General features: G+C 44.8%; 1 long non-coding RNA gene and 8 other non-coding genes across 9 annotated transcripts; 4 read left to right on the forward strand and 5 right to left on the reverse strand.

Moving 5' to 3' along the window:
• The first annotated feature begins 6,826 nt into the window (after positions 1 to 6,826).
• Positions 6,827 to 6,908, forward strand: trnas-uga (transfer RNA serine (anticodon UGA)). The gene has a single exon. It is a non-coding gene; the product is annotated as a tRNA-Ser (tRNA).
• Positions 6,909 to 10,273: 3,365 nt separating this feature from the next.
• On the reverse strand, positions 10,274 to 19,333 carry LOC144485075 (uncharacterized). The gene is made up of 2 exons (XR_013496144.1): positions 18,464 to 19,333; positions 10,274 to 11,979 (listed from the first exon to the last, which is right to left on the reverse strand). It is a non-coding gene; the product is annotated as an uncharacterized LOC144485075 (long non-coding RNA).
• Positions 19,334 to 27,369: 8,036 nt separating this feature from the next.
• On the reverse strand, positions 27,370 to 27,441 carry trnam-cau (transfer RNA methionine (anticodon CAU)). The gene has a single exon. It is a non-coding gene; the product is annotated as a tRNA-Met (tRNA).
• Positions 27,442 to 34,859: 7,418 nt separating this feature from the next.
• trnal-cag (transfer RNA leucine (anticodon CAG)) lies at positions 34,860 to 34,942 on the reverse strand. The gene has a single exon. It is a non-coding gene; the product is annotated as a tRNA-Leu (tRNA).
• A 5,228-nt stretch (positions 34,943 to 40,170) lies between these two features.
• trnas-gcu (transfer RNA serine (anticodon GCU)) lies at positions 40,171 to 40,252 on the forward strand. The gene has a single exon. It is a non-coding gene; the product is annotated as a tRNA-Ser (tRNA).
• Positions 40,253 to 42,083: 1,831 nt separating this feature from the next.
• Positions 42,084 to 42,155, forward strand: trnag-ucc (transfer RNA glycine (anticodon UCC)). The gene has a single exon. It is a non-coding gene; the product is annotated as a tRNA-Gly (tRNA).
• Positions 42,156 to 45,335: 3,180 nt separating this feature from the next.
• On the forward strand, positions 45,336 to 45,427 carry trnar-ucg (transfer RNA arginine (anticodon UCG)). The gene is given in 2 exon segments: positions 45,336 to 45,372; positions 45,392 to 45,427. It is a non-coding gene; the product is annotated as a tRNA-Arg (tRNA).
• A 3,820-nt stretch (positions 45,428 to 49,247) lies between these two features.
• trnap-ugg (transfer RNA proline (anticodon UGG)) lies at positions 49,248 to 49,332 on the reverse strand. Its single transcript is given in 2 exon segments — positions 49,248 to 49,283; positions 49,297 to 49,332. It is a non-coding gene; the product is annotated as a tRNA-Pro (tRNA).
• Positions 49,333 to 55,936: 6,604 nt separating this feature from the next.
• trnas-cga (transfer RNA serine (anticodon CGA)) lies at positions 55,937 to 56,018 on the reverse strand. The gene has a single exon. It is a non-coding gene; the product is annotated as a tRNA-Ser (tRNA).
• Between the last annotated feature and the right edge of the window lie 16,071 nt (positions 56,019 to 72,089).

Raw genomic sequence — 72,089 nt, forward strand, 5'->3', positions numbered from 1 at the left:
AGAACAATACAGCACAGGAACAGGCCCTTCGGCCCTCCAAGCCCGCGCCGCTCCCCGGTCCAGGATTGAATCCTGAATCCAGGATCCCCGCCCAATTTTCCAGCCTATCTACATACCAATATCCTATCCACCGAACTGTCCCTCACAGCTGCGATGCTTTGTTCATCACAACCTATTAACTCACCCCCACCCCCCCATTCCAGACCATGTGATCTCCAGGGAGAGGCGAAAACCCAGAGTGAAAACCCCAGGGCCAATATGGGGAAACAAAATCTGGGAAATTCCTCTCCGACCCCCTGAGGCGATCGAAACGAGTCCAGGAGATCACACTGGCCCTGATCGGAAAATGCTTCCCAACCCTATTCATTTCCACTTCCACGAACACCTTATGAATTCCCTGCCCCCGAGACAGGTTCCCAACTATCCGCAGTCTCGCTCTGTACTGGCACCAGCAAGATGATCATAGAATGAAGCCTTGAAACGAGAAACAAAGAACAATTAGCCCGCGCCGCTCCCTGGTCCAAACTAGACCACTCTTTTGTATCCCTCCATTCCCACTCCGTTCATATAGCTGTCTAGATAAGTCTTAAACGTTCCCAGTGTGTCCGCCTCCACCACCTTGCCCGGCAACACATTCCAGGCCCCCACGACCCTCTGTGTAAAATATGTCCTTCTGATATCTGTGTTAAACCTCCCCCCCTTCACCTTGAACCTATGACCCCTCGTGAACGTCACCACCGACCCGGGGAAAAGCTTCCCACCGTTCACCCTATCTATGCCTTTCATAATTTTATACACCTCTATTAAGTCTCCCCTCATCCTCCGTCTTTCCAAGGAGAACAACCCCAGTTTCCTCAATCTCTCCTCATAACCAAGCCCCTCCAAACCAGGCAACATCCTGGTAAACCTCATCTGTACTCTCTCCAAAGCCTCCACGTCCTTCTGGTAGTGTGGCGACCAGAATTGGACGCAGTATTCCAAATGCGGCCGAACCAACGTTCTATACATCTGCAACATCAGACCCCAACTCTTATACTCTATGCCCCGTCCTATAAAGGCAAGCATGCCATATGCCCTCTTCACCACCTTCTCCATCTGTGACGTCACCTTCAAAGATCTGTGGACTTGCACACCCAGGTCCCTCTGCGTCTCTACACCCTTTATGGTTCTTCCATTTATCGTGTAGCTCCACCCTACATTATTCCCACCAAAATGCATCACTTCGCATTCATCAGGATTGAACTCCATCTGCCATTTCCTTGCCCAAATTTCCAGCCTATCTATATCCTTCTGTAGCCTCTGACAATGTTCCTCACTATCTGCAAGTCCTGCCAGTTTTGTGTCGTCCGCAAACTTACTGATCACCCCAGTTACTCCCTCTTCCAGATCATTTATATAAATCACAAACAGCAGAGGTCCCAATACAGAGCCCTGCGGTACACCACTAGTCACAGGCCTCCAGCCGGAAAAAGACCCTTCCACTACCACCCTCTGTCTTCTATGACCAAGCCAGTTCTCCACCCATCTAGCCACCTCCCCCTTTATCCCATGGGATCCAACCTTTTTCACTAGCCTACCATGAGGGACTTTGTCAAACGCTTTACTAAAGTCCATATAGACAACATCCACGGCCCTTCCTTCGTCAACCATTTTGGTCACTTCTTCAAAAAACACCACCAGGTTAGTGAGGCATGACCTCCCTCTCACAAAACCATGCTGACTATCGTTAATGAGTTTATTCCTTTCTAAATGCGCATACATCCTATCTCTAAGAATCTTCTCCAACAACTTCCCCACCACGGACGTCAAGCTCACCGGCCTATAATTACCCGGGTTATCCTTCCTACCCTTCTTAAATAACGGGACCACATTGGCTATCCTCCAATCCTCTAGGACCTCACCTGTGTCGAGTGACGACACAAAGATTTGCGTCAGAGGCCCAACGATTTCACCTCTCATCTCCCTGAGCAGCCTCGGATAGATTCCATCAGGCCCTGGGGATTTGTCAGTCTTTATATTCTCTAACAAACCTAACACTTCCTCCTTTGTAATGGAGATTTTCTCCAACGGTTCAACACTCCCCTCAGAGACACTCCCATTCAACAGATCCCTCTCCTTTGTGAATACCGACGCAAAGTATTCATTTAGGATCTCCCCTACTTCTTTGGGCTCCAAGCATAAGTCCCCACTTTTGTCCCTGAGAGGTCCGATTTTTTCCCTAACAACCCTTTTGTTTCTAACGTATGAATAAAATGCCTTGGGATTCTCCTTAATCCTGTCTGCCAAGAACATTTCGTGACCCCTTTTTGCTCTTCTAATTCCCCGTTTGAGTACTTTCCGATTTTCATTGTACTCCTCCAGAGCTCCCTCCGTTTTTAGCTGCTTGGACCTAACATACGCCTCTCTTTTCTTTTTGACCAGTCCCTCAATTTCCCTGGTTATCCACGGTTCTCTAATCCTACCCTTCCTATCCTTCTTTTTTACAGGCACATGCTTGTCCTGTAGCCCTAACAAACGACACAAAGATTTGCGTCAGAGGCCAGATGCCAGTTGGACACATCTGGTATCTGATGAAATCAGCAACTCAGGAAGTTCAGTAATTATAACGAATGAAAATAACGGTTGTTTAAGCAGAGTGAGCGATGGTGGTATAGGGGTGAGCATAACTGCCTTCCAAGCAGATGACCCAGGTTTGATTCCTGGCTAATGCATTGGTCATTTATTTTGAACCTTATCCACGGCCTCTTGTGTTTTAAACTGAGTGGACAAAAACAGGGCGAACGAAACATTTGACAGCAATGAAATAAAATGCAGATACCTTTTTCATTTTTTGTTCGGACATAATTCTTTTTTAATGAAAAATATTGGAAGAGAAAATCAAGTCTCTGACCGAATAAATGAATTTTCAGCCAGACACAAAGACTCAAAGTAAAAGTAGAGGAACAAATTTCAGCTCCCACACTGTGTGTTGCGCAATCCTGGTGCCTGATGAAGTTAATATGAACTTTACTGAGGTGGTTACATTATTCTGACAAATAAGATCTGCCAAAAGATAAAATACTGGAAAATCTCAGCAGGTCTGACAGCATCTGTAAGGAGAGAAAAGAGCTGACGTTTCGAGTCCAGATGACTCTTTGTCAAAGCTTTGACAGCGGATCGTCTGGACTCGAAACGTCAGCTCTTTTCTCTCCTTACAGATGCTGCCAAACTTGCTGAGATTTTCCAGCATTTTCTCTTTTGGTTTCAGATTCCAGCATCCGCAGTGATTTGCTTTCATTTGTTAAATAAGCAGCTGCTGTGGCCGCGAGGTTAAGGCGTTGGATTTGAAACCCGATGGGGTTTCTCCGTGCAGATTCGAGCCCCGCTGCCAGTGAGTGTGATTGGAAATGTATGCTTTAGACAGCCACAGAGTTGCAAATCCTATTTTTTTGGAAAGAATTATTTGGATCTCCAGCATGCTTTCAGCTACATAACAAGAAGGTGAGCTTGGAAAGGACACCTGAGTGTCCTCAGTCTGGCAAGGACAAGATAGGCCGAATGGATTCCTTCTATGCTGTTACATTTCTCTGGTTCTTTCTAAGGTGACATGAGGAAAATCAAAGCATGAGCAGAATGACAAAGGCATCAACAGGGGCACAAGGACAAAACAAGGTCTCACGTCAGAGGAAGATTTTTATTAATGACAAACAGAACATAAGAAATACATTTATTTAATTGAGCTGGATCCTGGAAAATGAAACAAACTTCGAACCAATCAGTGCCTATCTGAGAACTGGCAAGGAATATGGCTGACATTGATACGATTCAGAGTGAATTTGTTTATAGAATAATAGAATCATGCAGTACAGAAGAGGCTCTTCGGCCCATCGAGTCTGCTCTGACATCGAAGAAGCATCTGATCTCCAATCAAATCGCATCCACCACCACTTGACCCATAGGCCTGAATGTTATGATATGCCAATTGCTGACCACATACTTTGAAAGGATGTGAGGCAATTTGCCTCCATCACCTTCCAAGGCAGCGCATTCCCGACCGTCACTACTCTTGGGTAAAAATGTTGTTCCGCACATCCACCCTAAACATCCTGCCCCTCACATTGAACCTATGTCCTCTTTTTACTGACCCTTCAACCAAGGGGAACAGCTGCTTCCTATCCACTCCGTCGATGCCCTCATAATTTTGTACACCTCGATCAGGTCCCCCCTCAGTATTCTCTGCTCTCAAGAAAACAATCCAAGCCTCCCCAATCTCCCTTCAGAACTTACATGTTCCATCCCAGACAGCATCATGGTGAATTTCCTCTGCACCCCCTCCAGTGCAATCACATCCTTCCTATCTTGTGGCGACCAAAACAGCACACAGTACTCTAGCTGTGGCCTCACCAAAGTTCTATGCAACTCCAACATGACATTTTATTGCAGTCGATGCCCCGATTGTTAAAGACAAGTGCCCCATATGTTTTTTTTTCACCATCCTACTAACATACCCTTCTACCTTCAGAGATTATGGACAAACACGCCAATGTCCCTATATTCCACAGAACTTCCAAGTGCCATGCTCTTCATTGAATACTTCCTTGCCAAATTATTCCTTCCAAAGTGTGTTACCTCACATCTTTCGGGGTTAAATTCCATCTGCCACTTATCCGCCCGTTTGACTATCCTGTCTATATCTTCTTGCAGACTAAGAAACTCAGCCTCCCTTTCACCACCCAGCCAATCTTTATGCCATCTGCAAAGTCACTCATCCTACCCCGTCATTTATATTAATGATTTGGATGAGAATTTAGGAGGCATGGTTAGTACGTTGGCAAATTACACCAAGATTGGTGGCAGAGTGGACAATGAAGAAAGTTACCTCGGATTGCAGTGGGATCTTGATCAATTGAGTCAATGGGCCAATGAATGGCAGATGGAATTTGATTTAGATAAATGTAAGGTGATGTATTTTGGTGGATTAAACCACAACAAGACCTATTCAGTTCATGGTAAGACGTTGGGGTGAGTTAAAAAACAAAGAGATCTCGGGGTGCAGGTTCATAGCTCCTTGAAAGTGGAGTCACATGTGGACAGGGTGGTGAAGAAGGCATTCGACATGCTTGGTTTCAGTGGTCAGAACATTGAACATGGGAGTTGGGACATCTTGTTGAAATTGTACAAGACATTCGTAAGGCCACGTTTGGAATACTGTGTACAGTTCTGGTCACCCTATTATGGGAAGGAAGGATATTAAACTAGAAAGAGTGCAGAAAAGATTTATTAGGATGCTACCAGGATTTGATGGTTTGAGTTATAAGGAGGGGTTGGATAGACTGGAACTTTTTTTTCCCCTGGAGCACAGGAGACCTAGAGGTGATATAAAGAGGCCTATATCATAATGAGGAAATAGATAAGGTAGATAGCCAACAGCTTTTCCCCACAATAAGGGAGTCTAAAACTAGAGAACATAGGTTTACGATGAGAGGGGAGGGATACAAAAGGGTCCAGAAGGGCAATTTATTTCACACAGAGAGTGGTGTGTGGAACGAGTTGCCAGAGGTAGTAGAGGCGGGTACAATTTTGTCTTTTAAAAAGAATTTAGACAATTACATGGGTGAGCTGGGTATAGAGGGATATGGACCAAACACGGGCAATAGGGACGAACTTAATGGCAAAAATTGGGCGGCATGGACATGTTGTGCCGAAGGGCCTTTTTCCATGCTGTGAACCTCCATGACTCGATTTATTGACACACACAGCAAATCCAAATTATTTTTCCCTGCTGCCATCTCCTGGCTGAACGCAAGTTGTGCAACAAGGTCACGGTTCAATCAAACCTTCATAGATTGGAGTGAAATAACATCAACATGGTTCTGACCGATTAACATGATTGCAAAACATGATATTAATCAAATTCCATGTCCCAAGGACCTGCTTTCTGATTGGGCGACCCTGCTCACCCCGATCTATCGGAAAGTGTAAAACTCCCAGAACGGGAATGTCGGTTATATAATTCTCTAAACTGTGATTTCTCTGCCACTTGATTGCTTGTGTATTCGTTCTATAAATACAGAGGGGGTGACAGAGCCAGGTGGTGTTGTGGTGACTGTGCGAGCATTTGACCAAGGGTCAGTTCCTGACCCAGAGTTTTGACTTATTTAATTGGCTATCTCTGGTCAGAACAGAAGGGGGACACTCCTAAAAAAAATCACCAAATATTCTCATCATCCATGTGTTTCTAACATAAAATCCAGCTTCAATTTCCGTTCAGTGGTAACTTTGTTCAAATGAACTGCAAATCTAATCAGAGTTATCAGTCAGAAACAACAGCAAAAAGGTGGCTCAAACTGTCCAGAGAAACGAGACAAGCGAAGTTCAGGTTAAAAAAATGGGCCAAGGACACACCTGGTGTCTGCGGAAATCAGCAACTCAGGTAGTTTTGTAATTATAACTAATGAAAATAACAACTGCTTCCGCAGAGTGAGCGATGGTGGGAGAGTGGTGAGCATAGCTGCCTTGACCCGGGTTCGATTCCCGGCCATCGCATTGGTAATGTGTATTGGACATTATCGGCGCCCTCTTGTGGTTTACACGCAACATTTGACTGAAATGAAGTGGACTTTATTTTTCGGATGCAGAATTCGGGTTCAATTTGGTTTTAATGAAAGGTTATTGAAAAAGAATAACAAGTCTGAACTAGTGAATGAGTTCTGGATCAGAGACAAAGATACAAATTGAAAGGAGACGAACAAATTTCAACTCACACGCTGTGCTCTGCATCATTCCGGTGCCTGATAAAGGTCTGTGAATGTTGCTAAGGCGGTTACATCACAACAGCAAACAAGCAGCTGCGATGGCCGAGTGGTTAAGGCGTTGGACTTGAAATCCAATGGGGTTTCCCCGCGCAGGTTCGAACCCTGCTCGCAGCGGGTGCGATTTGAAATATTAACTCTCCTGCTTCAGAGCAGTCACTGGCTCAAAGAAGGTTCGCAAAGTTTTGGCATTTAGTCTTTGGATCTCCATCGTGCATTCAGCTGCATGGCTCCGGGCTGGGTGCAGGAAGATGGGCTTGGAAAGGACACCTGGGTGCCCTTATTATTTTGTAAATTGAATTTGTGTCTTTATATGCCCTGTTGTGAATAGAACTCCCACTCACCTGATGAAGGAGCAGCAAGCTTTGTTACCAAATAAACCTGTTGGACTTTCACCTGGTGTTGTGAGATTTCTTGCTGTGTCCTTGGACTGGCATGGCAGGATAGGTTCAATGGCTTCCTTCTGTGCTGTTATTTTTCTATAATTCTTCCTGTGGTTGGATGAGAAAATTCATAACATGAACATTTTCTTTTAAAAGCAGCATCAAGGCACAAAGGCAAAATACGGTCTCATGTCAGAGGAAGATTCTTATGCAATGGCATAAGAATGCACACAGAGCATAAAAATACATTTCATCAGAATACATTGAATGAATATTTCAAAATGCTGCTTCGGTGATATCACATCATGTTCATTCAAACACATTGCAACAAGCTGGTCATTACTGGGCGTTCTGTATTCCTCGTTATAACAGTTTGGGAATGGAAGGAGCAGGTTCACATCTGCACATTGACAGGATCAAACTGTCTCAGATTGACAGCTCCCAGGACGGGCTTTCCTCTCCTCTCGCTCTGTGCTGTGGATTCTCAGGGATTAGTTGGAGTTTCCCAGCTCAGTAACTGTAAAAGCCTCTGAGGCCGGCAATGCTCACAGTGTCTGCTCCCCAGATTCAGGGGGCTGCAGCCAATCAGAGCTGTGCCTGATTTAACCCAGAACTGGTTGAAATGATGATGTTGTTCACAAGCTGAATTCTATTTGATCAGATGAAGATACAGATTGTGTGCACTCAGTCACTAAGCAACAATATCTCGCCTTCATATAGAGTGGATGAGAGTGGGTGGAGGGAGAGACAGAGACAGAGTGAGTTAGGGAGGTGAGACACAGACGGCCAGACAATGTCTCAGTGACAGAAATCCTTGTAAATTCCAGATTTAGCCAGAAAGATTCTCTTGGAGAAACAGAAGCTGCAGTATCAGTTCTCACTGATACTGTGGAAGAGACACATTATTAATCCCACACTCAGGAACGGTGCTGCCTTTTGACAGAAGAGATGGGGAGAGGCAAAATAAACTGAATGGTCCAGTTCTAAACAGTGTGCAGGCTCAGAGGGAGTAGGTTCAGGAAGATATTTGAAAGTGAGACAGTTTAGGACAGTCGCTTGCAAAGTGGATGGGATCCTTGGCTTCACAAATGGAAGCACTGAGTATCCATTGGATCCCGCATAATCCACAATGTAAAAGGAGGCCATTTGCCCATTGCATCTGCACTGACTCTCTGGAAGAACATCTTTCGCCCATGGCTAACCCTCTTACTCTACACATCTTGGGTCACTAAGGGGCAATATATCATGTCTAATCCATTTATTCTGCACATCTTTAGTCTATGGGAGGAAACTGGAGCACCTGGGGAAACCCATGCAGATACAGGGAGAATGTGCAAACTCCACACAGACAGTCAGCCATGGAGGAATTGAGCATGGGTCTCTGGCGCTGTGAAGAAGCAGCGCTAACCAGTGCCACTCTGCTGGTGTAACTTTAACAATCCAATTCCTTTCTGAATGCCTCGCTTGAAGCTGCATCACCACATTGTCAGACAATGCATCCCAGAGCTGAACTACTCACTGCGGGAAAGTGTTTTCTCATGATGCTTCAATCACTAATGAAGGGTCAGTAAATTGGTCCACGGGGGTGAAAGGGCTTCATATGATGTGACCCTTCGTAAACTGGGTCTGTATTCTCTGTGATTCACAAGCATGAGAGGCAAAACATTAAAACATACAAGATTCTGAAGGGGTTTGATTTTGTGGACATTGGGAGATTGCGGAAGCTGGCTCAGTGTAAGGATCAGATCATTTCGGACTGACATGAGAATAAATTTCTGCACTCATTGGGTTGTGATCCTTTGACATGCTCCATTGTTGAATACACTAGTGGTGGCACAGTGGTTAGCATTGCTGCCTCAAAGCACCAGGGAACTGGGTTCAATTCCACCTTGGGTGATTGCCTGTATGATGTTTGCACATCCTCCCCATGTTTGCGATTCATCCCATTCTCCAAAGTTTAGATGGATTGACCATGCTAAACTGCCTGTTAGTGTCCCAAATATATTGGTTAGGGGGATTAGCAGAATATGTTGGGTTACCGGGATAGGTTCTGGGTGGGATGCTCTGTCAGAGAGTCAGTGCAGATTCAATGGATCAAATGGCCTCCATCTGCACTGCAGGTTATGACAGTCGATGACAATTAAGGCTGAGATAGACAAATTTTGGTTTCTCAGGGAATCAAGGGAGTGAGGAGTAAAGTGGAGTTCAATCCCAAGATCTGAAACTCCATAAGCAGCTGGTATGCCCACACCTGGAGTCTGCATCCACAGTTTGAAACCCACACTTTCAAAAAGATATACAGCTGATAGAAAGAGTGCAAAGCTGTGTAACCAGGAAAATGGAAGGCATGAGGGGAATACTTAGTGAGGCATTAAGAATTATTGGATTGCAACCTTTCAAGAGGTGGATTTATGGTTTAGTTCAAATTTATAAATTGATACATGACCTTATTACCCAAGCTTGAAAAGTTCTTTATTCGGAGTTACCATATTTTTGGTGATCGTCAGTATCAACTACAGAAATTTGATTCACATCTTAATAGTCACAGTTTGTTTTCTCCCCAATAGAACTGCTGATATTTCAAATGATTTTGTTAGGAATGCTGAAAATGTAGTGACTTTTTAGAAAACTTGTCAGAAATATAGTGTGATTTCTATCTATGTATTGTCTGATGATGTTGCTGTTCTTGTTTTAATACTGTGCCTATGTGCTTTGCACTGTATGGCAATAAAGACACATAAACCATAATTGTTTTGAATGGTTTAACATTATTGATGAGCCACATAGTAAATGTCTGCCCTTATTTCCTGTGTTCTTGTGACTGGACAAGACACAAGCATGGATACTGAGGGAAAAAAAAGGGTGGAAATTGCAGAGGCAATTGTTAAAAGTTTTCTATCCGAGCTAGTTATATGAATGGTGCCAGAGGACTGGAGAATTGCAAATGATAAATACACTTCTTCAGAAAAGGCTGTGAGGATAAGCCAACTAAAGTCCAATCAGTTTAACCTCAGCAACGTGAAATATTCTTCAAACACTGGAGATTAAATTAACACTCACTTGTGCTGATGTACACAAAGGAAAACACATACATAATGATTAAAGGGGAATCATATTTTACTTGCTTAAGATTTTATTGAGGGTAACAGAAAAGGTTGATGAGGGGAATGTGGTTAATGTGAACATGGACTGGCAAAAAGCATTTTATAAATAAAGGGGCACACAGCAAACTTGTGGTAACATTTGGAGCTGATAGAATAAAAGGGACAGCAGCAACATGGATAGGAATCTGACAGAGTGACAGGAAACACAGCAGTGGGAAATGTTTTTATTTGGAATGGAGGTCGGTTAAAGTGGGATTCCAGGAGGGTTGGTGTTAGGAATCCTGCTCTTCCTGATACATATTAGAGACATCGGCAATGCTGCACTGAGCACACATTCAAAATTGTGGTAATTACACAATACGTGACAGCATTGTGAACTGTGAGGGGGTAGTGTTGAAGCTCAAAGTTACTTCGACAGCTTGTGGATTAGTGAGACAAGACCAATTTAAAGCAGAGAAGTGTGAAATGATTTATTTCAGTGGGAAGTAAAGGGAGAGACAATATGAAAAAACTGATACAATTGTAAAGGCATGCAGGAACAAGGGACTTGTGATTAAATATGACACTAATAATTGCTGTTTGGGTGACAGGTTGAGATTGTGAGCTTTATACATAGGGGCACAGTTTACAAGACCAAGCAAGTTATGGGAAAGCTGTATAAAACCCTGGTTTGGCCTCAGTTGGAGTATTGCATTATCTGCAGGACAGCACTGTTTAGAAAAGAGGGGAAGGCATAAAAGAGGTTGCAATAAATCTCTGGGCGAGGGTCCAGGGATGAAGAAGTTCAGTTGCATCGGGAGATTGGAGAATTTGGGTCTTTGGTGAAGAGAAGGTTGAGAGGAGATTTGATAGAGGTGTTCAGAATTGTGGAGGGAAGTGGAAGGAGCTGACAGGGAGAAGCTGTCATGTCCCAATCTTCCTCTGTCAGGAAGTGTTCCCCAAACTGAATGAACAGGGCACTGTTCCTGGTTACACTTCTCCGGCAATGCTAAATATTCCGAGTATTTGTTTTAATGTGTAATATTTAAGATAATTATACAAACACAACAAATTGTTTAGAGTAAAGAAGAGACATTAAAAGTGAAAATTCATGTTGACATCTCTCTGCTGGGCTTTGAGTCTTTCCAGTATGGGCCACTGATCTGATTAATCCAATGATGCTTTTCCCAGTCGCCTGCGTAACATGGCTTGAATCCTGGACTTTCAGTTTTTGAACTGCACAACAGAGCATTTAAGAAAGTATTAGGGCTGAATGGCCTCATCTGTGCTCCAGTCCTCCTTCCGTCTGGTGAGCTGATCTGACACCCACCCCAGAGTGGAGTTGCTGCACAGATTGCCTTAAAAATGGTCTCTCAGCTGAGGGAATAACTGTGAATCTCATCACCACTTCCATCCTGACTAATTTCCTCCACTTCAAACCGTCCATCAATGCCAGAAGGAGTCAGAACTGGAGTAGGAGTCTCCACCAATGATTCAGTCCCATCTTTGACCACTCGAGCATCCTGCCTTGCCTCACATCTTCTCTGTTCTCCAGCAGCGATGATGTTCCAGTGTCTTGGCTACTCTGAGTGGCCTGTTCGAGGATCGCCTTGCTCCAAAGCAGCTGCCTTTTGATGTTTGTCAGCAAGTTGTTGAAACTTGGCTCCTCTTCACCTCCAACTTCAGACCAATCGGGGACTTCCACCTTCCAAGCTTCTGGGGCTGGTTGAGCAGAAACAACAATAATTGAGGATTTTGCAGTGTTGCCACATTCGAGCAGATTTCCACCTGGGGCATTTCATTAAACACCGGCTTTTTCACTTCATTAACAACTGTAGCAATGGCAATGCAATGTATTGGCCCATTTATCCTCACATAGGATTTCGCACATCATGTTGAAGTTGCACAAGACATTGGGAAGGCCACACTAGGAATACCGTATGCAGTTCTGGTCACCCTATTATAGAAAGACCATTATTAAATTTGAAAGAGTGCAGAAATGATTTACTAGGATGCTACCGGGACTTGATTGTTTGAGTTATAAGGAGAGGCTGAATAGACTGGGACTTTTTCCCTGGAGTGTAGGAGGCGTGGGGTGATGTTATAGAGGTCTATATAAATAATGAGGGCCATAGATCAGCAAGATAGTCAATATCTTTTCCCAAAGATAGGAGAGTCTAAAAGTGGAGAGCATAGGTTTAAAGTGAGAGGGTAGAAACACAGAGGGTGGAGTCTGGAACGAGCTGTCAGAGATAGCAGCAGAGGTGGTTACAATTTTGCCTGGGCGGCATTGATGAGTTGGGCTGAACGGCCTGTTTCCAGCTGTAAATCTCTGTGCCAGTATGACTATGACTCCAGCCCTATCCGGAAACGATGCAGGTTGTCACTATCATTGCTGTAAGTGGAGGTGGACAATGCTCATTCACAACATCTGTATTCCGTATGAACAGCTGGCAGGTAGAACACCAAATCAATGGTAAATATTCTGTCAACATCCAGTGAAACTGGGGAACTATGTTAACGGGTCGGTATATTGACAACACAGGACTCTGTGACAATAGCTTCATCCCCAACAGGGTGATGTCACCACATCCACAATTTCCCCAGTTTGGAGATTCCAGTCAGGAAGCAAGGAGCAAAGTGTAAGACACCAGTGAAAAGACAAGAGATCTTCATTTCTATCAAACAAATCATAATGTCAGGAGTTCCCAAAGGACAGCCAATGAATGACTTCTTTAAGAGGTCATAGTCATAGAATTTTACAGCACAGATAGAGACCATTCAGCCCCTCGTGTATGGACTGGCCATCAGCATCTATCTATTCTAATCCCATTTTTCAGCGCGTATTCAAACATGTACGACCTGATGAGGGAACCAAACGTAACATTTCCACATTTGCTGACAACACAAAACTGGCGGAATTGTGAGTTGAAGGAGAATGCATGGAGGCTTCAAGGTGATTTGGACAACTTGAGTGAGTGACCAAACACATGGCAGATGCAGTACAACGCGGCTAAACGTGAAGTTCTACATTTTGGTGTGAAAAACAGAAAGGACAGGATGAGAGGAGATCTGATTAAAACATAAAATTCTAACAGGGCTGGACAGATTAGCTGCAGGAAGGATGTTTTCCTTGGTTGGGGAATGTAGAACAAGAGGACACAGTCTTAGGATACGGGGTTCACCATTTAGGAAGAAGAGGAGGAGAGATTTCTTCACCCATAGGGTGGTGAACCTGTGGAATTCTCTACCTCAGAAGCTGTGGAGACCAAGTCACTGCATATATTCAAGAAGGAGAGAGAGGTTTTTTTTAGATTTTACTGGCATCAAGGGGTATTGGGAAAAATGAGAACATGGAATTGAGATAGAGGATCAGCCATGATCACATTGAATGTTGGAATAGACTCGAAGGGCTGAATGGCCGACTCCTCTTTCCAGTTTCTATGTTTTCAAGTTCTGATGAAAGGTCACAGACCTGAAACACTAACTCTGTTTCTCTCTCTAAACAGATGCTGCACAATTTGCTGAGCTTGCTTTTCTGCTTTCATTTCAGATTTCCAGCTTCCGAACAGAACCCAGCCAGAGTCAGCACCTTCAGTAGAGAGGGAGAGAGGGACCAGTGAGTGGAGAGCTGAACCCAGCCAGAGTCAGCACCTTCAGGAGAGAGAGAGAGGAACCAGTGAGTGTAGAACTGAACCCAGCCAGAGTCAGCACCTTCAATAGAGAGAGAGAAACCAGTGAGTTAGAACTGAACGCAGCCAGAGTCAGCACCTTCAGTAGAGAGGGAGAGAGGAACCAGTGAGTTAGAACGGAACCCAGCTAGAGTCAGCACCTTCAATAGAGAGAGAGAAACCAGTGAGTTAGAACTGAACGCAGCCAGAGTCAGCACCTTCAATAGAGAGAGAGAAGCCAGTGAGTGTGGAACTGAACCCTGCCAGAATCAGCACCTTCAGTAGAGAGAGAGAGATAGAGAGTGGAACCAGTGAGTGTAGAACTGAACCCAGCCAGAGTCAGCACCTTCAACAGAGAGAGAGAAACCAGTGAGTTAGAACTGAACGCAGCCAGAGTCAGCACCTTCAATAGAGAGAGAGAAACCAGTGAGTGTAGAACTGAACCCAGCCAGAGTCAGCACCTTCAAGAGAGAGAGAGAGAGAGAAACCAGTGAGTGCAGAACTGAACACAGCCAGAGTCAGCACCTTCAGTAGAGAGAGAGGAACCAGTGAGTGGAGAACTGAATCCAGCCAGAGTTAGCACCTTCAAGAGAGAGAGAGGAACCAGTGAGTGTGGAACTGAATCCAGCCAGAGTTAGCACCTTCAGTGGAGAGAGAGAAACCAGTGAGTGTAGAACTGAAGCCAGCCAGAGTCAGCACCTTCAGGAGAGAGAGAGAGAGAGAGAGAGAAACCAGTGAGTGCAGAACTGAACGCAGCCAGAGTCAGCATCTTCAGGAGAGAGGGAGGAACCAGTGAGTGTAGAACTGAACCCAGCCAGAGTCAGCACCTTCAGAGGATAGAGAGGTAACTAATCTAAACCCTGTATTCAAGAACAGATGATGTGGAGATGCCGGTGTTGGACTGGGGTAAACACAGTAACAGCTTTAACAACACCAGGTTAAAGTCCAACAGGTTTATTTGGTAGCAAATGCCATTAGCTTTCAGAGCGCTGCTCCTTCGTCAGATGGAGTGGAAATCTGCTCTCAAACAGGGCACAGTTTGCCCTGTTTGAGAGCAGATTTCCACTCCATCTGACGAAGGAGCAGCGCTCCGAAAGCAAATGGTATTTGCTACCAAATAAACCTGTTGGACTTCAAGAACAGAGGCAGAAAAGAAAGAGGGAACCAATGAACAGTGAGCTGAACGCCGGTCAGCGGGCAGTTGCTGGAGTCCATCATCAAGCATTTGGAAAGCAGGGTTATAATCAGCATGGATTTAAGGGAGGGAAATCACGCTTGACAATACTACTGGAATTCTTTGAGGATGTAACTAGGAGAGTTGACCAGGAAGAACCTGTGGATGCGGTTTATTTAGACTTTCAGAAGGCTTTGGACAAGGTCTCACATGGCTTTTTAAGTTTTAAAGGTTAATTTGTTTTTTAGTGTCAGAAGCAGGTTTACATTAACACTGCAATGAAGTTATTGTGAAAATCCCCCACTCGCCAGACTCTGCAACCTGTTCAGGGAGAATTTAGCATGACCAATATACCTAACTAGCACATCTTTCAGATTGTGGGAGGAAACTGGAGCACCCAGAGGAAACCCACATAGATGCAGATGTACATAGATGTACGTGCAGACTTCACAGTGACAGTGACCCAAGCCAGGAGTCGAAGCCGCGTCCCTGGCGCTGTGAGACAGCAGTGCTCACCACTGTGCCACCTCTCTACGATATAAAATTAAAGTACATGGGATTGCAGGTAGTGCCTTGTGATGTATAGAAAGCTGGTGAACAGACAGGAAGCAAAGAGATGGCATAAATGGGTATTTTTCCAATTGGAAGGCAGTGATTAGTGGGGTACTGCAGGGATCTGCGCGAGGGCCCCAACTGTTCATATTATATATTAATGATTTGGACACGGGAGCTAAATGTATTATCTCCAAATATGTAGATGATACAATTGTGTGGGAGGGTGAGCTTTGAGGGGCATGCAGAGATCCTCCAGCGTGATTGTGTGGGCATCTACATGGCAGATGTAGTATTATGTGGATATTATGGCAGATGATGAAATTTGAATTCACTATGAATCTGCAATCAAAAATCTAATTGTCGCTTGTCATTGAACCCTATCTGGTTTACTAATGTCCTCTAAGCAAGGAATTCTGCTGGGCCAGAGTGTGTTTGAATTGTCACGTCTAAAGGTAACAAAAGCATGGATGAGGGTTTCAGGGACGGGTGAGTTGAGGTATTACAAACACTGTGTGATGTTCCACAGCTGGAAATAGGTGATCTTGGTGAAGGAACAGACATGTGGTTGGAATCTTATTTCCGAGTCTGATGAGGTGCCAAGATTATGAGGGTTTGTTTCAAACTCGGACATTGACAGTGGGAGATGGACTCAGTGACTGAGAACAGAATTTGTAGTGGAAACATTGGTCTTCCAAATATTTAATTGGGGGAATTCTCTGCTTAGCCAGTACTCGAGGTCGGAGAAGGAGTGTAATAACTTAATAACAGGGGATTGGTTGTGAGAGGTGATGGTGAGGTAGAGCTGGGTGTTATCAGCAGACATGTGAAAACTAACACTGTGCTTTCAGATAATATCACTGAGGGGTAAGGTGTAGATGAAAAATAGGAAGGAGCAAAGGATATATCCTTGGGTGATTTCGGTGGTAACAGAACAGAATGGGAAGAGAAACCATTGCAGGTGATACTCTGCATATGACCAGAAAGATAAGAATGGAACCGGCCGAGTGCAGTCTTACCCAGCTGAACAATCCCTCCTCATCTCCTCATCCTTCTCAACCTACCCACACCTTTGACATGGTTGACTGCCCCATTATGCTCCAATACCTTCCCACTGTCAGGTCAGTGTGCACAGCAGGTGAAGATAGAACATAGAACATAGAACATTACAGCGCAGAACAGGCCCTTCGGCCCACGATGTTGCACCGACCAGTTAAAAAAAAAAACTGTGACCCTCCAACCTAAACCAATTTCTTTTCGTCCATGAACCTATCTACGGATCTCTTAAACGCCCCCAAACTAGGCGCATTTACTACTGATGCTGGCAGGGCATTCCAATCCCTCACCACCCTCTGGGTAAAGAACCTACCCCTGACATCGGTTCTATAACTACCCCCCCTCAATTTAAAGCCATGCCCCCTCGTGCTGGATTTCTCCATCAGAGGAAAAAGGCTATCACTATCCACCCTATCTAAACCTCTAATCATCTTATATGTTTCAATAAGATCCCCTCTTAGCCGCCGCCTTTCCAGCGAAAACAATCCCAAATCCCTCAGCCTCTCCTCATAGGATCTCCCCTCCATACCAGGCAACATCCTGGTAAACCTCCTCTGCACCCTCTCCAAAGCCTCCACATCCTTCCTGTAATGTGGGGACCAGAACTGCACACAGTACTCCAAGTGCGGCCGCACCAGAGTTGTGTACAGTTGCAACATAACGCTACGACTCCTAAATTCAATCCCCCTACCAATAAACGCCAAGACACCATATGCCTTCTTAACAACCTTATCTACTTGATTCCCAACTTTCAGGGATCTATGCACACATACACCTAGATCCCTCTGCTCCTCCACACTATTCAAAGTCCTCCCGTTAGCCCTATACTCAACACATCTGTTATTCCTACCAAAGTGAATTACCTCACACTTCTCCGCATTAAACTCCATCCGCCACCTCTCGGCCCAACTTTGCAACCTGTCTAAGTCTTCCTGCAAACTACGACACCCTTCCTCACTGTCTACCACACCACCGACTTTGGTGTCATCAGCAAATTTGCTAATCCACCCAACTATACCCTCATCCAGATCATTAATAAATATTACAAACAGCAGTGGCCCCAAAACAGATCCCTGAGGTACACCACTTGTAACCGCACTCCATGATGAATATTTACTATCAACCACCACCCTCTGTTTCCTATCCGCTAGCCAATTCCTGATCCAATTTCCTAGATCACCCCCAATCCCATACATCTGCATTTTCTGCAGAAGCCTACCATGGTGAACCTTATCAAACGCCTTACTAAAATCCATATATACCACGTCCACTGCCTTGCCCCCATCCACCTCCTTGGTCACTTTCTCAAAAAACTCAATAAGGTTAGTAAGGCACGACCTACCTGCCACAAAACCATGCTGACTATCACCTATCAATTCATTACTCTCCAAATAACTATAAATCCTATCCCTTATAATTTTTTCCAACATCTTGCCGACAACAGAAGTGAGACTCACCGGTCTATAATTCCCGGGGAAGTCTCTGTTCCCCTTCTTAAACAATGGGACAACATTCGCTAACCTCCAATCTTCTGGTACTATACCAGAGGCCAACGACGACCTGAAGATCAGAGCCAGAGGCTCTGCAATCACTTCTCTTGCCTCCCAGAGAATCCTTGGATAAATCCCATCCGGACCAGGGGATTTATCTATTTTCAGACCCTCCAGAATATCCTGCACATCCTCCTTATCAACTGTAATACTGTCTATTCTACTCCCTTGCAACCCAGTGTCCTCCTCAGATGTTAATGTACCTGACATCCTGGGAAAACTAATGATGGATGAAGGGCTGGGCCTCAGTAAACGAGTGGAGAGAAAGCTGGAGTTCTCAATCATCTTCATCTCGAGCGGCAGCTCCTCCCTCTCAATATGTGTGGTGAGATCAGACCATTCTGCTCAGTCAGGAACACCCAGACTGACTGTAAGAGAGAGAGAGGCTGTAATTAGAACCAAACAATAAGGGAGATTCACTCAGAGTAACCAAGCCCCATCCCAAAACAGAGCACAGGAAGATCCCAGTATCTAACCGTGGCCTCTGCAAAGTGAGCTGCTCTAACCTGCTGTGACACTGAGCCCAACACACAAAGCACGGGAAGATCCCAATTTCTGTGCTGATTGGTCTGACTCCAGGGAGTTTGCAGTGCCGCTATTGCCCTCTTTTTAGGGCAGTGCCGCTATTGCTGAGACGGGGGAACTGCAGCGTGACATGTTTACACAGGAAGCTGCCATTGGAAACACTAAGCTGCGGATTTATAGAATCCGACAGTGCAGGAGGAGGCCATTCTGCCCATCGAGTCTGCACCAACTACAATCCCACCCAGGTTCTACCCCCAGCACTGACCCGAGCTGGTCCCCATGAAACGAAGGAGCAGTTTAGCATGGCCAATCCACCTAACCCGCACATCTCTGGACTGTGGGAGGAAACCGGAGCACCCGGAGGAAACCCACGCTCCCCACGCTGTGAGGCAGGAGTGCTAACCACTGTGCCACCCCATTTACAGCCGGGCAGGATGAGATTCCCGCTACCAAAACCCTTCACCCATCCGGTGCCCCGCTGTGGATGGATCCGGGCCCGGGGACTGAAGCCACTGGCGGGACATTTGCTGCCGCTCCGCGCGGTGTCTGATGGGCCTGCGACCGACAGCTGGGAAAACCAATCGGAAATTGACGCATCGCGATTATCCAATGGCCGCTCTGCGCCCACTGAGTGACAGCTGCGTTATCCAATCAATGGGTTCCATAGTCAGAAGTTCGAGACCATTGAAAATGATGCTCCCAATTGTAACCAATCGCAGACCGCGTTGCTAACAACAACAGCCCCACAATGTGATTGACATCTTGTCTAGCCAATCGTAACGCAGTATCCAATCGGACTGTGCCGCTCGTGCGCGACTGCCGGTCCGATGGTCGTGGGTTATCGTTGATATTTGCAAACTCGTGAGCGTCACTCCCAGCCCAGCGTCATTGCGTCATTCAATTCGATCCGGAGCTGAAACCAATGAGAAATCAAAGAGCTGGAGGCGGAAAGAATCCTTAAAGTGGAACCGAAAACACAATTATAGTTGTACAATTATAATTCGTTGATGGCAGTTAAAGCGGCAAAAGGATTGCGGAAAGTCAGAGGATGCAAAAGCTGAAACCCGCGGGAAAGGAAGGAGGAAAGAAATGAAGGGAACAGGCGACAGAAATGAACGAGAGGAAAGCAAGCTGGAAGCCAGGGGCTTTTAGAGAGGGTATTCCAGAGCTGAAACCCAGAGAGCTGAAAGTACGAATATCACTGGTGGAGTGAACCAAGTAAGAAGTCTAACAACACCAGGTTAAAGTCCAACAGTTTTATTTGGTCGCAAAAGCCACTAGCTTTCAGAGCGCTGTTCCCTCATCAGGTAAGTCAGGTAACGTGATGAAGGAGCAGCGCTCCGAAAGCTCGTGGCTTTTGCGACCAAATAAACATGTTGGACTTTAACCTGATGTTGTGAGACTTCTTACCATGAGGGCAGAATCAGTGGAGCTCAGATATCTCAGAGGATTGTTACGCTGGAGTTGATGAAAGGGAGGAAGAGCTGAGGATATGGAGGGTTTTGGAAACACGGATAAGAATATTAAAATTGAGACATTGCTTAACCACGAGTCAGTGTTTGTCACTGAGCACAGGGTTGATGCATTAACGGTATCTGGAGTAAATTCTGATTTAATGATGAGAAATCAATTAGCAGCTTTCTGGACACAGCAGCACAATAAATCGGATCAGAAGTGGACCACTTGGCCCCTCAAGCCTGCTGCTCCATTCAATAGGATCATGTTTTAGATTCCAAACCACAGAATCTTTACAATGCCATAACAGCCCATTTGGTCCATCAAGTCTACACTGCCTTATTGAAATTGCACGCTACCTAATCCCACTCTCCCGCCTCACAGCCCCAGAGACCCGGGTTTGCTCCTGGCCTTTGCTGACTGTGCAAATTTTGCACATTCTCCCCCGTGGGTTTCCTGTGGGTGCTCTGGTTGACTCCCACGATTCAAAGATGTGCAGCTTAGGTGGATTGGCCATGTTAAATGTTCCTTTAGTTTCCAAAGATGTATACATTAGGAACTGAATCTGTGCAATTTTGACACTTATTTTGAAATTTTCCCCCTGGTTCTTGATGAACGCTTGACTGGAACATAAAAAATTCTCATTGAATCCCTACATTGCAAAAGGTGGCCATTCAGCCCATTGATTCTGCACTGATTCTCTGATCTATCCACGCAACCTCACATATTTATCCTGTTAATCCTCCTAATCTAAACATACTGGGAGACATAAGGGTAAATTTAGCATGGTAAATCCACTTACCCTATCAATGGAGCGTGGGGGGAAACCAGAGCACACAGAGGAAAGCTACGTGGACATAGAGAAAATGTGAAAAATACGTACAGTCACCCAGGGCCTGAATTGAGTCCAGGTCCCTGTCATTCTGCAGCAGCAGTGCGAAAGCCACCCTTATTTCTCTTCCAGAAGACCATAAGACATAGGAGCAGAATTAGGCCACTCAGCCCATCGAATCTGCTCCGCCATTTTTCTCATTCCCATTCTCATGTCTTTTCCCCATAACCCCTGATCCCCTTATTACTCAAGAATCTATCTATCTCTTTCTTAGATACACTCAACAACCTGACCTCCACAGCCTTTTGCAGCAAAGATTTCCATAGATTCGCCACTCTCTGGCTGAAGAAATTCCTCCTCATCTCTGTTTTAAAGGAACGTTCCTTTCGTCTGAGGTTGTGCTCTGGTTGTAGTTTTTCCTACAAGTGGAAACATCCTCTCTGTGTCCACTCTCTCCAGGCCCCCCAGTATCCTTTAAGTTTCAATAAGATCCCCCCTCATCCTTGTAAACTCCAACCAATACAGACCCAGAGTCCTCAACCGTTCTTCATACAACAAGCTCTTCGTTCCATGGATCATTCTTGTGAACCTCCTCTGGACCTTTTCCAAGGCCAGCACATCCTTCCTTAGATACGGTGCCCAAACTGCTCACAATACTCCACACGGTGTCTGACCAGAGCCTTTGCCAGCCTCAGAAGTACATCCGTGCTCTTGTATTCCACCCCTCTCGACATTGCATTTCCCTTCCTAACTGCCGACTGAACCTGCACGTTTACCTTAAGAGAATCCTGAACAAGGACTCCCAAGTCCCTTTGTGCTTCTGAGTTCCTAAGCATTTCACAATTTAAAAAGTAATCTGTGCCTCCATTCCTCCTTCCAAAGTGCGTAACCTCACACTTTCCCACATTGTTTTCCTTCTGCCATTTCTCTGCCCACTCTCCCAGCCTTTCCAAATCCTTCTGCAGCACACCTGCTTCCTCAATGTTACGTTTCCCTCTACAGGTCCTCACAGACTTCTTTCCGTGAGGAAAAATACCCAACTTCTCAATCGATCTTCATTGCTACAAATCTTTGTCAACAGAATCATTCATGTGAAAATCCTTTGCACTCCCTCCAAACTTCTTCAAGTGTGGTGCCCAGCACTGGACTCAGTGCTCCAGGTGAGGCCTATCTCGTGTGTTTAAAATCTCAACATGATCTTCTTATTCATGTATTCAATCTTCCAATAAAACATAGGGTGTCATTTGCTTTATTACCTGCTCTCTCAACATGCCCAACCACCGTTAATGACTTTTCTACTGAGAAACCGAGATCCCTTTTTTCCTGCATTTCCTTAAGTGTTTCTCCATTTATTTCTCCACACTCTCAAAATGAATCAACTCACACTTCTGTGCATTGAACATTATCTAGTTAGGTGATTGACTCGCCCAGGTGCCCGACTGTGGCAAATTGGGGAATTTCACAATAACTTCATTGCAGTGTTAATGTGAGCCTTACATGTGACTAATAAACTTTACTTTAACTTTACTTTTCTTTACTTTTACTTCATCTGCCACTCGTCTGCCCAGAGGACAGCAATGGAATCATTCACTCAGCATCTACACATTGTTCTGAGTTCGAGGGTCTCTCAGAATAATTCACTCGGCCTCTCAACATGGAGCAACCACCTCATTCCGAAGGGTAATCTTGTGAACCTTCTCTGTACCGCCTCTAATGCAAGCTTATCTTTTCTCAAATGTGGATACCACAGCTGCACACAGCATTGCAGATGTGGTCTCCATAAATTCCTGTACAATTGTAGCAAGACACTTTTCTTCATCTCCTCCAATTCACGTGCAATGAAACCAAACATGCCAGTTGCCTTTGTAATTGCTTGAATGAATAATCCAGATTGTGCTCCGAATTCTCGAGAACATTTTAAATCCGTCACATTTCAAACTCTCCTCAACTCTGAAGAAGAGTCACGGACACCGAAAGCATTAACTCTGTTTCTCCCCCGATAGATGCTGCGAGACCTGCATGAGGTTTCTTGCATTTTCTGTTTTTATGTCAAATTCCGTCACTGTGCCATCCTCATCTCCTTTCAGACACATATTTGTAATTTTTTAACTCTCCAGTGACTTAGGCCACCAACTGTCTTGTCATTTAATCAGTGCTGCACTTCTACTTGTTTAGAAACGACAAGAGAACAGTTCACACTCGATTCAGTGATGAATGATGAATGAGAAATTATGTGAGGAGTTGTGACAGAAAATGAACATCTCCGCCTTCTCCCTGTAACGCGGCAGATAACAATCTAATTCCTTTGGAACGTTTCAATTGAATCTGTATCCACCGCACTTTCCAGCAGTGTATTCCAAACTTTAAACACTCACTGTGTGAAAAATGTTTTCCTCGTCTTCCTATTCCTTCCTTTGCTCATGATGTTCAATCTGTTCTCTCTCATTCTTCATCATTCCACAAGTGGGAACAGTTTGTCCCTATCCATTCTGTCCAGACTTCTCATGACATTTAATACCTGTAAGTGGAACCCCTGATGGAGTGGTAAGATATTTAAACCAGTCGACATTAAGGCATGGATACCAGTCGCAGCATTCAGTTAAATGACTTTTAAATACGTTTATGAGCTAACACGAAGTAATGTGAGATGCAGTAATTTCATTCAAATGAGTAATTATGATTGTAAAATACATATGCGGATATTTTGAATGGATTATTATTGACTTTAAGGAAGTTACCAATTGGCAGTAAACCAATCCAGATAACCCTTTGTCAAAGGGTCAGCTGGACTCGAAACACGAGCTCATTTCACTCCTTACAGATGCTGCCAGACCGGCAGAGATTTTCCAACATTTTCTCTTTTGGTTTCAGATGACAGCATCCGCAGTAATTTGCTGTTATTTTAGAGTTGTACTATTGCACCTTATTTAGAGTTGTAGGACTGAGAAACGTTACTAATGAAATGGATTAGATACTTTGGAACTGTTTTCCTTTTACTTTTCATTGTCTCTCTATAATCTTCCTACCAGAATGAATCACTTCACAATTCTCAGCTTTGAATTTCATCTGTAACTTGTCCACGCATTCCGTCAACTTGCCGATGTACTTCTTGAAGTTTTACACCAGGCTCCTCACAGGTCACGATGCTTCCAAGTTTCACATTGTCCACAAATTCTGAAATTGTGCCCTGTGCACCATTACCTCTGTCTAATATATCCTGGTGCATGTTCACAGTATCTACACCTTGTGTGCATATCAAACTGGGTTGAGGCTTATAACAGAAAAGAGGAGCCAATGCAGATACCTGCCTGCATATTCCACGTAAATGCTGCAGAATTGTAGTCAAGTGGTTTTGTTATTATTGTTAAGAGGAAGTAACAGAGGATGGTTTCGATCCATCGGCCTCTGAGCTATGGGCCAAGCACTCTTCAGCTGCGCCACTCTGCTACAGAAAGTCCATCTTCGCTTCCACCCCCCCCCCCCCCGCCCGCCTCCGCTCCCCAGTCTCCGCCCCCTCCCCCCTCCCCCACGACCCCTGTCCCCTTCTCCCTCCCCCTCCTCCCCCGTTCCCCCTCCTTCCCCTCCCCCTCCACCTGCCTTCCCCTCCTCCCCCCTCGCCCTCCCCCCTCCCCCGCCCCCTCCTCTCCCCTGCTCCCTCCCCCCTTTCCCCTCCCGCTCCCCCTCCCATCACCCCCTCCCCCTCCCTCTCCCCCTCCCTCTCCCCCCTCCCCCTCCCCCTTCCACTCCCCTCTCCCCTCTCTTTCTCCCCATCCCCCCTCCCTCCTTCCCACTCCTCCCTCCCCCCTATCCTCCTCCTCCTCCTCACCCTACCCCCCACCCCCGCTGCCTATCAATGCAATCAGTCAGATATTCACTTCCACAATTTTGTTTAACACCATCACCCGTGTCAGGAGGCTCAGTCTGGCGACACAATTCCACTGCATTACACCAAGAATAAAGGGTCAGAGAAAGACACACACAAAAGCAGCCAAAGAGGTTGTTTGTTCACGTGTAACGACAGTCACGGAATTGATCACTGATGTTTGAAAGGAGTTTTCTCTTGTAAATATGTTTATAAATATATTTCCCGCTGTGTAACTGTGCTCTCTGCTGTTCAAAGATGTTCACTGTTGTTGTGCAAAGTGTTTCACTGTTTATCCTGCTGTGCTCCATGAGTAAGAAGTTTAACAACACCAGGTTAAAGTCCAACAGGTTTATTTGGTAGCAAAAGCCACACAAGCTTTCGAGGCTCTGAGCCCCTTCTTCAGGTGAGTGGGAATTCTGTTCACAAACAGAACTTATAAGACACAGACTCAATTTACATGAATAATGGTTGGAATGCGAATACTTACAACTAATCCAGTCTTTAAGAAACAAAACAATGGGAGTGGAGAGAGCATCAAGACAGGCTAAAAAGATGTGTATTGTCTCCAGACAAGACAGCCAGTGAAACTCTGCAGGTCCACGCAACTGTGGGAGTTACAAATAGTGTGACATAAATTCTGATTCTAGGATCGCATGATAAAGACTCAGGAGGAAAAAAGCAGAAATATTTATGTGAAATAGTGTGACATAAACCCAATATCCCGGTTGAGGCCGTCCTTGTGTGTGCGGAACCTGGCTATCAGTTTCTGCTCCGCGACTCTGCGCTGTCGTGTGTCGCGAAGGCCGCCTTGGAGAACGCTTACCCGAATATCAGAGGCCGAATGCCCGTGACCGCTGAAGTGCTCCCCAACAGGAAGAGAACAGTCTTGCCTGGTGATTGTCGAGCGGTGTTCATTCATCCGTTGTCGCAGCGTCTGCATAGTTTCCCCAATGTACCATGCCTCGGGACATCCTTTCTTGCAGCGTATCAGGTAGACAACGTTGGCCGAGTTGCAAGAGTATGTACCGTGTACCTGGTGGATGGTGTTCTCACGTGAGATGATGGCATCTGTGTCGATGATCCGGCACGTCTTGCAGAGGTTGCTGTGGCAGGGTTGTGTGGTGTCTTGGTCACTGTTCTCCTGAAGGCTGGGTAGTTTGCTGCGGACAATGGTCTGTTTGAGGTTGTGCGGTTGTTTGAAGGCAAGAAGTGGGGGTGTGGGGATGGTGTGGGGATACGCTGCAAGAAAGGATGTCCCGAGGCATGGTACATTGGGGAAACTATGCAGACGCTGCGACAACGGATGAATGAACACCGCTCGACAATCACCAGGCAAGACTGTTCTCTTCCTGTTGGGGAGCACTTCAGCGGTCACGGGCATTCGGCCTCTGATATTCGGGTAAGCGTTCTCCAAGGCGGCCTTCGCGACACACGACAGCGCAGAGTCGCGGAGCAGAAACTGATAGCCAGGTTCCGCACAGACAAGGACGGCCTCAACCGGGATATTGGGTTTATGTCACACTATTTCACATAAATATTTCTGCTTTTTTCCTCCTGAGTCTTTATCATGCGATCCTAGAATCAGAATTTATGTCACACTATTTGTAACTCCCACAGTTGCGTGGACCTGCAGAGTTTCACTGGCTGTCTTGTCTGGAGACAATACACATCTTTTTAGCCTGTCTTGATGCTCTCTCCACTCCCATTGTTTTGTTTCTTAAAGACTGGATTAGTTGTAAGTATTCGCATTCCAACCATTATTCATGTAAATTGAGTCTGTGTCTTATAAGTTCTGTTTGTGAACAGAATTCCCACTCACCTGAAGAAGGGGCTCAGAGCCTCGAAAGCTTGTGTGGCTTTTGCTACCAAATAAACCTGTTGGACTTTAACCTGGTGTTGTTAAACTTCTTACTGTGTTTACCCCAGTCCAACGCCGGCATCTCCACATCATGTGCTCCATGATACAGAGGTTTACAACATGGAAACAGCCCCATCGGCCCAACCTGTCCATGCCGCCCAGTTTTTTGCCACCGAGCGATTCCCAATCGCCCGTGTTTGCCCCATACCCTCCAGACCGATCTTACCCATGTAACTGTCTCAATTGTTGTTGAGAGATGATTTCTGCTGTTGTGTAAGATGCTCCGCTGTTGTGTTTCCGGCTGTGTAAATGTTTTTTTTTCCTATTCTGTTAATATGGCCCCTGCTCTGCAAATGTGTTCCATGTTGTTTGAGAAGATTCTCCGTGAAGATGTTTCTGTCAGTAAATTGTTGCATGTTGTGTTAAGATGTTCCCCGTTCGTATGCTTTCTTGCATATAAAATTGATTCACTGCAGATTGAGGTTGTTTGGAGAAAAGAGTAGCCGCTGTAAATACCTGTCTGCCGACTCCACGGAAAAGCCACAAGTCGTTTCATTGTCAGTGATAATAGGAATAGCAGAGGATGGTTTCGATCCATCGACCTCTGGGTTATGGGCCCAGCACGCTTCCGCTGCGCCACTCTGCTCCGGCAAAGGCCATTGCTGCTGCCTATCAATATAGTCAGGCAGATTTTCGCTCCTGTATCATTGAATGCACGTTCCAGTGTCAGGACGCTCAGCCACTGCATCAAACCGAGAATAAAACAGAGAAAAACACACAATAGCAGTAAGAGAGATTGTCTGGACACGTAACGACAGGCAAAGGTGATGGGAAACCGGCAAAGCACGGAATTGGAAAATCGATCTCTATTTTTAAAGGAATTTTCTGTTGCAAGTACATATTTGTAAATATATTTCCTGCTGTGTACCTCTGCTCTCTGTTGTTGAGAGGTGCTTTCTGCTGTTGTGTAAAATGTTTCCCTGATGCTTTCAATATCTTTCCGGTTGTATAAATATGATCCATGTTGTGCACTTTTTAAAAATGTTCTGTGCATATATGCCCTGCTCTGAAAACGTGTTCCGTGTTGTGTGAAAATATTCTCCGTGAAGATGTTTTCTGTTCGGCAGAAAGATGATTAACTGGTCTCATAATGTTCCATATTGGGTTAAAATGTTGCACGTTGTGTTAAGATGTTCTCTATTCTTGTAGAAAACTCTGGTTAAACTGCAACTGGATAACGATCGCCCAATTTCGACTGCATTTTACCCTCTGTTAGTGAATGTGATTGGGGGATTCAGATTGTATCCAAACATGCACGTGAGTGAGATTTGTTCTGTATCTATCTGTCTCCGGTTGTAGTTGCGAGTGTTTATTTGTTTTATTCATTTCGAGAGGTGGGCATCACTGAAGGGGCCAGCATTCATTGCCAATCCCCAACTGACATTCGGAAGGTGATGGTTTGCTGCTTTCTTGAACGGCTGCAGTCCGTGAGGAATCGGTACAGCCACAGTGCTGTTCGCCATAGTCTTTCAGGATTTTGCCACTCTGACAGCGAAAGAGCTGCGATGTATTTCCAAGATGTGGAGATGCCGGCGTTGGACTGGGGTAAACACAGTAAGAAGTTTAACAACACCAGGTTAAAGTCCAACAGGTTTATTTGATAGCAAAAGCCACACAAGCTTTCGGAGCTCTTAGCCCCTTCTTCAGGTGAGTGGGAATTCTGTTCACAAACAGAGCTCATAAAGACACAGACTCAATTTACATGAATAATGGTTGGAATGCGAATACTTACAACTCATCAAGTCTTTAAGAAACGAAACAATGTGAGTGGAGAGAGCATCAAGACAGGCTAATAAGATGCGTATTGTCTCCAGACAATACACATCTTTTTAGCCTGTCTTGATGCTCTCTCCACTCACATTGTTTCGTTTCTTAAAGACTTGATTAGTTGTAAGTACAATACACATCTTTTTAGCCTGTCTTGATGCTCTCTCCACTCACATTGTTTCGTTTCTTAAAGACTTGATTAGTTGTAAGTATTCGCATTCCAACCATTATTCATGTAAATTGAGTCTGTGTCTTTATAAGCTCTGTTTGTGAACAGAATTCCCACTCACCTGAAGAAGGGGCTAAGAGCTCCGAAAGCTTGTGTGGCTTTTGCTACCAAATAAACTTGTTGGACTTTAACCTGGTGTTGTTAAACTTCTTACTATGTATTTCCAAGTCAGGATGGTGAGTGGCTTGAGCGGGAGCTTCCAGTGCTGGTGTTCCCATGTATCTGTTGCCGCTGTCCTTCGAGATGGTAAGAACATAAGAAATTGGAGCAGGAGTAGGCCATCTAGCCCCTCGAGCCTGCCCCGCCATTCAATAAGATCATGACTGATCTGATAGTGGTTTAGTTCCACTTACCCGCTCGCTCCCCAAAACCGTTAATTCCCTTATTGATCAGAAATCTATCTACCTGTGACTTAAACATATTTAACGAGGTAGCCTCCACTGCTTCAATGGGCAGAGAATTCCAGAGATTCACTACCCTCCGAGAGGAGAAGTTCCTCCTCAACTCTGTCCTAAACTGACTCCCGCTTATTTTGAGGCTGTGTCCTCAAGTTCTTGTTTCCTTTCTAAGTGGAAAGAATCTCTCTGCCTCTACCCTGGTAGAGGTGGTGGGCTTGTGGGTGCAGTCTAAGAAGAGTAGATGAAGAAATATTGCTCCCATTCCCTGAGGAGAGAAGGATGGCTTTTAATGTGCAGAGTATTTAGGACCTGGGATGCACTGCCTGAGAGGGTGGCAGAGGCAGCATCAAATCAGGGCAGTCAAGGGGGAATGGAATCAGCACCTGAAGTGAAAGGATTTCCATGGTTATGAGACAAGGACGGGAAAGGGATGAGCTGGGTTGTTCTTGTACAGACCAGCATAGAGACAAAGGGCCGAATGGTCTCCCTCTCTGTGCTGTCCCTTCTAAGATTCGAGGTGTATGCGTGTTGGACTCATTCTGTATCGCTCTGTCTCTGGTGCGACATATGTGTGTGATGTTCATTTTGAATCTCTCTTAGAGACTTTGCAAATCTGTACACATTCTATCTGGAAGGTACATAATTGAAACAGGGCCTTTTGTTCTAATTAGTACATGATTCCACACTATCCTCTACTAAAAATCTTCAACGCAACATCATCTGCTTATCTCTGAAATTCATTCTCCATCGTCTCATTACCGAGATTTTCCTTTCGTACATCTGTGCTCGTCGACTCAACTGCTCCAGGTAATAGCAAATTCGAAGTTATACTGACTGCATTTAAAAGTACATTAATATTGATTTCTCTATGGAATGTAATGCCGATATCCAATCATTAACTCCTGTTTGATCTGTCTCTGCAACAGCGACAGTTAAGATGCATTTTTCCGCTCCACTGCAGTTCTGTATTGCGGCCAGTGGATGTCAGCACACTCTGGTAGGCTGAAGTTCAGACATCAGAGAGGGACACAGCAGACAAGAATTGTTCACATCATATTGAACCTGGGACTGAGGAATTTAGAAATACTAAATCTTTTGGCCATTTCATTTTGAAATCTACCAGTACGCTGCTTCCCTCTGTATTCGTCATTTAAATCCTGATAAATGAGCAAGGCTCTGCTTATAATTGAATGTATTAGTGCCGGTTGGCATTTTATTTGGAGTCAAATGGCACTTGAATCATTAGCTTAGTTAGAATTTCATTCAGCAACAGTTTAATTATTAGTACAAACCTATTAAAGCATATTTTTCAGAAAGTTTTACCTATTTCTGATTGGGGATATTATATAGAGAGAAATTTGCTTTTCTTGATATATATTACTGACCGATATCTGGGTGCTTAGGTTTCGATCTCAAAATTTGTCAGTGGTGCAAAATTTGAAAATATTATGATTTTTAGTGAGGAGGATATTGATAATCTGCAAGAAGATATCGGCAGTCTGGTGGAATGGGCAGACACGTGACAGATACAATTTAATTAATGTAAGGAAGTGTGAAGTGATGCATTTTGGTCCGAAGATCGAGGAGAGGTGATATAAAATAAAGGATACACCTTTACCCGTCCTAATCCCCATTGCACCTTTACCATGCCAAGATTCCACAGTCTATTCACCCATCACAGAACCCATTGAATATCCACCCTGCAGTCTATATTGCACATTCTACTTGCACATTCATCATTCAACATTTAACACTCCCATTTTCCGATGTACCTTCACCTTGCAACATCTCCCTGCGCCGTCTCACAAGCCAGCCAACGTCGCACCTCCACTCTGTCCATTGCCCATGCTCGGCTTATCCTGCCCAGTCCGCATTGTGTTTCACTTTGCTCAGTTACAATGCCCAGATTGCACACTGTTCCAACTTTATATTCTCCATTAATAATAAATGAACAAATAGAACCATCCCTTGATTAAACACTGTCACCTTTTAGTGGGTGAATTTCATGAAGTGCTGTGTGTGGTTCCCTCCTTGACCTTGATGCTTCTGTACAAATGTAGTCAAAGGAAAATTATCCAATTATATCTTCAATTCTCCTGCTCATTCACAAGGAAATGAGCGGGTGATGGATACAGTTTCAATAGTAGCTTTAAAAGATAGAGAATGGATTTACAAATTTAAAATCCAAGGGAGAGATCAATGCCTGGAGTTGTTTTCAGGCTGTGGCGACGAGAATAACAATGCACATTTTCAATTTGAATTGTTCAAACTACTAGAATGGAATATCTATTGTGGATGAAAGGAAACTTTAAACTGTGCAACTGTGCTGTGCTTCAGCGGCTTGTCATATAGTCATAGAGGTTTACAGCATGAAAACAGGCCCTCGGACAACTTGTCCATGCCGCCTTTTTTTCAAAACGCCAAAGCTAGTCCCAATTGCCCGCATTTGGCCCATATCCCGCTATACCCATCTGACCCATGTAACTCTCTAAATGCTTTTTAAAAGACAAATTTGTACCCGCCTCTACTACTGCATCTGGCAGCTTGTTCCAGACACTCACCACCCTCTGTGTGAAGGAAATTGCCCCTCTGGACCCTTTTGTATCTCCCCCTCTCACCTTACAGCGATGCCCTCTAGTTTTAGATTCCCCTACCTTTGGGAAAATATATTGACTATCTAGCTGATCTTTGCCCCTCATTATTTGATAGACCTCTATAAGATCACCCCTCAGCCTTTGACAGTCCAGAGACAAAAGTGTCAGTCTATCCTGCCTCTCCTTCTCACTCAAACCATCAAGTCCTGATAGCATCCTAGTAAATCTTTTTTGCACTCTTTCTAGTTTAATAATATCCTTTGTATAATAGGGTGACCAGAACTGTATAGAGTATTCCAAGTGTGGCCTTACCAATGTCTTGTACAACTTCAACAAGACGTCCCAACTCCTGAATTCAATGTTCTGACCAATGAAACCAAGCATGCTGAATGCCTTCTTCACCACTCTGTCCACCTGTGACTCCACTTTCAAGGAGCTATGAACCTGTACCCCAAGGTCTCTTTTACAGGAATCTCCATTCATCCATCACCTGCTGAGCATATCCAGCATTTTCGGTTTTTGATTCTGGTTTCCAGCTTCCAGCTTTGCGTTGTGTTCTGTGCAGGTGTTTAACTGGAACAGGGAACAGATTCTGATCAGCGCTGTGGCAGATAGAGTAGGATGTGCCCCCGACTATCAAGCCTGTGAGATTACACTCCGAGCTGTCCACGAGAATAAGGAAGAGAAAGAGGGAGGATCATTCTGTGATGGACAGATTTCATGTACAAAGGACAAAATGGTCTGTATTCCCACAGCTGTTTTAACAGACATAAGATGTAGCAACATGACTTGCAATCAATAAAGTCCCTCTTCACAGTCCTTGACTTTTTAACTACGAGATTGTTGAACTTTCCACATTGTCAAAAATCCATATATGGACAAGTAAAGCAAACTTCCAGCATGTGGCTCTGTGGCGCTTTGGGTAGCGCGTTAGACATCGAAATAATGGCAAGTCAGCCATTCAAAGGTTGTGGGTTTCAGTCCCACCAGAATCGGACTTGGGGTCCGATTAGTAGAAAGCAGGTTGCTGCTCCGTTGATGTGATTCAGCTTCGGCACCGACATTTCCTGCTCTGCCATCTCTCCATGCTGCTTCTGTTTATTGGCTCCCAGGGAAACCACTGACTCAAAAATAAATCGCAAACCCCGGGGGCTTTCTTAAAGTTTGACATGGCGTTCGCTGGTTGCGTTAGAAATAGTAGCATCTTTTTCAATTAGATATTTCGCTTCTTTTGAAGATCACGAAGATTAAACAACACACACGTGCAACAACAACAACTTATAAATAACTACATTCAATAAATAAATATCAGTGCCCTGCAACCTGGTGCTGTTATTCTGATGTGTCTGCTGCGCTTGTCCTTCTAGGCTGTCGTGGTCGTGGGTTTGGAAGGTGCTGGCAAAGGAGCCTTGCTGTGTTGCTGCAGTGCATCTTGTAGATGGCGCAAACTGCTGCCATTTTGTGTCGGGAGTGGAGGGAGTGAAGCTTTATGCATGGGAAGCGAATGAAGTGGGATGCTTTGTCCTGGATGGTGCCAAGTTTTTGCAGTGCTGTTCAAACTGCATTCATCCAGGCAAGTTATCTCAGGAAACCAGGTGCTCCGGTTTCCTCCCACAGTCCAAAGATGAGCAGGTTGGGTGGATTTGGCCATGCTAGATTGCCCCTTGGTCACCAAGGTGTTTGTATCGGTAGATTAGCGGGGTGGATGCGTGGCTCTGCGGGAATAGGTCCTGTGTGCGATTCTCTGTCGGAGAGTCGGGACAGACTCGATGGGCAGAATGGTCTCCTTCACCACTATCGGGATGGTGTGATTCTAAGGCGATTTGACTCTGTTCGAAATTCCCTGAGAAAACAATGGAACGCTATGTTTGTCGAACTTGGAGAATTGGATTTATTGCAAATTAAATGTTTTTTTACTGCAAGTTGATGAAAGTACGTGGATCACGTCAATAAATAGTCAAGATTCTTTTGGAGACTCTCGAACTATGTTTTTTTTAATCGTTGTAGATTATCCACTGTGAAGGGAAAGACAACATTGACAAGCAAGAAATGGATATTGCGACTTACGCAGTTGCAAAGTTAACTAGAAAGGAATCCGAGGATCTGAATCCAGAATCTTCTGGTTTACTAAATCGGTGCGTTAACCAACTAAGCCACAGAGCCTGATACCGCTCTTCGTGGGTAGAACAGAATGCTGGAAATACATTCCAGATCTTGTGGTTTTAGTGAAAAAAGAGATATTATCAGATCTGTAACGTACCTATGAAAATAGAGATAGTTCACATTTCAGATGCAGACCTTTCACGGGAATGACCGGTTCTCTCTCCACAGATGCTATGGGATCTCGGATAGATTCATGAAAGAAAAATAACTGAATCCCACAGTGGCCCATCGAGACTGCACCGATTTCCCTGTAAAGCTTTCAAATCCGCCTTTCCCCGACACCCGCCCACCAGGGTCTCAGGGGAGGTGATCCTTAGGAATTCACAAAAGAAAGCACATCAGAGGGAATCACACAAATCACTCAGTGAAACACTTCCACTAAACATTGAGCGGTTTATCGTGAGCTTGATTCCACTTACTGTTTTCAGACACACACCTGGTATAAAAGTAGCCGTGTTCAGGATGTGATTCACACACAGTTTTCTGCTCTGAAGGCAGATGTGCTCCTTCTGTGGCACGAGGTGATTTTTTAAAAAGTACTTTATTCATACGGGATATGTGTGCCGCTGGCGCGAGAAGCATTTATTGTCCAAATTAATAATCTTTGAGTAATTGGCGATGAATTCATTCTGGTGCCGCTGCAGTCCAAGTGGGATATGTGCACATACACTCCTGTTCGGGAGGGAGTTCCAAGATTGTGAGCCAGCCAGGGGAACGGTGAGACATTTCCAAGTCAGAATGTGTCTCGGAGTGGAACTCACAGGTGGTCGTTGTTTCTCAGCATCAGCTGCCCTTGTGCTGCCAGGTGAGAAATTTCTTGGGTTTGGATGCTGCTTCGCGAACGAAAAATCACTGTCAGGAGTGGGATTTGAACGCACGCCTCCAGAAGAGACTGCGACCTGAACGCAGCGCCTTCGACCGCTCGACCATCCTGACTACATTGGGGAAGTGTAACATTTCTGCACAAGTCGATCTGAATTCCACCTTTATTGTCATTACATTTATAACTCGATGTATTTTTCCATTTTTGAACCCCAACCAGAGTCCTGTATCTGAGTCCCATCCTTTCCCAAGCCGCCGGGGGCTGAGGAGCTTCTCATTGCTGGATTGCGCTGTTTGCTCAAATCAACAAAGACCCAATTCCCGCCCTCCCTGTTCCTTACACGAAGGTGTTGAGAGTGTCAGATCTGAGCAACGTGAAGTATCCAATAGGAGAGTTATATCCTGGCGACAGGAATATCTCTCCACAGCTGCTTTCGGAGCTGCTGAATATTTCCAGCATTTCCTCTTTCTGATTTTGTCCCTTCATTACAGGAGTTCATTTACTGACAACCCAAAACTTGTCTCGAGGGCGCAGGTCCAGACATACCTTTTCTGTGATCTTCACACAGACAAGTTCACTCTTCACTTTCCAACTCACAAGCTTTAAAATCGGCTGCTTCCACACTCAGCACCCTGCGGCATTGCCTTCAACCCTCACCCCACCCTCCACCCGACCACCAGGGTCTCAGTAGTACAAATGCTTCTTGGGAATTCACAAAAGCAAGGGGATCACAGTGTTTGTGAGGGAATATAAAAGGTTAATCCACACTCACAAACGGACTGATTATGTGAGAATCTCTCTCTCTCACGCACACACACACACACACACACACACACACACACACACACACACACACACACACACACACACACACACACACAGACCACCACCACCACCAAGGCAAATGGTGAAATTTCATCAATTAAGAACATCTGGGATTAAAAGTCTGACGACCATGGATCGATTGTCAAAAGGAAGACAACTGCTTCACTAATGTCCTTTAAGGAATGAATATTTTAACTGGTTTGGACCTAAATGGGGCCCCCGACACACAGCAACTTTGGTGACTCTAAGCTGCCCTCTGAGGTGACCTATCAAGCCGCTCAGTTCACGGGAAATTTAGGATGGGCAATAATGCGGGCCCAGCCAGCGACACCCACATCCCAGGAATGAATAAACAAAATAAATCGGTGAGTCAAAATGAGGGGATACAGAAACTCAGTTGCAGTACCAAAAGTTGACAGAGACAGAATTAATTGAGAAAACATGTTTCAGTTCCGGAAGCTGACAGTCAGAGCAAGTCACTTCTCCACGCACAGTTTAACTCATCGAATCAGAAAGATCCCAATCTTCATTGAGCAGCAGTTAATGCAAAACACAGTCTGAATACAGACAGATGCACCAGAAAAAGCATTCCTTCTGGTTGCATCACAGCTTGGTGCGGCTCCTGCTCTGTCCAGGACCGCAAAAAATCGACAAAGTGTCGTAAACAAAGCCAGTTCATCACGCAAACCAGTCTGCCATCCATTGACACGCCGCATTGCCTTGGAAAAGCAGCCAGTTGAAGCAGCCACACACCGTGGACAGATTATCTTCCACCGGCTTCTGTCCAGAACTGGATACAAAAATCTGACGGCAGGCACGAACCAAGTAAAGAACAGCGTCTTCCTTGTTACCATCAGAATTTTGATTGGACCTATCTCGTATTAATTTGATCTTTCTCTACATGTTGCTGTGACTGTAACTCTACATTGTGCGCTCTCTCCTTTCCTTCGCTATGTATGGTATGCTTTGTCTGCGTAGCATGTAAGAAACAATACTTCTCACTGTGTACTAATGCATGTGACAAGAATAAATCAAATCAAATAAAATCAAAGAATATGACACAGATATAAAGGTCAAGTCGCCGTAGTTGCAAATGACCAGAGGCTGCTTTCCCCCTCAAAAGGGAGAGCTTACTGGTGGCGATTTAGCCCAAGGGTTACCATACCTCAGGCGACAGGCAATGCTTGGAATATCTAATGTGCGATCGAATAGTACATCTGGATTTTCTTTGCAGAAAATTTGTATCAAAATCCTGATGTTGTTTTTAAATCCGGGGATAATATACGGCTGTTACAAACTGCCCTGCCACCTTCAATGATTTGTACACAGGTCCATATATTTCCCGCTGTTCCTGTTTCCCCTTTTGGAATTATATCCTTTATTTTGTATTGTCTCTTTGCGTTCTTCCCACCAAAATGAATCACTTAATTCTTCATCCGCCACATGTCCTCCCATTCCACTAAGCTGTCTGTGTCCTTTCAGAGTTCGACTGGAATTTCTGTAGCTCTTTTCAGAACCAAAGGGCGTCCCAAATCATTTCACTGATAATAAAGGATTTTTGAAATATAGTCATTGTCCAATTGCTGAACTTTTGAACTGTCTGTTCGATACGTCAGAAATTCCCATATGGGGATGGGGAATAAGTGCACCAGGTGTGGCTCTGTGGCGCAACGGATAGTGTGTTAGATTCCTCGTCATTGTCTGGCGAGACAATCAAAGGTAAACTTTGAAGAAATCAGCTGTTCATAAACTGGTTAGTTAGATGTTGGTTATAGTTGCGATGACCGAGTTGTTCAGGCGTTTGATTTAAAATCTAATGTGGTTCACCGCGCAGGTTCAAGCCCCCAGGGTTTCGAGAGTGGATGAAACTGTTCATTTTCTTTAATCACCTCCAGAGGGCTGATCACTGACTGGAAAACTGATTGCCATTCCTATTGGATTTTGTGAAGATATCGACGAAATATTGAGTGAACAGATGGAAAAGAAGACGATAACAATGTCTGTTTGACTTCTGTATTTTGGGAGCCGATCTCCTCTGCGAGGAGAAAGGGGTGAGGTCAGAGGTGCGGGAGATGAATAGGGCACGGTTGAGCGCCTAACCAAACACCGAGGTTCGGGGTGGAGGCACCTTGGTTTCAGGAAGTTGGAGTCCATGTCAGGAGCGCCGATTTGGAAAGAGGCATCAGGGGAACAGTTCCGACTGAGGTGAACAAACTAGGAGAATGGGGATGGCGTCCTTACAGGGAGCGGGGTATGAGGATCTGTACTCGGCGTGTGAGTCGGTGGGGCTTTAGTTACTGGTGGTCAGTCTATCTAGAATTGGAGGCAGACAGGTCAAGGAAGGGTAGGGAAGTGTCGGATTTGGACCATGCGAAAATGCGAGGGTAGAAAATGGAAGCAAAATCGCTATTTTTTCCAGACGCAGATGAGAGCAGGAAGCAGCACCGATACAGTCATCGACGTAACGGAAAAAGAGTTGGGGGGTGGGAAGAGTGGGTGGCGGGGTGGGGGGTGGCTGAACAGGACTGGTACAAGAAATATTCCACATACTCCACAAAAATCACTCACTTTCAGGCGCGTAACCGGAGCCTAACGGTGCCTTTTGTGATGCTATCTGAAGATTACAGTTTCCAACCCAGTCACTTTGTACAGAAATCTGGTGGAACCTCCTCAAAACTGAGCCTGTTAACTGAAATCCACTATTTCTTTCAGAAATTGCAGGGAGCTTTCTCAGAATTACTTCCCTTGTAACTTTGTCCATTTAATTCTCACTTATCTTAGAATTTTTGATCCGAACAGTTCCACAATATCTGTTTGATGTGGATAAATTATTGATGTTCCCAACTCGAACAAAATGCTTTGTTATCAATCGGCCAATGGGAATTCTGTGGATGGAATTCTAATGTCCTCAGGAAGAGGTTTAATAATGAGCTGAATGAACTGTTTTTGTTCACAGGGATGAAAGGTTATGTGACTGGGCTGGCAATCCAGAGGTCCGGACTAATATTTGGGGACACGGAGTAAATCTCACCACGGCAGCTTGCAAAATTCAAATTCACGGATTTAGTACATAGAAACATGAACAGAAAACTGAAACAGGAGTTGGCCTTTCGGCCCAAATAAAGCTGGAATTGAATGCAAGCTTCAGAAATGGCGGCCTTGAAATTTCCGTCGATTGTTTTCCAGAGACAACATCACAGAACAACAGAGAACATGTCACACAACATGTTACAGAACCGAGAAAACTTCTGCACAAGATGGATCATATTTACACAACCGGGAACACATTTACACAACAGGGAACACATTTGCACAACAGGGAACACATTTACACAACAGGGAAGAATTTGACAAAACCGCAGTGAAGATCTGTCAACGACAGAGTCACAGTTCCACAACAGAGAGAACAGTTACACAGCACAGAACACAGTTAAACAGCAGGAAATAGATTTCAAAACAGGGCCTAGCTTTGTGTAACAGAAAACAGCTTTTCATAAATAATCATGTTTTCCATCTCAGTATCTTGCTGGTTTGCTCGGCACTTTTCAGTCTGTCATTGTGTGTGTATCCTGATAGTCTCTTACTGTTTTTCTGTGTGTCTTTCTCTATATGTTACACTCGAGGTGATGTGATGTGTTATTCTCCAGCCAGGATGTGCTTCCCACCACGGAGGTTGTTGTTTTAAATCAATAGTTGTCGGACTGCCGCGCAACAGTCATAGGCAGGAAGCGATTCTGTTTCGGAGCAGAGTGTCGCAGCGGAAGCGGCCGGTAACCCAGAGGTGGATGGATCGAAACCACCCTTTGCTATCATGTTTTCTTGCGTATCAAAAAGGCATATTCGGCTGCTGTCCAAGAGCCAATCTGGATTTCCTCGGCAGCAAATTTGCTTTGTCATGTTGATTGGAGTTACCGTGGGTGGCACAGCGCATTTGTCCCAGGTTTAGTTCAGTTGGCTGTGCAGCAGATTCAGCCAACTGCTCCCGATCATTTCCCGTCTCGGTTGAGATTATTGATACAGGCCCCTCCTTCTGAGCCTTGCTCCCCGCCTGAGATGTGAATCCTCCGGTTAAATCACCAGAAGTCAGCTCGATCCTGAGATGTCCGCTGAATCATCTCGGACCGTGGACGTTGCTTTAAATTTACAAACAGCAAAAATATGACCTGCTCGTGGAAACCGGAGGTGTCCCTAAAATATCATTTAATCATAATTTTGAAATGTATCGTTTCGCGAACATTTGCAAACAATCAACTTTCCCCGGATGCAGAATCCAAAGACCAACTGCAGAAATCCTCCAGGAGCCTGACGTGAATTAAACACGCAACCTTCTGACCTGGAGGGACCTGAGAAATTAACTGTCTCCCTCTTTACTTTCTATGGATTTACATCGAATGGAAGAGTTACAACGAACCGAGATGAACGAGAGAGCAGGAACACAACATTGTCCTGCGGGAGAAATGTCCTCTTGTTGCGGGTGTTAAGAGCACAAGAGCTGGTTGGGGGAACACATGCGCATGACGAGGTGGCCGAGTGGTTAAGGCGATGGACTGCTAATCCATTGTGCTTTGCACGCGTAGGTTCGAATCCCATCTTCGTCGTAGGTGCATTTTCTCCGTCTTCGTATTGACCCACTGATTGAGGGCGATTTTGCGAACAAACGTGAAGTTTCGACCGAGTTCTGCAGGTATTTGGGGTGAATAATCCAGCACCATTCCATATTCCTCATCCAAATGAGAAACTCGAGCTGGCAATCGATTCAAATCAGGACACCAGCTTTGGGCAGGAGTTTGCCACCATGAGAACATGTGGTTTCAGAAGCTCCAAAACAGACTCCAGCTTCATTTGAGGCAACAGTTGCGGATTTTGTCTTTCCAGAATCGGACGTTCCGCCATGAAAATTAGTGCCGGGTTAGGTGGAATGGTCATGTTCATTTGCCCCTCACTGTCACGAGCATGTTAAATATGTGGGGTTACGGGCCTGCATGGGATTGCTGATGGCGCCGGCTCAATGAGCCGAATGGCCTCCTTCTGGACTGTCGGGATTCTATGAAGTTCAGGGCGACAGTTTCACTTCTTTGAGAATTTCCCCAACTGTTCTCGGATAAGATTAAAACTTCTAACCAGTCAATGCCTGTTTGAGGACTGGCAAGGAAAAGGGCTGACATTGAATAGGTTCATATTGAATTAGTTACAGCAAATTGATTCTTTAAGAGGTGTTGGTGCAATGCTTTCAGAGAGACTGTCATAGTTCCTTTTTTTGTTCAGTAATTTTGTTAATCTACTTGGAGCGGGTGCAGTTTGTCAACATCTGTGCCTCTTGCTTGGCCACCTCTGCGGGCAGCAGCAGCTCCAAGAGTCAAGTGGGCGATGGTGGTGACTGTGTGAGCATTCGATCAAGGTTCCTGGCCATCACATTGGTGACTTATTTAATGAGCTATCGCAGGTCAGAACAGGACACCTGAAATGAAATTCACTCAAGATTCTCATTATTCATGAGTCATTAATGGAAATATTTATTTGATTTGCTTCCTGTGTAAACTTTGTTGCAATGAAAGAATAGGCCTCAAAGCTATTCAATGAGTTCTCAGTCAGAAACAACAGTGAAAAGGGGCATTAAACTGTGCAGAAAAACGCGACAGCCAAGATCAGTTTACAAATTGTGTTATAGACACACCTTCGTGAGCAACGAAAGTAATTCCTTAATTATAACTCATGAAAATAACAACCTATTTAACAGAGCAAGCGATGGTATTGTAGTGGTGAGCATGGCTGCTTTCCAAGCAGTTAGCCCGGATTCGGTTCCCGGCCATAGCACTGGTCATTTATTTAGGTCCTTATCTACGGCCTCTTGCGTTTCAAATCATGTGGTCAAAAACAGTTCAAACGCAGCATTTGCCGGAAATGAAACAAAAAGGACGTCCCGTTTAAATATTATTTATTCAGACGGAAAATTCCGCTTCAAATTCTCTCTGCAGAAAAAAATATTGAAACAGAGGAAGAAGTCTCTGTGTTAATGAATGAGTTCTCAGTCAGAGGCAAAGATATAAAGTAACGGGAACCGAACACAGTTGACCTCCATGACTGTGATCTCAATAATCCCGATGAAGTCAATGTGAATGTTCCTGAGGTCGTTGCATCGACTGGCCAATAAACAGCTCCGATTGAAGGCTGGTTCAGGCGTTCGACTTGGAATCTAAATTTGCTTTGATTGGAGACTTTTTAAACTGAAAGAACAGGCCTCAAAACTATTCAATGAGTTCCCAGGCAGGTACAATGTTAAAAAGTAGGCTTAAACTGTCCAAAAAACAAGTGTGAACAATTTCAGTTTACAAAATGTGCGTCAGGACCACCTGGTGTCTGAGGAAATCGGCAACTAAGGCACTTCCGTAATTATAACAAATGTAAATAACCATCGCTCAAACATAGCGAGCGATGGTGGTATAGTGGTGAGCATAGCTGCCTTCCAAGCAGTTGACCCGGGTTCGATTCCCGGCCATCGCATTGGTAATGTAGTTATGACTTTATTTTGTGGACAAAATAAAATTCGAACGCGGCAATTGCCGATAAATACGCTTCCCGTTCTAATTTTATTTCTTTCGGACCGAGAATTCGGTTTCAATTTCTTTATCCTGAACACAATGTTGAAATAGAAGAATAATTGAACAAATGAATTCTCAGTCAAACATAAGGACACCAAATAAAAATAGAGGAACACATGTCAGCTCACACACTGCTCACTGCACAATCCTGGTGCTTGATGAAGTTAACATGAACATCGCTGAGGTGATTACATCATTTTGAGAGCTAAGCAGCTGCGTTGGCCGAGTGGTTAAGGCGTTGGACTCAAAACCATCGTTTCCTCGCGAAGGTTCAAACTCTGTGCGCAATGAGCGAGATTGGAAATGTTTAATTGGCTTCTCCAGGGCAGCCCATGATATTGAATTCTAATTTACTGTGGGCTCTTTCTATAAAGACCGGGAACTGTGCTGGCATCGACAATATATAAGCCGAATGGCTTCTGTGCTATAACTTCCATGAGAAAAATCATGACTTGAGAAGAAAGAAAAAGAGCAGCACAAGGACAAAACAAGGACTTATTTCAGAGAAAGATTCTTGTGTCATGACACACAGGACATAAGAAATACACTTCATCAGAATACATTGAATGAATGAGAATTTCAAAATGCTGCTTAGATGATGAAATATCATGTTCATTCAAAACATGCTACAAGCTGGACATTACTGGGCGTTCGTTATTCCTGCTTAAAACAGTTTGGGAATGGAACGAACATGTGGAACATAAGGAAGAATAATCATATTGGAACGTTAGTAAAAGAGGATTATAGACAATCATAAGACATCAGGAAATTTCATGTTAGAATTAATTTCAAAATGTCTATGGATTAAGTGGTCACCCAACCCAGGACTCCAAACACAAGCGAAAAAGTGATGGAATATATTCAGATATTGGAGAATTCTGCAACCAAATCGATGTTGCTTTAAAATCTCCCAATAATTTCTGACAGATCCAACCGAGCTGGGCAGCTCATTGAGAAAGCAGCTGTTGCCATGTTTACGCATCAGATGTATTTCTGGCAGAAAATGATATCCGAGTGTGTGTGGAAAATGTGCGTGAGAGTCAGAACTGGGTCCGAAATGAAACCAGTGGTGGCGGCACAGAGCAACTGAAAGGAAGAGAGCGGATGGTGCAGAGACAAGCTGTTGTCAGCTCCCGGATCCTCCAGCTGTGTTTCTCTCTCTTCACAAACTCTCCCACTGCAATTAAAATTAGACTATCTAGATTCTCAGACTGACTTATTTCTGTTACTGAAATCCGAACGTTTCCTGTCGTGAAAATTCCATCTGAATTCAAGGCAGCAATTCCCACTTCAACCCGTTTCTTTGCTGCATTGATCGCGCTTTTGTCGACTGAAACCTTAAAATCGACCCAAACTTTCCCTTAAATTCTCTCTTCAGGTCTGAGCAGCGCGATCCAATGACAGGAGAATCTTGTGATTTGACACAAGAAGGACTGGGAAATCAGCCGCTGAGAGCGGACACACAAACACAGTAACATTAGTCTAACCCAGCCGCCCCTTTAGCACACTCTCGCTGACACAGTGTTCACCTCTGCACATTGACAGGTCAAACTGTGTCTCAGATTGACAGCTCCGAGGACAGGCTTTCCTCTCCTCTCGCTCTGTGCTGTGGATTCGGGGAGAATAATTGGAGTTTCCCAGCTCAGTAACTATTAAAGCCTCTGAGGCTGGCGATGCTCACAGTGTCTGTTCCCCAGATTCGGGGGGCTGCAGCCAATCAGAGTTGTGCCTGGTTTAACCCAGAACTGGTTGAAATTATGATCTTGTTCACAAGCTGAATTCTATTTGTTCAGATGAAGATACAGATGGTTTGCACTCAGTCATTAACCAACAAGATCCCCCTTTCATATACAGTTAACGAGTGGGGGTGGAGGGATAGACATGGACAGAGTGAGTGAGGGCGATGATACACAGACGGCCAGACAATGTCTCAGTGGCTGAAATCCTTGTAAATTCCGGCTTTATCCAGAAAGATTCTCTTGGAGATTCTCACTGATATTGTAACAGAGACACATTATGAATCCCACACTCAGGGACAGTGCTGCATTTTGACAGAAGGGATGGGGAGAGGCAATAGAAACTGAATGGCCCAGTTCTGAGCAGTGTGCAGGCTCAGAGTGACCAGAGGTTCAGAGAGATCTTGAAGGAGAGAGGCGAATTTGAGAGTTGTCAGGAAGGCGGATTGGATGCTTGGCTTCGGAAATGGAAGCCATGATGTGGAAATGCCGTCTTTGGACTGGGGTAAACACAGTAAGAAGTAAGCCACCAAATAAATCTGGTGGACTTTAGCCTGGTGTTGTGAGACTTCTTACTTCATAAATGGAGGCATTGAGTATAAAAAATGGGAAGTTATGCTCAATCTTTATAAAGCTCTGCTTAACTACAGCTGTTTTAGGATTGCCCCCAGACCCGGTAACCACACTTTAGAAAGTGTGTGAGGGTCCTTAGGAGATTTACTGCTTTGGATCCAGCGATGATGGATTTTAGCGAAAAGGTTTGGCTGGATAATTCGGATTTTCTCTCTTTGCAGCTGACGGGATTGAGTGGTGATGTAAGAGACGTGTAAAAGAGCATAACACATTGAACACAGGCCAAGTTGCTGGATGAGCTGCGAGCAGAAGGATTCAGGGACAGGCAGTGAAGATTTAAGACAGGATGTATAGGAGGCATCGGATCCCAACAGCGCGGAAGGAGGCCACTCGGCCCAGACATTCTGCGCCGACTCTCCGACGGAGAATCCCTCCCTGCAACCACAAGTAATTACCCTACTAATCCCCCCGACAAGAAGGGTCAATTCAGCCTGGCCAATCCACCTAATCTGCACATCGTTGGGGATGGGAGTAAACCGGAACACCCGAAGGAAACCCACGCACACGGGGAGAACGTGCAAACTCCACACAGACAGGCATCCAAGAATGTTAGTAATGAAATTCAGTTTTCTGCCGGTTACAAACGCTGGGGATTCCCCTTCAATTTGTGGCATCTGGGAATCAGCGAAGCATCCAAAAATAGGACTGACAATAAATATAACCACGGTAGGTATTCACATGGTACTGACATTCTGTGCAACATTGCATCTGTTGACCGCGTGGCCTAATGGATAAGGCGTCTGACTTCGGCAATCGTAGTGATGATGCTATCAGAAAATTGCAGGTTCGAGCCCTGTCGCGGTCGTTTTATGCAGAAATCTGGTCGAAGTTCCGGAAAAAAACGAAATGTCCTTCTTCAGCTGAAAGCTCTGCATTTTCTTGCAAACATTGCCGGGCGCTATCTGAGAATGCACTTCCTTGTTGTTTTCTTCACTCAATTTTCTAATCTCATTATTTTATTCTCCTCCCAAGAAATCAATCTTACCTTTGAGATCTTAATAAATCATTGATGCTCCCGAATGGAGCAACAGGCTTTGCAGCAAATGGTTTAATCAAATTCTGTGGAGGGAATTCTCACATCCTCAGGAAGAGGTTTAATAATGAGCTGAATGAACTGTTTCTGTTTACAGGGATGAAAGGTTATATCACTGGGCTGGTAATCCAGAGGCGTGCACTAATCATTGGGAAGACGGAGTAAATCCCACCACTGGTGAAATTTAATTCATTGATTAAATCAATCTGGAATTGAAAGCTCGTATCAGTGATAGCGGCCTTGAAACTGTCGCCGATTGTTGTAAAACCTCATCTGGTTCACCAGTGCACTTTAGATAAAGAAGTCTGCCCTCCATGTGACTGCAGACCCAGAGCAATGAGGGTGACTCTTACCTGCCCTCTGAAATGGCCGAACAAGCCACTCTCAGTTGATGGACAATGAGGGAAAGGCAACAAATGCTGGTCCAGCAGGCGACACCAACAGCCCATAAAAAAAAGTAGAATAATTATGTAGAAAGAGAATGGCCTGGTAACGGATTGAGAAACTGGATGCTTCTTCTCCTGCAATAACAAGGCTGAGGGGGGTGTCTGATGCTGGGCTGTAAATTAGTGAAAGATTTTGAAAAATTTCATTTCGATACAAGAGGCCAGAGAAGGGCAGATAAAAATGTATCTCACTCTCATTGATGGTTGGTGGTTTTAGCACAATGATGTACATGCGACCAGCGTATCAGCGAATCCGAAGAGTGTGAGAGAAATTCCATCAGTAATGCTTCCCCGACATCCTCCAGATTGAAGCGAGGCAGCATTCATGCTGGTGACTGGGAGGAGTTTGTTAATCACCGTTGAAAATGGCCAAAACATTTCCCTCAATCTACAGCACGCTTTTATGAGGCAGAATGGCGGAAGAGAATAAAGTAACAGAGAAGAAAGCTCCATGGGCCGAGAATGGGCCTGTTCACTCATTTGAAGACCCATGGCAGTAATTCACGGCCCTGACTGGGTGTCATCCTCAAATCAAGAGACAGACAACCATAACAATTGCTTGTTACAAAATAACTAACATAAAAAAGCCACGTCCAACATTAATATTGTTAAAACTTCCCGATAGTCTGAACAATTTTTGTTTATTTATACCTCTCTGGTCTGTGAGCTTCGCTCTTCCTGGGTGTGCTGACATCTACCGGCCGCAACCCAGAACCTCAACAGAGGGAAGACGTTCACATCAAGTGAGGGTGTTCCAGGAATAGGTCAATATGAAGAATTAATAAAGGGGTGTGATTGGATAGACCTCGTAATTTAATCATTAAATCCACTTTAGAAATCAATATGAAATTATCATTGAGTCGGCAGCATTTGCAATTTGCTATCGTCCAGAGCATTGGCATTTGGCTCGTTGGTCGAGGGGTATGATTTGGTTAGGGTAATATTAGTATGCCAGTGCTTCCGGGTTTAAAACCCGGACAAGCCCAGCGATCGTTTATTAAATCGGGAGCAGGTTTGAGATCATGAGAAATCATTGCAGTGAATATGTCACTGCAGAACACGAGAAGAAACGATCACCAGATTTAAATTTCGTTTGACCATCCAAAGGTACTGGAGGATATGACACGGGAAATTTGCGAAGAGACTGGAAATAATTTTGAGTGGCACAGTGGTTAGCACTCCTGCCTCACAGCGCCAGGGTCCTACGTTCAATTGCGGCCTCGGTTCACTGTTTGTGTGCAGTTTGCACGCTCTCCCCATGTCTGTGTGGCTTTCCTCCCACAGTCCAAAGATGTGCGGGCTAGGTTGATCGGCCATACTAAATGGACCCGATTGTCAGCGGGATCAGCAGGGTAAATGAGCGTTACTGAACTAGGACCTGGGTGGGATTGTAGTCGGTACACACTCGATGCACCAAATGTCCTCCCTTCTGTACTTTCGGCATTCTACGATTGGAGACGATTAGCACAGCTGCATTTAATGGAAAGCTGGATAAGTGTTGGAAGGAGAATGGATTTCAGATACAAACAGATAATGTTACATGAAATAGTTGGGTGGAGGATCGGGTCGAGCAGTTTAAGAATTCGAAAAAATGGTCCCAATTTCACTTAGGTATCTTATTTATTGAATCACTCCAGATCTACAAAGTGTCTGAGAGACTGGGAGACAATTAGTAATTCCCCAATCACAGGATGAACAAAACACAGGATTATACAGAATGAATCATTCACTCATATACATCCACAGAGATTGCCAGATAGACAATGAATTCCACACTCAAATCCTGCACCACACACTAAGTGCGACAGAATGGTTATCACACCCATACACACAGAATAGTTACAGCACAGGAAAAGATCATCCGGCCCTTTGTGTCTGGGAGTTGGCTTTTATATAGAAGCTCAGTTATCCCAGCCCACATCATGAAAGCATGGCAGCAAAACTTGAAGAAGACACAATATATGTCGTTAAGTAATTTGTGGAGAGTGCGTAAGGAGCTTGCAGATAGCTACAGACAGGTTTTGTACATGGGCAGAAACCTGGCAACTGGAATATAATGTGCAGTTATTCACTTTGGCAGGAAGACAACAAAATCAGATTATTACTCAAATATAGAACGGCTGCAGATTTCCAAGGTGCAGAGGGATCTCGGTGCTCGAGTGCACGAGTCACAAATAATTAGTATGCATGTTCAGCAAGGAATAAAAAAGGTTAATGGAATATTTGATTTGTTACAAGAATTTCAGCGTGTGAGAAAAGAATGTCATGCTTCAGTTGTACAGGTCATTAGTGAAGTATCTCGAATATTGTCTGAAGTTTTGGTGTCCATATTTAATGAAGGGTGGGAATGTGTTGGAAACGATCCAGAAGAGAATTACCAGTCTGATATCATGAATAGTTCGACAGTGCAGAGAAGATTTACGAGGTTGATCAGAGGAAAGGTTACGCAGACTGGCTGGGCGTCTTTGTACCAGAGATACTCCGAGTGGGAGGTACCTTGCTCAAAGCACCTCAGATCTTGAATGGTCTTCACAAGTTGCACGTGGAAGTGATGTCTCTACTTGTGAGTGAATCCAGAACAACAGGCACTTAAAGAAAACTGAGCTTCTTCTTTTCGGATGGCAAATTCTGTTCTCTCGGAGCATTGAGCGACTTTGCAACTCTGCCTCAGAAGGCGGTGGAGGCGGGGATATTGAATATTTTTAAGCCGGAGGTACATAGATTCTTGTTTGGCAACAGAACCAAAGGTTATCGGGGATAGATAGAAATGTGGAAATCGAAACACAAACAGATCAGCCATGATCTGAGTGAATGGCGGGGCAGGCTTGTGGGGCCGAATGGTCTACTTTTGCTCCTATTTCCTCTGTTGATGTGTTTGTCGCCTGGTTGTAAATTGGCCTTGAACAGGATTGCTGAAATGCACCAATACTCACGGTTCACTCGGAGCACCGGAATGAAAGTAAAATATGGAAAAATTAATATCAGACCGTGGGATTCCCAGTTCTGTCAGACTGTATGGTTGCTTCCGGACTTTTGCAGAGATATTTTCTCTGCAATGAGTTCTCGGGAGCTCAGCACTGCTTCGGCTTTCGCTCATTGTCGCCCTCTTCATTGCAAGGAATTATCTTCTAAAAAAACGCCTGTCTGGGTTCGTCCGGGATTTGAACCCGGGACCTCTCGCATTTTAACGCTACGCCCAAAGCGAGAATCATACCCCTAGACCAACGAGCCACCCGTTGGAGCCCAACACAATGAAAGCAACTTTTCAATGTATCCCAAAGTTTATCAACCATCTTTTCACAACGCAATTGTTTATCAACCACTTTTTCACAATGCAGCAGAGGTGTCAATGAACAATGTTCTATTTCACTGCCAGTTCTCGTGAAGATCAGAAGCAGTTATATCAATTTTCACTACTCGCCAAGTCAGCCTATGGTTGTGACTCGCCAGTCCCGTGTGTAATGTCATTCTGCCAGTCAGTTGGCATTTTAGGAGATATTCGAAGTCATCCTGACTTCATCAGTGGCCTCATGGTTAAGGTGTGAGTGATGTGAATCATGATGTGATTGAATGAGCCTCTGTTTCAGTCTTTCCGCGGTGAGTTTTCATGCTGAGGAGAAACATGTGGGACATGGTCTGGGAATGTTTCACACCGCTCCATTCCTAACATTCCCTGACCTGATGGGATAGAAATTTCCTGTGTTTGCAGCAGCTACATTTGAAACATGTTCCATCTGGCTGGACATCCAGGAGCGATTGTGGGGGGAACCTTCCTCCCCAACCCCTCATGGATAGAAAATCAAATGGAAGGAGACGGTTTGCAAGTTTCTGAGAAGTTGACGAAATGTCGAGTGGTTTTGGCGATGGTCTGTTTATCGATTGTATTCTGCACCGGTGGGTGCAAAACCCACTCTCATCATTAATCGACGGAACGTTTCTTACATTGTTTCTCTCTATTTGAACACACTTAGCTGTGTTCTTCCACACTTTCTGTGAACTGATATGATTTGAATCAATGTCGCTGAGAGAAACTCCAATTCCGACATTGAACATTTGGTTGAATACTCAGGGTTTAAGACAGAGGATCATGTTTCCCTATGAATCTGCTGTGTTTTCTTCATTATCTATTCCTCTATCAAGGTCTGCAAAGACAGCGAGTCTGCTTTGAGAGGAACATATATTGATTGGCTCAGCTCCTTGCATGTCACCGGATCGTTGGTCTCGTGGTATGATTCTCGGTTTGGGGGATTCATAGAAGACTGGAGCAGCAGGAGACCATTTGGTCCTTCAAGCCTACTCCACCGTTCATTCCGATCATGGCTGATTGTCCAACTAAAGAGCCTAATCCTGCTTTTTACCCATAACCTTTGATCCCTTTCGCCTCAAGTGCTATATCTCGCCGCCTCTTGAATACATTCAATATTTTGGCATCAACTACTACCTGTGGTAATGAATTCCAGTCGCCGGAATTTGGCGACGAGGAGATTTTGACAGTAACTTCATTGCAGTGTGAATGTAAGTCTACTCTGACAAATAAATAAAATTATCTTATCTACAACCACTTTCACTGTTGCCTCACAGGGCCAGTGACCCGGTTTCAATTCTGTCCGTGATTCACTGTCTGTGTGGAGTTTCCAAGCCGGTTCCAACAACATCGCGCATATCGAAACAGACATCAAGTTTCTACAAAGATGCAAGAAAGCAGCAATCTCCACATGTGTGGAATTCGCACATTTTTTCAGTGCCCTCATGGGTTTCCTCAAAGATGTGCAGCTTTGGTGAATTGGCCATGCTAAATTGTCCTATAATGTCCCAGCATGTTTGGGTTAGGGGGAATATCGGGGTAATTACCTGGGGATAGAGTGGGATGCTCTGTCAGAGAGCCGGTACAGACTCAATCGACTGCATGCTTCCTTCTGAAGTGCGATGACCCTATGCCTCCTATACTTTTTTAAATCTTCAGTGTTCCCAAAACTTTCTGCTCGCAGTTACTGCAACGATTTCCGCCTGAGTACTTTAGTTCAATATTAGGCACTAGGATTCTGTGTGAGAACCTCTCTGGCTAAGTCGAAGGCACCCTGAAATCCATCGAAAAGGAACCGCCAGCTTCTGAAGCGACACCACGAACTTCTTACAGAAGCTCAGCACCCATGGAACAGTTGAATCAGGAATACTCCTCGTCACAACGGACGTCTCGGCACTCTACACCAGCATCCCCCACGACGACGGCATTGCTGCAACAGCCTCAGCACTCAATACTGACGCCGGCATCTCCACATCTTAGTTCAATATGTTATACACTTTTACGCATCTCTCAGAGCCGCACTTAATTCAGTTTACTTCAACGAGAGGAACGATGTATTCTCCAAACAAATCTTGCAGCTCAAATCCCTCATCGCCCTGTCCATTTCAGTAAATCTCATTGGCACCCTCCCAAGGACCCTGACACACTTCCTAAAATCGCCCCATCTCTTCTGTCAAAATGCAGCATTGTTCCTGAGTGTGGAATTAATAATGTGTCTCTGAATCATAGAAACCCTACAGTGCAGAAGGAGGCCATTCGGCCCATCGAGTCTGCACCGACCACAATCCCACCCAGGCCCTACCCCCACATATTTTACCCACTAATCCCTCTAACCTACGCATCCCAGGACTCTAAGGGGCAATTTTTAACCTGGCCAATCAACCTAACCCGCACATCTTTGGACTGTGGGAGGAAACCGGAGCACCCGGAGGAAACCCACGCAGACACGAGGAGAATGTGCAAACTCCACACAGACAGTGACCCGAGCCGGGAATCGAACCCGGGACCCTGGAGCTATGAAGCAGCAGTGCTAACCACTTTGCTACCGTGCTGCTACAATATCAGTGAGAGCTGAGACTGCAATTTCTGTTTCTCCAAGAGAATCTTTCTGCACAAAGCCGGAATTTACAAAGATTTCAGTCACTGCGACATTGCCTGGCCGTCGGTGCCTCACTGCTCGAACTCACTCTGTCTCTGTCTATCACTCGAACCCCTTTCATTAACTCTATATAAAGGTGGGATGTTGTTGCTTAGTAACTGAGTGCACACAATCCGTATCTTCACCTGATCAAATAGAATTCAGCTTGTGAACAAGATCACCATTTCAACCAGTTCTGGGTTAACCTCGGCACAGCTCTGATTGGAGTCAGCCCCCTGAATCTCGGGAACAGACACTGTGAGCATTACTGGCCTCAGAGACTTTAACAGTTACTGAACAGGGAAACTCCAACTAATCCCGGAGAATCCACAGCACAGAGCGAGAGGAGAGGAAAGCCTGTCGTGGGAGCTCTCAATATGAGACATAGATTGGCATGACAATGTGTAGATGTGAACCTGCTCCTTCCGTTCCCAAACTGTAATAATCAGGAATACAAAACGCCCAGTAATGACCAGCTTGTTGCAATGTGTTTGAATGAACACGATGTCAGATCATCTAAGCAGCATTTTGAAATTCTCACTCATTCAATATATTCTGATGAAATGTGTCATTGCATAAGAATCTTCCTCTGATTTGATACCTTGTTTTGCCCTTGTGCCCCTGATGCTGATTTTTAAAAAATTTTGTTCATGCTATGATTTTCCTCATGGAACCACAGGAAGAGCAAAAGAAAGGTAACAGCCATACAAGGAACTTATTCGGCCTAGCTTGTACATGCCAACCCGGGGATACTAAAGTGTCATTTCCTAGTTCACCCAGCTGCACCCGGCCCGGAAACATGCAGCTGAAAGCATGATGGAGATCCAAAACCTTCATACCAAACATTCACTGGGATTTGTGGCTCTGTGAAGCAGCCGAAGCAAACACTCCCAAACATAGTCTCTGCGAGCAAGGTTCGAACCTGCGTGGGGAAACCCTGTTGGATTCCTCCTCAGTAACGTTCAAATTAACTTAATCTGGCACTAGGATTGTGCAGAGCACAGTGTGTGAGGTACAATTTGTTCCTGTCCTTTGTATCTTTGTCTCTGACTGAGAACTCATTTCTTAGGTCAGAGACTTGTTTTTCTATTTCAATAATTTTTCATCAGAAACGAATTACGTCCGAATAAAAACTGAAAAAGAGAAATCTCCATTTTATTTCATGACTGTCAAATGTTGCGTTCGCCCTGTTTCTGTCCACTCGGTTTAAAACACAAGATGCCGCGGATAAGGTTCTAAATAAATTACTAAATCGATGGTTGGGAATCGAACCCGGGTCAACTCTTTAGAAAAAGGAGCCGGACTTACCACTATACCACCATCACTCACTTTGCTTAAACAACTCTTATTTTCATCAGTTATAATTACGGAACTACCTTAGTTGCTGATTTCATCAAGCTCCAGGTGTGTCCATTGCACAGTTTATAAACTCAACTTGGCTTGTCTCGTTTTTTAGGACGGCTGCCACCTGTTTACTGTTGCTTCAGACTGAGAACTCATTGATTAGCTTTGAGGCATGTTCTTTGATTAAAACAAAGTTTCCACTGACAGCAACTTTAAACTGGATTTTACCTTGGACACACACGGATGGTGACAATATTTCTGAGGCCAAAACATTGAATGTTTTCAAAGCAGTTAGATATAGCACTTGAGGCAAACTGGAGGCAAGGATACGTGGATACAATGTGGGACCAGTTGGATGATGAGCCATGATCATCATGAAAGGTGGAGCAGGCTCGAAGGGCCGAATGGCCTCCTCCAGCGACGATGTTATTTTTCTGTGTTCTTTTCACTGCATCTGTTAATTTGCAGAAAGTTCAGCTCTGACAGTGAATCTGGTTTCCTCCAGGCCCAATCGGAGGGTGGTCAGAAACTGTCTGTCACTGTCAGAAACTCCATTATCAGCGACTGTGGGATGATTATTTAACTGGCTGTCATTGGTTGTTGAGGGTGTGATTTACTGTTATCTGTCAGTGCAGGAGAAACAAATAAAACAGGAAATCCAGAGATTCCGAGAGCAGATAATTTGTATTTTCACCCGAAAGAAACGCAATGACATCTGTAATCACTATAATAACTGAAAAAAAACAGATATGATTGGCTCTTGACGCGGAACCTGGTGAACAGATGTGGTCCTGCACCATATGGACTCCAGCGGTTCCAGAAGGCAGCTCACCACCACCTTCCCAAGGGCAATTATGGATGGGCAATAAATGCTGACCCAGACAGCGACGCTCACATTCCATGAATGAATTCAAAGGCAATCTGCGGGAAGCGGGCCTCAGAGTGTTACTGAGGTGAAGAACTATAACTAACCCCCTGTAATCCGGAGCAAAGGCTAAAAGGAGGGGAAATTCCGTCTGGGACCTTACATTTGGTGAAAGTTTTGTCCTGTGAATGTGTAGGTGTGAATATTGTGTAAGAGAGTGTGCATATCTGTGTGGAGTTTGCACGTTCTCCTTGTGTCTGCGCGGGTTTCCTCTGGGTGTTCCGGTTTCCTCCCACAGTCCAAAGACGTGCTGCTTAGGTGCATGGGCTATGCTAAATTGCCCCTTAGTGTCCCAGGATGTGGAGGTTCGGGGGATTAGCGATGGTAAAATTGCGCGAAAGATGCTGTTTCAGAGAGTCGGTGCAGACTCGATGGGCCAACTGGCTTCCTTCTGCAATGCAGAGATTCTATGCATACAAAGTGTATTCACTTATGAAACCAAGAATCCCTTCCGTTTTCCGAGCGAGTCTTTTAAAATTTCTTCTCATCTTCAACGATCTCTCTGAACCTTAGGTCCATCTGGGCCTGCACACTGTTTAGAACTGGACCATTCAGTTTCTATTGCCTCTCCCCATCTTTGCTGTCAAAATGCAGCACTGTTCCTGAGTGTGGGATTAATAATGTGTCTCTGCTACAATATCAATTAGAGCTGAGACTGCAGCTTCTGTTTCTCCAGGAGAATCTTTCTTGATAAAGCCGGAATTTACAAGGAATTCTGTCACTGAGACATTGTCTGGCCGTCTGTGTCTCACTGCCCTAACTCACTCTGTCTCTTTCTATCCCTCTGCCCCATCTCATCCACTCTATATGTAGGCGGGATATTGTTGTTTAGTGACTGAGTGCACACAATCTGTATCTCATTTGATCAAATAGAATTCAGTTCGTGAACAATATCATCATTTCAACCAGTTCTGGGTTATCCCCGGAACAACTCTGATTGGCTGCAGCCCCCTGAATCTGAGGAACAGACACTGTGAGCATCGCCGGCCTCAGAGGCTTGAACAGTTACTGAGCTGGAAAACCCCACCTAATCCCCGAGAATCCACAGCACAGAGCGAGAGGAGAGGAAAACCTGTCCTGGGAGCTGTCAATCTGAGACACAGTTTGACCTGACAATGTGCAGATGTGAACCTGTTCTTTCCATTCCCAATCCGTTTTAGCCAGGAAAACCGAACGCGCAGTAATGACCAGCTTGTCGCAATGTGTTTGAATGAACACGATGACATATCATCTAAGCAGCATTTTGATATTCTCATTCATTCTATTCATTCTGATTAAATGTCCTTCTTATGCTCTGTGTGTCTTTACATCAGAATCTTCCTCTGACGTGAGACATTGTTTTGTCCTTGTGCACCTGATGCTGATTTTTTTTTTCATTCTGCTCACGTTATGATTTTCCGCATGGAACCGCAGAAAGAACCAGAGAAAAGTACCAGCACAGAAGGAACCCATTCGGCCTATCACATCCATGCCAGCCCGAGGACACCCAGGTGTCCTTTCCAAGCTCAGCTTCCTACACCCGGCCCAGATCCATGCAGCTGAAAGCATGATGGAGATCCACATACTTAATAGAAAAAAATTGGCGACTTCGTACGTGCCTGAAGCAAACATTTCCAACCATAATCGCTGCGAGCAGGGTTCGAATCTGCGCGGGGAAACCCCATTGCATTTCGAATCCAACGCCTTAACCACTCGGCCATCGCACCTACTTATTTCCCACAGTAATGTAACCACCTCAGTAACGTGCATATATTATCTTCATCAGTACCAGGATTGGACAGAGCACAGTGTGTGAGCTGAAATTTGTTCCTCAATTTTTACTTTGTATCTTTGTCTCTGAATTCATTTATTAGGTCAGAGACTTGTTTGTTTCTATTTAAATTATTTTTCAGTGAAAACTAATTACGTCCGAAGAGAAAATGAAAAAAAAAAGTATCTCTATTACTGTCGAATGTTGCGTTTGCCCTGTTTTTGTTCACTCGTTTGAAAATGCAAGAGGCCGCCGATAAGGTTCTAAATAAATTATCAATGCGATGGCCGGGAATCGAACCCATATCACCTGCTTGAAAGGCAGCTATTTTCACCACGATACTACCATCGCTCGCGCTGCATAAGCAATTGTTATTTGCATTTGTTATAATTACGGAACTACCTTAGAACATAGAACATTACAGCGCAGTGCAGGCCCTTCGGCCCTCGATGTTGCGCCGACCAGTGGAACCAATCGAAAGCCCCTCTAATCTCCACTATTCCAATATCACCCATATGTTTATCCAATAACCATCTGAATGCTCTTCATGTTGACGAGTCCACTGCTGCAGGCAGGGCATTCCACGCCCTTACTACTCTCTGAGTAAAGAACCTACCTCGAAGATCTGTCCTATATCGCTCACCCCTCAATTTAAACCTTAGTTGCTGATTTCATCAGGCACCAGGTGAGCCCGTAGTAAACTGAAATTGGCTTGTCTCGTTTTAGCCACTTTTTTACTATTGTTTCATACTGGGAATTCATTGATCAATTTTGAGGCCTGTTCTTTCATTGAACAAAGTTTCCACTGAAAGTAAATTGAAGCTGAATTTTCCATTAGAAAGATCGTGATGGTGAGGATTTCATTTTAAGTGTGCCCACCTACTGTTATGACCTGCGATAACTAATTAAAGAAATCAGAATTGTGATGGCCAGGAACTGACCCTAGATCAAATGCTAGCACCGTCACCACTCCACCACCATCGCTCACCTGGTTCTGCCACCCACTCTGCAAGAAAGTTCAGCTCTGACAGTGAATCTGGTTTCCTCCAGGTCCAATCTGCGGATGGTCAGAAACTGTCTGTCACTGTAAGAAACTCCATTATCAGCGAGTCTGGGATGACCATTTAACTGGCTGTTACTGGTTGTTGTGGTTGTGATTTACTGTTACCTGTCAGCGCAGGAGCCACAAATGAAACGATACAAACACTTATTTGGAGAAAGGGCTTCTCTTGTGGCACTGGGAGCATTTGCATAATGGATCATAGAATCATAGAAACCCAACAGTGCAGAAGGAGGCCATTCGGCCCATCGAGTCTGCACCGACCACAATCCCACCCAGGCCCTACCCCCACATATTTACCTGCTAATCCCTCTAACCGACGCATCTCAGGACTCGAAGGGGCAATTTTTAACCTGGCCAATCAACCGAACCCGCACATTTTTGGACTGTGGGAGGAAACCAGAGCACCCAGAGGAAACCCACGCAGACACGAGGAGAATGTGCAAACTCCACGCAAACAGTAACCCGAGCCGGGAATCGAACCCAGGACCCTGGAGCTGTGAAGCAGCAGTGCTAACCACTGTGCTACGGTGCCGCCCAATGCCTGGTTCTGTTCAGTTTGACGGCAGTCACGTCTGATGCACTTTGATTCTTGCATTTTTTACCCAAGATATCCTTTCCCTGTCGCGACATGTCATGTTTATTTGCTCGTTTGCTTAAATGTTGAACTGGAACCAATTGGAATTGGCCTATTATTTCAGCAAGATGTACTTTCTACTCTGAGCGCTCTTTGTTGCAGTACGAGCGCTGCAGCTGCGGATCTGTGGCGCAAAGAATGGCATGTCGGATTTCTCATCATTGTTTAATTAAATTTAATTTGATTTGTTATTGTCACATGTATTAGTATACAGTGAAAAAGTATTTTTTCTTGTGCACTGTAGAGACAAAGCATACCGTTCATGGAGAAGGAAAGAAGAGACTGCAGAAGGAAAGAAGAGACTTGCTCATTGTTCCACTGGAGCAAGCTGAGAGGGAATGATTGGAGGCAGGAGTGCTGGTGAGAGATTGATTGAATTATTTATTTATTTAATTAGTCAGCTCGTGTGTGGTTTTTTTGGCCTTTACTTTTGCAGTAGTATTTTTCTGAAGTTTAAAGTGAAAACCAGAAGTGGGCTGCTAAGGAGTCTGGGAAGGGTTTTTTAAACGCACGAAGTATAAAAGGTAGACTGCAGTATTCAGCGGGCAGCGTCGGGAGCGGGCAGCGGAGTGCGTGGGAAGCAGAGCGTGAGCTATAAGGCTTTGGCTCACAGTGCTTAGGCAGAATGGGCGAGCAGGACTGAGTTTAAATTCATTTTTGCACTTTCTACCTGGTACTGGCAAGGTATCCAGAGGGGATGGGTGTGCAGGCAGTGCTATGTTCCTCTTGCACTATGTTTGAGGTGAGGGACGACGTCAGTGTCCCTGCTGATTACATCTGTGGGAAGTGCACCCATCTGCACCTCCTCCAAAACCGTGTTAGGGAACTGGAGTTGAAGTTGGATGAACTTAGGATCATTAGAGATGCAGAGGTGGCCATAGACAGAAGCTTAAGTAATACAGTTACTCCGAGGAATGAACACAGATGGGTGACGGTGAGTCACCCATCCGTGCAGGGATCCCCTGTGGTCGTTCCCCTTAGCAACAAGTATTCCACTTTGGATACGGTTGAGGGGCATGACATACCAGTGGTGAGCCGCAGTGAGAGGATCTCCAGCACTGTCTCCGTCTCTGTTGCTCGGGAGGGTAAGGGGCAGAGCGGGAGGGCAATAGTTATTGGGGAGTCGTTAGTTAGAGGGATAGATAGGAGGTTCTGTGGCAGCAAAAGAGACTCACAGATGGTATGTTGCCTACCGGATGCCAAGGTCCGTGACGCCTCGGACCGTGTTTTCTGGATTCTGAAGGGGGAGGGGAAACAGTCACAAGTCGTGGTACACATTGGTACCAACGACATAGGTAAGAGAAGGGACGGGGATTTAAAGCAGGAATTTCTGGAGCTGGGCTGGAAGTTGAGAGCCAAGACAAAACATGTGGTCATCGCTGGTACGTTGCCGGTGCCACGTGATAGCGAGTTGAGGAACAGGGAGAGAGTGCAGTTAAATATGTGGTTGCAGGGATGGTGTAGGAGGGACGGTTTCAGATACGTGGATAATTGGAACACATTCTGGGGAAGGTGGGACCTGTACAAACAGGACGGGGTGCACCTGAACCAGAGGGGCACCAATATCCTAGGAGGGAAATTTGATACCTCTTCCGGGGGGTTTAAAATAATTTGTCAGGGGAGTGGGAAAAGGAGTTGTAGTCCGGAAGTCAGTGAGGGTGGTGAGGTATTGGGGAAGGTATCAGGGTCAAGGGTGGGTACCGGTAGACAGGAAGGTGGGTTGAAGTGTGTCTACTTCAATACAAGGAGCATCCTGAACAAGGTAGATGAACTTGGGGCGTGGATTGGCACTTGGGACTACGATGTTGTGGCCATTACGGAGACGTGGGTAGAACAAGGACAGAAATGGTTGTTGGATGTTCCGGGGTATAGATGTTTCACTAAGTGTAGGGAAGCTGGTAAAAGAGGTGGAGGAGTAGCATTGTTAATTGAGGACAGTTTAACAGCTGCGGAAAGGCACTTCGAGGGGGATCTGCACACTGAGGTAATATGGGCTGAGGTTAGAAATAGGAAAGGAGCGGTCACGTTGTTAGGAGTTTACCATAGGCCCCCAAATAGTAATAGAGATGTGGAGGAAGAAATTGCTAAGCAGATTATGGATATGTGTGGGGGTCACAGGGTAGTTGTCATGGGGGACTTTAACTTTCCAAATATTGATTGGAACCTTTGTAGGTCAAATAGTTCGGATGGGGCAGTTTTTGTGCAGTGTGTGCAGGAGGGTTTCCTGACACAATATGTGGACAGGCCGACAAGAGGTGAGGCCACATTGGATTTGGTACTGGGAAATGAACCGGGCCAAGTGTTAGATTTGGTTGTGGGAGAGCACTTTGGAGATAGTGACCACAATTCGGTGTCTTTTGTTATTGCAATGGAGAGGGATAGGGCCGTACGGCAGGGCAAGGTTTACAATTGGGGGAGAGGTAATTATGATACGATTAGGAAAGAATTAGGGGGCATAAGTTGGGAACAGAAACTGTCAAGGAAAGGAACTAATGAAAAGTGGAACTTTTTCAAGGAACAAATACTGGGTGTCCTTGATAGGTATGTCCCTGTCAGGCAGGGAGGAAATGGCCCAGTGAGGGAACCATGGTTCACGAAAGAGGTGGAATGTTTTGTGAAAAGGAAGAGGGAAGCTTATGTAGGGATGAGGAAACATGGTTCAGATGGCCCGATTGAGGGTTACAAGTTAGCAAGGAATGCTGAAAAAGGGGCTTAGGAGAGCTAGGAGGGGACATGAGAAGTCCTTGGCGGGTCGGATCGAGGAAAGCCCCAAGGCTTTTTACTCTTATGTGAGGAATAAAAGAATGACCAGTTTGAGGTTAGGGCCTGTCAACGACAGTAGTGGGAACTTGTGTATGGAGTCAGTAGAGATAGGCGAGGTGATGAATGAATTCTTTTCTTCAGTGTTCACCAAGGAGAGGGGCCATGTTTTTGAGGAAGAGAAGGTGTTACAGGCTAATAGGCTGGAGGAAATAGATGTTCGGAGGGAGGATGTCGTGGCAGTTTTCAATAAACTGAAGGTCGATAAGCCCCCTGGGCCTGATGAAATATATCCTAGGATTCTTTGGGAGGCAAGGGATGAGGTTGCAGAACTTTGGCTTTGATCTTTGGGTCTTCGCTGTCCACGGGGATAGTGCCAGAGGACTGGAGAATGGCGAATGTTGTTCCTCTGTTTTAGAAAGGGAATAGAAATGACCCTGGTAATTATAGACCGGTTAGTCTTACTTCGGTGGTTCGCAAATTGATGGAAAAGGTCCTTCGGGATGGGATTTACAACCATTTAGCAAGATGCGGATTAATCCGGGATAGTCAGCACGGATTCGTGAAGGGCAAGTCGTGCCTCACAAATTTGTCATATACATGGATTTTAGAAAGGCGTTTGATAAAGTCCCCCACTTTCGGCTTATGATGAAAGTGAGGAGGTGTGGGATAGAGGGAAAGTTGGCCGATGGGATAGGTAACTGGCTGTCTGATCGAAGACAGAGGGTGGTGCTGGATGGAAAATTGTCGGATTGGAGGCAGGTTGCTAGCGGAGTGCCGCAGGGATCAGTGCTTGGTCCTCTGCTCTTTGTGATTTTTATTAATGACTGAGAGGAGGGGGCTGAAGGGTGGATCAGTAAATTTGCTGATGACACCAAGATTGGTGGAGTCGTGGATGAGGTGGAGGGCTGTTGTAGGCTGCAAAGAGACATAGATAGGATGCAAAGCTGGGCTGAAAAATGGCAAATGGAGTTTAACCCTGATAAATGTGAGGTGATTCATTTTGGGAGGACAAATTTAAATGTGGATTACAGGGTCAAAGGTAGGGTTCTGAAGACTGTGGAGGAACAGAGAGATCTTGGGGTTCATATCCACAGATCTCTAAAGGTTGCCACTCAAGTGGATAGAGCTGTGAAGAAGGCCTATAGTGTGTTTGCTTTTTTTAACAGGGGGTTGGAGTTTAAGAGCCGTGGGGTTATGCTGCAACTGTACAGGACCTTGGTGAGACCACATTTGGAATACTGTGTGCAGTTCTGGTCACCTCACTATAAGAAGGATGTGGAAGCGCTGGAAAGAGTGCAGAGGAGATTTACCAGGATGCTGCCTGGTTTGGAGGGTAGGTCTTATTAGGAAAGGTTGAGGGAGCTAGGGCTGTTCCCTCTGGATCGGAGGAGGCTGAGGGGAGACTTAATAGAGGTTTATAAAATGATGAAGGGGATAGATCGAGTGAACGTTCAAAGACTATTTCCTCGGGTGGATGGAGCTATTACAAGGGGGCATAACTATAGGGTTCATGGTGGGAGGTATAGGAAGGATATCAGAGGTAGTTTCTTTACGCAGAGAGTGGTTGGGGTGTGGAATGGACTCCCTGCAGTGATAGTGGAGTCAGACACTTTAGGAACATTTAAGCGGTTATTGGATAGGCACATGGAGCACACCAGGATGATAGGGAGTGGGATAGCTTGAACCTGGTTTCAGATAAAGCTCGGCACAACATCGTGGGCCGAAGGGCCTGTTCTGTGCTGTACTGTTCTATGTTCTATGTTCTATCTCCCTAACCTGCACATCTATGGACAGTTCTGGACAATTTAGCATGGCCAATCCACCTAACCTGCACAGAGTTTGAGTGTGGGAGGAAACTGGAGCACCTGGAGGGCACTCACTTCGGTACGGGAGGAAGTGCAAACTCCACACAGACAATGGCCCAAGGTTCGAATTGTGCCAGGGCCTCTGGTGCTGTGAGGCATCAGTGTTAACCATTGTGCCACCGTATGTGTGTGAGAGCATGTGTGTGTGAGAGAGTATGTGTGTGCATTAGCTGTTCTCCAGTTCTTTGGCAGCTCCCCCGTGGTCAGACAGAAATTAAAACTTTGGGTCAGAGACCTTGCAATCTCCTCCCTTGCCTCCCAAAGCATCTTGAGGCACAATCACCCAGACCTGGAGACGTGTCCAAGCAAGCCTCCCAACACCTCCAAAACCTTGTCCCTTCCTTTGTCAATTGGCTGAAGAACATCACAGTCTCTGTCTCTCTCCCTGCCTCTCCTCTCTAACTCTCTGCCCCTTTCTGTCTCTCTGCCCCCGCTCTCTCGGCACGGTCCGGTAGGACAGTGGGTAGCACGGTTTGGGCGGCACGGTAGCACAGTGGTTAGCACTGCTGCTTCATAGCTCCTGGGACCTAGGTTCGAATCCCAGCTTAGGTCACTGTCCTGTGGTGTTTGTACATTCTCCTCATGACAGCGTGGGTTTCCTCCGGGTGCTCCGGTTTTCTCCCACAGTCGAAAGATGTGCGGGTTAGGTTGATTGGCCATGCTAGAATTGTCCCTTAGTGTCCTGAGATGCGTAGGTTAGAGGTATTAGCGGGTAAATGTGTCGGCATATGGGGGTAGGGCCTGGGTGGGATTGTGGTCGGTGCAGATCCGATGGGCCAGATGGCCTGTTTCTGCACTGTAGGGTTTCAATGGTTCTATGATTCTCTCTCTGTCCCCTCTCTCTCGCTGCCCACCCTCTCTCTCTGCCCCCCTCTTTGCTTCCCTCTCTCTCTGTCGGCCTCTCTCTGCATGTCACCCCCCTCTCTCTATGCCCCTATTTCTCTCTATGCCTCCTCTCTCGTCATGCCCCCCTCCCGCTCGGCATGCCCCCCTCTCTGCCCCTGAAGTCGGAAAATATACCTCTATAGGCTTGTATGAGTCAAAATACAGTCATGCTTTATTCTCATAAGCTTATGGGAGAACTTGACCCCTTGAAAGCGGAAGCCAAAGTTCTCTCTGAACACAAGAAGCGTGGATATTTATACATCAGGGTTCCCAATACAAGCCATAAAGCAAAGTCCAGTTAACAGTCCTTGATCATAAATTATAGTTCCTTTAACAGCTTCTGATAGTCTCTGGATCATGGTTAGAGGCCATCTGGTATCCTTGGGTCATAAAGCACAATTCTTCTGATCGTTGCAGTCAAGGTGTCACCTCTGGTCCCCTGCTCTTCCCGCAGCGTTTCCTTTGAAGTGACTGAGTGACTGAGTGCAACTGTCCCAGTGGGAGTCCTCCTTCAAACGGCCATTCTCGCACTCTACCATTTGGTCGCTGCTTCCTCTGTTTAAATCATAGACAAGCCCAACGGAAAGAAAGACTAACATCTATATTCAACTGTCTGTTTTATCAGAATGATATAAACAAGCGAGGGAACCATGAACAAATGGCTTATACTAAAAGTAAAAGATGAAACCAACAAATGGCTTATACTACTAAAAGTAAAAGATGAAAGACATGAACAAATGGCTTATGCTCCTACCAGGAGCAATATAAACAAAAAGGAGGCTAGCCATAAGGAGGAGTTATGTTTGTGATACATTCCAGGTACAAAGTTCAACCTTTTAGGCACAAAATACATTGAGTACAAAAAAAACATTAACCCTTTCCCTTCTTCAATCCCCCCTTTTGGTCAGAGGCCAAGTGCAAACATGGCCCCATGACCAACTCAGAGCCAAGTGTTACCAACATATATGGGCCTACCTCCTTCATCAGGAAGTCTGCCCCTTCTGCCTGTACACTTGCACTCGGCATAATTCGGGCTGTTACCGTTTTACAACAAGTGTTCAATAATACCATACAAATACAACATGTGATAACAATGACAATTAGTGCAATTAACTCGTGCATCAGGTATGATCCCCACGACCCGAACCATTGCCCCAGCCATCCCGGAGGGTTATAATTATGATATTGGTTCCCTTCACCTTGCATTGTCATCACCACTCGTTTGATATGATCTGCCAAACGAGTTATATTTTCCGAAACATCTGGGGTATACATGCAGCATTCAGACTCAATTATAGCGCACGTTCCTCCCTGGAAAGCCAACACATAATCAAGTGTCAATCGGTTCTATAAAGCAACAGTCCGGATAGCTACAACCTCAGTTGATACTTCAGAGAAGCTGTGCTCACCTCCTCGAACCTGTCTCTAGTTTCATTTGCAATTCTCTCCAAGGTCGAGGCCATATGTATAAGTTCCTGAGCTGCTTTTGCTGTCCCATAAAGTGGGAAAGCTATCATAAAGAACCATTCTGTCTCAGTAACGGTGAATATAGGGTACCACATATACTAAATAACACGATCCTACCCAATCCCAAGGAAGCCATGGAAAGGCATTGTTTCCACAGATACAACAGGTACCATTATATGCAGTCATGCTGCTCATATAAGTAGAGGAGAGGCTGACCAGGACATCAGCAGTGGGGCAATGGATTGTAATCTGTTGTGCCAAAGCCCAGGCACCACTGGTGACATTAACCTGCTGGGTACAGTAGCTATGGCCCACAGATATGGTTCCATTCCTTACCAAGCAGATAGATCCCCCCTTGTTGGTTTTTCACAACATGCCTAATGGGGTTTTGAATGTCACTTTCCTTGTCCCATCGTGGGTTCCATTCTGATTCGAAATCCCCTCTACTATTCCCGAAGTTGACAAAGGGATAGGGAAAAAAGGACTTCCCCCCCTGTCCTTCGTGCATGGGAATATGTGAGCAGACCCACCACTTGCTCAAAATTGTGACTGCAATACATACAAGTGAGACATATACATGAAAGTGTTCACGTGATCGGGTCCTGATTTTAGAGCATTGGTACAACGATTGCTTGGATCGACCAAATCTCGTGTTGATGTACACATCCTCCGGAGCCGTCTGCTGTTGCCGGGTACAGATCCATCCCGGTCCCTCAGCTAAACACCAAAAATTCCAGTTACACCACATTACATGCATGGGAGACCCCAATCACCTTGCCCCTCCAACAGAGTTAGCAACATGGCATGGTTAAGGAATCCCAAGCAGCGGTCCCTACGGGTAACCTCCCAGGGACTTATTCCATGTGTCGGAAGGTTACAATAGACAGAGCCATCGTTACAGAGATGCTTGCGATGCTCTATCCTCAAGTCTACACAATTCCATCTATACTTCCCCTCCGTAACTAGCAGGGCAAAGGTCGTGAGAAGCAGCAAGAAAATCATCCGATCACTTAACTAATAACCCGCGCGACCGTTGTACAATGGTCCAAAGGCTATACCGCCCGCACGCCACTGCCCGCGAATCCGTTCAGCTTGCTTGGAGGTCAACCGTCTCGCATATCTGTGAATTAAGCACACTACACAATTTTAACTTTATAGGGGCCCTCCCATTTAGGGGCGAACCCAGGTTTGTCAAGTAGTGCTTTTACTTGGACGCAACTTCCCGCCCGTCAGGGAGCATTTCAAGCTCTCTCTCTCTCTCTGTCTCTTTGTTCCGGATTGTCTTTTACCAATTTGCGCATCCCTTTAAGTTGGGTGCTTAGTTCCAACACATATTTCCTGAATTCATCTTTTAGTGAATCTACATCATCACCCATTCTGTCATTAATTCATAAAGGGGTTAATCCGGTTGTCCGCTTTGTGGTAATTCTTAATCTCATCAGTATAGTGGGCAATATCTCTGTCCACAATTTCCCGATATCTGTATGGCTTTAGCTAGTACATTATACAGTTAACTACACATCCCCCTTCCATAGAAAGCTTAGTGTGAATTAAATAACACTTTAAACTGGTTTTTGGCTGCAGTTGGACATCCATTCATTTGTATATAATCTCGTCAGAAAACATCGCATTCCCCATTAAAATCACATACCATACAGCTCCAATCTTTATATAATGTACCCCGACATTATCTCTAGTTTAATCATTTGTATGGCGAGGAAAATAGGAAGCTCCTACAGAATTATGTGTTATCAATACACAACATATAATATATAACTATATTATACAAAATTGGTGAAAGCTTTTCAGGATTTGATTTTATTTCCGGGTCTATATATCAGTGCTAGACTGTATAATAAAAATAATCAAGCGGCAGTTGTATCATACTTCACACACCATAACTGTAATATCTAGGGCGGCACGGTAGCACAGTGGTTAGCACTGCTGCTTCACAGCTCCAGGGTCCCGAGTTCGATTCCCGGCTTGGGTCACTGTTTGTGTGGAGTTTGCACATACTCCTCGTGTTTGCGTGGGTTTCCTCCGGGTGCTCCGGTTCCCTCCCACAGTCCAAAGATGTGCGGGTTAGGTTGATTGGCCAGGTTAAAATTGCCCCTGAGATGCGTAGGTTAGAGGGATTAGCGGGTAAATATGTGGGGGTAGGGCCTGGGTGGGATTGTGGTCGGTGCAGACTCGATGGGCCGAATGGCCTCCTTCTGCACTGTAGGGTTTCTATGATTTCTATGAAACCCCTTTAATCCAATCCGTTTCCAATTTAAACCAAGCTCCAGATCAAGCCCCCCCCCCGCACTCGAGGAAAACAACAGGCGCCAAATCAAAACCAAAGGAGGTACAATACACACTACTTAACTGATCAAAATATTTTGGTTTGATTTTAACTGGCTAGATTTTAAGCTTGACAGTGCTCAATATTTGGCAAACTTTGAACAATAGGTAGCACATAAAATTCCAATGGCAGTACATAATTTTAACCAGTTACAGAATATTAAACTGTCAGACATTTGTAAGGGCAATTTGCATTGGCAACTAAGATTTAATTGATTAATCTCCTGCTGGAACTTGAAATAAGCAAAATTACAACTGACTCATAGACAGTACATTTACCTCATTCTTTTGTTCTTGCTTATCTACTTTTCCATAAAATTACTTAATTTCTTCTCCCAATTTCTCAACTAATTCTCTCATAATCTTCTCTTTAAGACAAAGGAGCGAGCACATGGTTCCCTCCAAGGTTTAAATCCTTTCTTAACAAAATTCAAACACAGGTTTAATCCAACTTCAATTTATGTACTTTGATTTTGAAATTTCAATTTATCTTCTAATTTTATCTAAACTCTGTATCAAACCCACAGTTGTAAAATCACATCAAAACAAACAACTCTGTTAAACACACACAGACACACATGGAAGCTTCCACCACTCATTCAAACTTAACATCTTAAACTGAGATGTAAGTAAAACATTTAAAAGAATACAGAACTTGGATTAAGACAGTCACTTTTATTCTTCTTTCTTCCAAACTGTAATTAAAACTCAAAACAGAAGTAAATGCAAGAAATCTTATCACTTTAATATTTAACAGTCTTCACACCTCCCCAGCACTCCTGAGGCTAAACTAAGATCATTTATTACCCGCAATAAACACTCCACAAGAACAAAGGTTTCAACAATTCCTGCTCTTAATTTAATACAACAACAACCACCTACATTCGACTCGAAACCAGATCACACAAACACACTGAAATACAAAAACGAAGATCTCTCCTATCCACCTCCAGGTATGCCATTAGCCCATTCTACCAACTCATCATAGTTCGAGGTACTGAGAATTCCCATTTTAAGGATGTTTTGGTGAACACTAAAGAATTCATCCTTAAAAGCCTGGATGAACGCTCGATCCCCTCGACCTGAGCTTCCTTGTCCAGAGCACTCCTGATGTACCTGGGACAACCATCCCCCACATTCAGAAGCTCCTTTTAGCTGTTTCGTTGTGGTCATTCTGCTCCATTTAGTGGGAACATTCCCTAATACTCTCAGAATTTCTACTTTAAACTGGGCGATGGGTGTCTGTTGGGCATCTATCTCTGATGTTAGGGCGACTACATGTTCAATTAGTCCAGCTAACTGATGTATTAACAATACTCCTATTTTCTTCGTCATGTTTCTTTTTCTTTACCCAACCACTTATGCTGTTGGCCCAGAGGGTAGGATAAGTTCCACCCCCCTTTTCTCATCTGTTTAAAGAATTTGTTCCTCTCAGTCATACACTCATTTATCAGGGAGCCCGGGTGCCCCCACTGTCTTTGTGCTTGTGAACCCACCATAATACAGATAAGTTTTATACTCACCACCTGGAGCATTCGATTCTCCCTTCTCGCTCTCCCACTCCTTGGTCGCTCTTATCAGAGTCCGGTGTTACCTGTCAGGGGTGATCAAATCCCTCCGTACCACCGCTTACACTATTAAGCTTACACTATTCCAGTGATCACTCAGACAGTTTCTCTCTCACACAAACAGTTTCTTTCTCACTCACGTCTGAACATCACATCTCAGGCAACTTTTCTCCAGTCTTTACACTCACTTGAGAATGCATAACAGACAAATGCCTCCTTGTCCGCATGTGTTCAGCTCAGATGTCTTTCACTCTCACACACACTCACCACATATGCTCAGCCCACTGTAGTTTGACTCACCCTATTAGGTTCAGAACTCTATTCCAGTGCACAGGTTGTGGCCATTCAACCTGAGCCCGCAAACAGAGTCCCGCAAACAGATCCGGGGTTTTTCCCGGGTTTCGGCACCAAAATGAAGTCAGAAAATATACATCTATAGGCTGGTATGAGTCAAAATACAGTCATGCTTTATTCTCATAAACTTATGGGAGAACTTGACCCCTTGAAAGCGGAAGCCAAAGTTCTCTCTGAACACAAGAAGCGTGGATATTTATACATCAGGGTTCCCAATACAAGCCATAAAGCAAAGTCCAGTTAACAGTCCTTGATCATAAATTATAGTTCCTTTAACAGCTTCTGATAGTCTCTGGATCATGGTTAGAGGCCATCTGGTATCCTTGGGTCATAAAGCACAATTCTTCTGATCGTTGCAGTCAAGGTGTCACCTCTGGTCCCCTGCTCTTCCCGCAGCGTTTCCTTTGAAGTGACTGAGTGACTGAGTGCAACTGTCCCAGTGGGAGTCCTCCTTCAAACGGCCATTCTCGCACTCTACCATTTGGTCGCTGCTTCCTCTGTTTAAATCATAGACAAGCCCAACGGAAAGAAGGACTAACATCTATATTCAACTGTCTGTTTTATCAGAATGATATAAACAAGCGAGGGAACCATGAACAAATGGCTTATACCAAAAGTAAAAGATGAAACCAAGAAATGGCTTATACTACTAAAAGTAAAAGATGAAAGACATGAACAAATGGCTTATGCTCCTACCAGGAGCAATATAAACAAAAAGGAGGCTAGCCATAAGGAGGAGTTATGTTTGTGATACATTCCAGGTACAAAGTTCAACCTTTTAGGCACAAAATACATTGAGTACAAAAAAAACATTAATCCTTTCCCTTCTTCAGCCCCCCCTCTCTCTCTCTGCACCCTCCCTCTCTCTCTGTCCCCCTGTCTCCCTCAGACAGTTAAAAGGAGGACCATGTTGTTAATGCTGGGTGAGTTTATTGAGGGATGTATTGTGTCTTAGTTGGGGACAGGGACAGTTCAGAGGGTGAGGCCGGCTGCTGGACCCTCTCTTGGCCTAGAAGCCGAAGGTGCCGTGAGGTTTGGCACAACAGAGCTGTGTCCAGTTGGTGAGTGAGTCGAAGATGCCCAGATTGTTGTCAATCCTGATGGGCTCCTCCAGCAGCAAGACCCCATTAACTCGGCCCGTGAGTCACTACAACTGGTGAGCCTCCTGCACTGCCTCTGTCAAACGCAACCACAAAGTGTGCAGTCGTCAACGAGAGAGAGAGAAAGTGAAAACCTGTGAGTCAGAGAGAGCGAGAGAGAGTCAGAGAGAGAGAGAGAGAGTCACAGAGAGAGAATCGCACAGCGAGAGTGAGTCAGAATGTGGTGACTAGGGAAATTTCACTGTAACTTCATTGCAGCGTCAATACAGGCCTTACTTGTGACAAATAAATAAACTTCTCTTCAACTTACCTTTACTTTACTTAAACTTTATCCGCTACTCGTCTGCCCAGAGGACAGCAATGGAAGCATTCACTCAGCATCTACACATTGTTCTGAGCCTCAGTGTCTCTCAGACTAATTCCCTCAGCCTCTCATCACAGAACAACCTCCTTATTTCCCGGGGCAATCTTGTGAACCTTCTCTGTGCCGCCCCCAATGCAAGTGTATCATTTTTCAAATGTGGAGACAATAGCTGTACACAGTATTGGAGCGGTGGTCTCAATAAAATCCTGTACAATTGCAGCAAGACACCTTTCTTCATCTACTCCAATCCACTTGCAAAAAAACCAAATGTGCCCTTTGCTTTTCTAATTGCTTGAATGAATAATATCGATTGTGCTCCGAATTTTCTTCAACATTTAAAATCCGTCACATTTCAACCTCTCCTTAGCTCTGAAGAAGAGTCATACAGACTCGATGCATTCACTCTGTTTCGCTCTCCATAGATACTGCCAAACCTGCTGATTAGAACTGAAAATGGGGCCCTGCATGGGCACTGGATAATTACTCATTTGAATCAATTACTGCAGTCATATTGATTCTTGTTAGCTCATAAACCCATTTAAAAGTCACTTAACTGAATGCTGTTACTTTTATCAGTGGCTTAATGTCGACTGGTTTAAAAATCTTACCACCCCATCAGGGGTTCCACTGACAGATATTAATGTCATGAGACGTCTGGACAGAGGGGAAAGGGACAAACTTCTCCCGCTCATGGAATGATGAAGAATAAGAGAGAACAGATTGAGCATCATGGCCAAAGGAAGGAATAGGAACACGAGGAGTGCTTAATGTGTGGAATGCACTGCCGGAGATTGTGATGGATACAGATTCAATTGAAATGTTCTAAAGGGATTAGAGTGTTATGTAAAAAGGAAAATGTTCCGGGGTACAGGGAGAAGCTGGAAATCTTTATTTTCTGTCACAACTGCTCACATCATTTCTCATTCATCATTCATCGATTATGAACTGTTCTCTCGTCGTTTCTAAACAAGGAGAAGTGCAGGAATAATTATATGAAAAGAGATTTGGTGGCCGAAGTCCTACGGCAGAGTTAAAAGAAATAACAAATATATGACGAAAAGGCGGTCAGGAAGACACAGAAATAAAATCTGTATTGAGGGAATATCCCCTCAACAGGCTGCCTTTAGATGTTCAGTACAATAAAGATTTCCAGCTTCTCCCTGTAACCCTGCACATTTTTCCTTATGATTGTAAAACACATATGCTGATACTTTGAATGGATTATTATTGACTTTAAGGAAGTTAGCAGCCAGCAGTAAACCAGTCCAGATGACACTTTGTCAAAGGGTCATCTGGACTCGACACATCAGTTCATGTCACTCCCTACAGATGCTGCCGGACCTGCAGAGATTTTCCAGCATTTTCTCTTTTGGTTTCAGATGACAGCATCCACAGTAATTTGTTGTTGTTTTAGAGTTGTACTGTTGCACCTCATTTGGAGTTGTTGGTCTGAGAAACCTCACTAATGAAATGGATTAGATGCTTTGGAACTGTTTTCCTTTTACTTTTCATTGTCTCTCTGTAATCTTCCTACCAGAATGAATCACTTCACAATTCTCAGCTTTGAATTTCATCTGTAACTTATCCCTGTCCTTTTTGAACTTTTACACCATCCTCCTCA

The sequence above is a fragment of the Mustelus asterias genome, unplaced genomic scaffold (genome assembly GCF_964213995.1).
Source record: "Mustelus asterias unplaced genomic scaffold, sMusAst1.hap1.1 HAP1_SCAFFOLD_152, whole genome shotgun sequence".
In the NCBI taxonomy this organism is placed as follows: Eukaryota; Metazoa; Chordata; class Chondrichthyes; order Carcharhiniformes; family Triakidae; genus Mustelus; species Mustelus asterias.